This window comes from Ziziphus jujuba, chromosome 1, assembly GCF_031755915.1.
Source record: "Ziziphus jujuba cultivar Dongzao chromosome 1, ASM3175591v1".
NCBI classification, from domain to species: Eukaryota; Viridiplantae; Streptophyta; class Magnoliopsida; order Rosales; family Rhamnaceae; genus Ziziphus; species Ziziphus jujuba.
This window is the reverse complement of record NC_083379.1, coordinates 33,390,070-33,451,017: the sequence shown is the minus strand read 5'-3', so window position 1 is coordinate 33,451,017 and position 60,948 is coordinate 33,390,070. Positions and strand designations below refer to the sequence as shown.

Here is a 60,948-nt window from a genome sequence, read left to right as displayed (position 1 = left end):
CAAACAAAGTCACATGAATCATAACACGTATAAACAAGAGCTTTGATCAAACTCTGATATTGTTTATGACAAATTGTGGGATATTGTTATTTATTACCTGGTAAATCATTGTTAGTGAAGTTGATAACTTTTATGACATCTGCAAATTGATTTAAAAAAAGAAAAAGAAAAATCTCTTTTCACATTTTAAATTAGAAATTTATAGGATTAATAGCACTTTAGCTTTTTTGACTTACAAAGTTCTACTATTTAAACACTTAACTTTCAAAGCTAGTGATTTAAGTTTTTAGTTTCTTAATTTGTTGCAATTTAGTCCAATTATCAATTTGACCAAAAAAATTAATAACGGCTTTATCCAAAAACTTGTAATAAGTCTGTAATGAAAACGATCAAAGTGTTGATCAAAGAGAAAAAGCAACCACGTGGACATATTACTAATTTGTTTGGCCAAGTTGGAGATTTAACCAATCTATCATAGATTGAAAAATTCAGAGTTTAAATTGCTATTTTGAAAGTTAAGGATCTAAATTGTAAAATTCTAAAAGTTGAAAGAATCAAATTGCATTTAACCCCTTCTAAGATTTATATTTTTGGTTTATTATTATTATTATTTATTCAAAAGATAATAATGCTACAGGTATTATTGATTTACATATTTTTATTTATCAAATGATACATGTTAAAATTTATTGATTGATATATCTATATAATTTACATATAGATAAGTGAACTTTAAAAGCATCTTCAATAACTCTGTGCATTGTTAAATTTTTTTTTTTTTTTTTGCTATATCAAATTAAAAAAATAGAAAGCTACTCAAAAACACATCTCCAATGGGGTTTATGTAGACATCTTGTCAAGTTAATATGACAACAACAACAACAATAATAATAATAATCGCAATAAAGTAACCTTCTTTTGAAGAGTCTATTAGATATTTTAATTTTTTTTTAAAATAAATTTTTTTTGAAAGATAATCCTTTCAAAAAAGAAAATAAATTAATAAAATATTTAATTCATTAATATCCATAAATAGCTTTTATGTACATTACAATAGAAAAACAATTGTACAATTGATTGTGGGTTTATACTATATAGATTTGAACAATATCAATTTTTATACCACATATTAAATAATTCACATTTACTATTGAATGTACTCTAATGGAGATATGGATTTGAAAATAAACATATCATATAAGCAATATAGATAGTATTTTAAGAAAATTGCTCTAGGTGGAAATATTTAGTATAAGGGTAAAATGCATTTTACTACCCTCTACTTTCACCTTTTTTTAGTTTGGAATCTGTAAAATTTTTTTTTTCAGATAATATCTTTTATTATCTAAACCGATAAAATCAAACGATTTCTATTAAAAAATTGATCACGTGAGTAGCAGACGACAAATAAATCAATTTTTTAATAATTTCATATTTTTTTAATAATTTTTTTATTTTTTACTAATTTTTTTAATGGGCTTAAAATAGTCCAATTACGGGACATTCAGAAGCACCCCATCCACCCCAAGATTTCTCATCATCACACATTTTGTTGATGTTGCTAGAGAGTTCTCTTTCATTTTCCTCCGCTTGTCATCTAAACTTAGTTTTTAATCGAGCTTGTTTAAGCTTTTCGCAACAATTAATGGAAGCCCAAACTCAAAGTTAGAAAAAAACAAGCAAAGAACAAAGCACAGGAGAAGTTGCCATGGTCAGTGGTGGTCTTCAGCCGACCGATGAGGGAGGATTTGACTCTGATGATCCGAAGGTAAGCGAAGATTGAAGAGTTGTACAGTCCATTCAAATCTCTCTCTACAAGCATATCACAAAGTTTTCTTCTTTTTTTTTTTTTTTTTTTGTTTTCTTCATTAATTTTGGATCTCTATCTAAATTTTTATGGCTAGAAGTTGAAATCCCCATTGTTGATGCTTGTTTTAGGGATTCCAATGTACAATGTGGCCTAATGCAAATTCAAGGTAAAAAAGGGAAATATTAACCTAAGCAATGACTGATGCAAATTTTATATTATTTCCAAAATTTTCTAATTAGATTATTGTAATATAGGATTCTATATTTTATCATTGATATTATTTTTTTCGTAACTTCTATAATTATTTAAAAAGGTAATGAAAAAGTTATTTTCGCACCAAAACGCAGTTGATGGAGTGAATGAGCATTGCATACCAGAGAACACAATTTGAGTGGTTCTTAGAGTAGTCAATTGATTTGGGCTTCTTTTTTGCTTTCAATAAATAAATCCCCAAAAGATCAAAGAAATTCAAAATTAAAAAGAAAAAAAAAAAGGTCTCATATCAAAAATAAAATTATTAAAAAAAATGAAATTATTAAAAAATTGATTTATTTGTCACGTGCTACTCATGTGATCAATTTTTTAACAGAAACCATTTGATAGAAACGGTTTGGGTAATAGAGGATATTATATATAAAATTTTTTTTACAGACTCCGAGCTAAAAAAGAATGAAAATAGAAGGTAGTAAAATGCATTTTGCCCTTAGAATAATGTCAAAGATATATGGCTTAGACATAGTAAATATGAATGCTACTTTTAGAAGCATTGTCAAATATTGTAAATTTTCTTTAAAAGCAAATTTTTTTTTAAGAAGTCAATTTTTTAAAAAAAGAAAAAAAATATAATTAATTAACAATTATAAATAACCTTCTGCATATTATTATTGGAGAAAAAATTTAAAATTGTCTGTACATTTGTACCACATAGATTTATATAATGTTAATTTCTATGCCACATATACAACAATCATCATTGATCATTGAAGATGCTTTAAATGAATAAATGAATTGAAAAATTAATTAAATATTATCACATAATTGTTTGAAAAATATTTTTATAACACTAGTATTATTATTAAAAAAATTAAGCATACATAAAGGGTAATAATAATAATAAAAAGGTTATCAAAATGAGCCTCATAATTTGGGATGATTTTTAACTTGGTGTTTTATTTTATTTTTATTTAATCTTGTAGTTAGAAGTCTAGTATACAAAACTAAAATGTGTCAGAACTTTAATCAATAAATTCCACATATACCTTTTTTGATATTGGAGTTGGGAGGATTCAAACTCGAATTATTACCAAGTGACTATTATACTGGGTTGTCCTAGAATGGACAAATCTCACATATATGAGAAACAAGTCTTTTGAAATTAAAGTTTATACGAATAGTATCTTTGATAAGTTAAAGGCCTTGGTCTTTTAGTAGACTTGGTAAAATCTCAAGCGACTTGTTAATATTATATAAACCTATACAAATAATTCAGTATTTGGGTTTAGCTAATATGCATTGGGTTGATAACGGGTCAACCCCTGAACACATGTTACATTAATGGGTGTAATGGATGAAACCCGTAAATGATCCATTTCATCCGTTAAGAGAGGCATTTTAATAATTATTCTATAGATAAAAAATATGCATAATTTTATGTTTATAGCTATAATGTTTTACTCAATTTATGTTTTTAATATCCCTCTTTGTCAATTTTTTTTTCTAATTTCCCTATCTTTGGTTTGTAATAAAATTATTATCATTTTGTGTTTGTTTAAATATATTTTAATAACTAAAAACAAATATATATATATATATATATATAAATATCTATATATAAATTTTATTTTTTTAAATATTTTTTGATAGTTAATATTTTTCCCTTTTTTTTAATAAAAGCAATATTTTATAGAATATAATATAAAATATATGGATAAACGAATCAAATGGGTCAAATGGGTGATGTGTTCATAGCTAACCCATATTTATTCGAAAAGTTAACATGTTAATAGATCATATAGTGAATGACTTGTTAAATTAACGAATGAATTTGAATATAATATCTCCACTTATTAGCTTAACAGATAGTGTTTGAATGAGTAAAATTTAATAGGAACATGATATGTTACGAGATAAATTCGTTTTCATACGATTCATTGCTAGGTCTACCCTTGGTCCTACTTTTATATCTATATATATATATATTGTTTTTGCTTTTGCTTTTTTATATCCCATACATATAGTTTAAATAAAAGATAAAAATACTTCATATTTTTCAGTATCTGTATATTTTTGTTTTACGTTTCTATTATTCTAGAATTATTGTCAACATTTAAAAAAAAAAAAATTAAAACCTAAAACAAAAAAATGTAAACGGTACGGATTGAGAACTCTATCATGTTAATTGCCAATTTAATGGGTGGAAAATAGTTTTCTTTTCTTTTTTATTTTCCTGTTTCTATAGATATTGATTTGGACTCATGATGATCATGATGCATACATTTTCTGCACATACATATTATGCTTTTATTATAAAGTTCAAAGTTAGATGTTTAATTGTCAAAATCAATTTGAATAGGAAAATGGTTGTTATTAAGATTTGAGCTTTGACAAGCAATACCATATCATTTAATTATTAGCTAAAAATTAGTAGTTTGTTGATTTTCTGATTCCTTAGTTAAGAAAGTTTGACATTTATAATCAATATGATGTAATATATGAAGTTGAGATCTTCAATGCATTTTCTTGAATATGTGCACGTATGGAGGCTAGAAATTGACATATCTTGACCCATTGGCCTTAATCATTTTCTTTTCCTTTTCGGAATCTTTGTTTTGTCTCTAATAGGATAAAGCACATCAGCATGCCATTGATCAGTTTTCAATTGTTATCATTAATATAATATATGAATAGCAATTAACCCTACAAATTTTTACTTTAATTCCATATAAGAGGAACCTTTTTTTGCATCCTCTTCATTTCAATAGTGAAATTTGAGCCTTTTTATGAAAGAAGTATGTGAGATTGTGAATTGATGCTTATAACCAATTAATTAAGAGAAGTTTCATATATTACTTTGACTAATTAAATTATTAATATTCTTATGTACACGAATTCTATAACATATCATTTACATGATTTTACTGTATTCAGTATGCATATCAGTTTATATATATAATGGCCAAGCACAAACAAGGTTTAAAATATTAGAATTAATATCACTATATCTTTGGATTGTATTAAAGATTAAGATTTAATATTACATTTATTAATTGGTAGATCTTAACAAGATTTACTTTTTTTAAATAACGTTTTAATGTATCATTAAACCCCTATTTGATCCGTTTTTGTATTTTAAATCCCAACATTTAATAAAATCTAAAAACTAAATAAGGAATACCTATTATTAAAATTATTAAATTGTCTAGATGTGAGCTTGGCTATATATATATATATGTATATATATATATATATATATATATATTCTTGCTTGGTATTCAACTAAAAGACATATTGATCTAGTAAGATTGACTTAGCTTGTAAGTATTTTACATTTACACTATGAAGTCGTGGATTTCAAATACTAAAAGAAAATGTGGGGAATTAAAAAAAAAAAAAAAAACCTATAAAACATAGTGTAGTGATTTGAAATTAATTATTTGTTTGAGGAATATTAACCGGAAAGACGGCTGAGGCTTGGACCTGAAATATATTGAAGTTACAAATGACTAAATCAGGGAGTAACTTTCTTCAACGTTTTTTCTTTTTTTGGTAGCTTTCGTCAATGTTATATATTGCAAAATGTGTAAAGTGTACAAAGTGAGAGTTATATATATATATATATATATATATCAAAACAAGTTGATAATTATTTGGTAGTTGGTTTTGATTGAGAGGACATAACATCCCAAATTTTGCATTAAAAATATTGAAGTGCAAAATTTTATAATTAGTTTTAATATTTATATTTTTAGTATTTTTTTAATTGAATTAGTGTAATGGTATCCAAAAAAATATATATAAGGTTAATTGTATTTTGGTATTTTAACCTTCAAAATTTTATAATTTAAATTTTTTAACCTTTTCAAAATGCAATTTAGACATTCAATTTTTTTAAATTTATCCTAGGCAAAGAATTGAATCTTGATCCAGACAATGCATTCTCAAGTAACCCTATATTTGTTATGAAGAAAAATTGGTGTCCATAATAATTTTTGGGATTGAAAAAACTAGGCCAAATGATGTGACAAACTAAATTGACTTATCAACAAATTGGTGGGCACAAAGTGCTGGATGTCACCTAATTAATTGAATAATTAATGGATATCGTTCTTATTATATGTGTATATGCATAGCGGCATGATATTATTTAATATATATGAAGAAAGACAGGCCACGTCGACTTTTTTAATTGAATATTCTTTTTTTTTTTTTTGTTTTTTGATTGAATATACACTTGTAATAACTTGTTTAAGAATATTTCAATATTCATAAAAGAAAAAAAAGAAAAGAATATTCAACATAAATATCTTTTCATACGATATTATTCACCTACATGCCAGCGCATTTATATATAAATTGAAAAACAAACAGATGGATTGGTTACAATATATCACTCTTTTGTTTAATTTGTAAGACAATTAATTAATCATTATTACAACCTTAAATAGAATTAACTGCATTTTTTTTTTATGCCAATTACTCTTCACCAATGTAAAATTGAAGTGCTATTAATTACTTGGGAATAATTTACTATAATAAATAACATTTAAGAAAATAAAATGAAAGAGAGAAAAGTGGCGAAAAGCAGCTAACCAAGAATAACGTCTTGGGTTCTTATACATTTTTGGACCCAGTCCAATCGCTATTCATAAATAACATATGGGGACGTTTTCAACATCTCCATCTTTGTTTCCTAATTGTAATAACCAAAACAAAATAATAATAATAAATAAATAAAAAGGAAAGAGCTAGGTTTTGAGAATTAATTAGAGAAGTCCCTGATGATATAGTCTAGCTAAAACTATGTTTGAAGTTTAGAGATTTGGGAAAGAAAATGAAAGAAATTAAGAAAGAAAAAAAATCCTCCTAATCAGACAATGAAATTAAACTATAATCATGCCCAAAATACAAAAAAACAAATCTATGGTTTTTAAGGGTGTGATAACCATGTTAATTTATTTTTTCTAATAATTTTAAAGTCCAAAATTTAGATATATATAATTTTAACGGTACCAGTAATAGTTTAATAAAAAAAGGTAGTAGTTATAGTTAATTTTATAAATTTAACAATGCTGGTATGCATTTGAGTACTTGTCTCTCTCCAGCTAGTTAGCCTAAATAATGGCTAATATTCATTTATTATAAAATGTATAATTAATATATGTTTGGTGGGACGATGACTACTGATGTGTCGTGTTTTCGAATATCACATCGTATTGCTTTCGCATTGCATTTTCATATTTAGTATCACAATTTAAGCACACAAAATGGTCCTCTAATTCACCTTTTGTATTCCTCTTTTTTTTTTTTTTTTTTTTTTTTGAATAGCACCTTTGTATACTTACAATCTGGAAAAAGAAACAAAATAAGAACCATCTTTAGAATCGAAAAACAATTAATATATAAATTAACCAAAAAAAAAAAAATGAAAATTGCAGGCGTCTCATATACTTTACTTAATAAAAATAAATATTTATATGCACAAACTTTCTGAAGAAGATCAACATTTTGTTTGATATACTATTAAAAAAATAATAATAATAAAAAAAAACCTCTTGTTTGATATGAGAAACCTTTTATTAAAATGTTGCTTCCAACTCTTTAAAAAAAAAAGCTTCTAGTTTTTATGAAATCTTTAAAAGTGTATATTAAATACATTCAAATTTTTAAATTTTAAAAAAGTATATAGAAAGTATTTTAAAATTCTAATTGAATACAATTTTTAAAATTTTTAAACATCTTTTTGAGATAGTTCAATTGATAATAATTATTAATTATAATCTTAGATTTTGGTTATTCAAGACCTTATGATCATGAAATTCCTTCTCCCCAATTAATTAAAAAGAAAAAAAAATTGGACAATTTTTTTAGAAATTTCTTAGGTTTTCAAAAAATTTCTTATGGCCGAAGCTAGAAAAGTATAATTATAATTGTTCGAAATAACATTGGTTTATTGGACTCGAATGCAAAGACAATTTCTTAAATCTCTTAATTACTGACCGTACACAAAAAAGCTATTGATTTAGCCATAAAAAAGTAGACAAGGACCTGGAAATTGGGCCAATGTTGGTTCAGTTGCACAATTTAATATAATTAATTAAATAAAATTTTCTATATTATCATTTTTTCTTTTTCTGGTCCCTTTTAAGTTGACAGGGACACCATTGACGCTTGAATTTGGTGTTTGATCAATGATCATGTGCTACGTGTCAAGTATGGCTGATTGCAAGACCTTTCATGTATTCTAATTAAGTCATAGTTACTAAGTAAATTAAGAAAAAAATTAAACATAAAGAAAAACATCATTTGTCAATGCCGATTATCCACGTGGTGGTCATGAAAGAAAAAGCAGTAATTGCATAGTGTATGGGAAGTGATAATGAAAATACATGTTCATATAATTTTGTTGTCGCCAAATTCCAGTTTTTTATTTTTTATTTTTTATTATTTTTTTTTGGTGAATAGAAAAAATTCCAGTTATTCTGTGTGTTTCACACAAACTATATCAATATTGATTTCTGTATTTCCATTTGCATACAAAGGTAAATACAGTGAAACCCCAATATATATAATAACATACTAATATATATATATATATCTATGATTTTAATATAGTGTGGAATCTTATGAAAAACAATTGTGAGAGATAATTATTTATAATTAAAAATCATAAAAACTTGATAGATGTGAATATTATCTTTCAATTTCTTCATAAATTTTTTATTATATAATTTTTGTATATATATAAATATTCCAACGTTCTTTTTATTGAATACTTAGACATGAATATATAGTTAATTTCTTTTGCTAGGCTTCTATGCCCGGTGCTTTATTACCGATAACATTATCGGTAATAGGACTCAAACATCTAGCTACGTCCAATAAAATAAAATTATATAAAATATATAACTATAACCATGAATGTAACGATGTGATCAAGAAACTATATAGAGAGAGGTTTAAGAGCTTTTCTTACCCATCTTTGGCTTTCTTCAAATAATGATGGGTTAGATTCTATGTATATATATATATATATATATGACAATAATCAATTCGTGCTGAGGAGTTCCTCTATCATTTGCAATGCAATTCTCTCTTCCTCATCTGTCGCTGACCCCATCTTCAGTTCAGACGATGATGAAGATGAAGACGACACTGCCAATGCCGGAGACTCAGAAGACGACGGCGAAAAACTAATGTGATCAGCATCATCATTAATCTTCTTAATCTTCTCCCCGAGCTCCACAGTCATGACCCAGTTGGAATCCATAGGTCGTTTACCGGCTCGCTTCTGCCACACTCCAATACTGCAGTTCTCAGTGTCCAGCCTCAAGCAGGTCATGGACGGGGACGGTGCTGTGCTGTACTTCCTCAGTTTTGCATGTAGGATTTCCGACGAAACCTTCAGCGATGATGGGCAATCTTCTCCGCCGGCGGTGGCGGGAGTCTGAGAGGCGGGGAAATTGGTTTTGGCATTCCGGCCGCTCATCAAAATGGCGGCCTGGTCATAGGCTCTTGCAGCTTCCTCAGCCGTCTCAAAGGTTCCAAGCCACACCCTTCTTTTCCTGCAGGCCAAAAAAACAAAAAAGAGAAGGAATTTGGTTATGGAGAAATTAATAAGTTGAAGTGTGAATGTGGGATTTGGTAGATGTGGAGCATGTAATATAAATATGTATGTGTTATATATTACAGTAAAGGGTGTCGAATTTCGGAAACCCAAGAGCCCCAGTGACGCTGCCTGACACCTCTGAACTTCTTTGACTGCACCATTTTGTGGGGCGAGAGAAACAGAGAGTATAGCGGAGAAAAGTACAAGATGAGCAGAGGAGAGAGAGTGAGATCTAATTAGGAAGACAAAGAGGAAAAAATGGCAGCGAAGTGAACACATTACTGTCGGCGAACTGCATATATATATATATATATATATAATTATAATTATATATTGCTTTTCTTTGCCATTAAACTTAGTCACCTAAACGTCTCATAAAAGTGTGACTCTTCAATAAATGATTTCATTGACTTGTCTCTACCATGTACTCTCTCTCTCTCTCCCACTACGATAGGATATTCATCAATTCCTTGGCTTAGGGGTTATATGTATGTAATTCTGCTGTCATACATGGGTGTAGGTCAATTATATATAATTCATTAGCTATAATAGATTATTAGTCTGATTATATGTAATCTATAGAATATAATTGATGGATTACATAGAATAGACCAGACATACTGTTTTAATAAAATTATATATACATAAAAATAAATTTATAAATTTATAAATTAACATATATGTCCATTTTAAATAGATGTTTAAGTCTAAATTATATGAAATTAATACGATATATATATGCTAACTATACGCTAATTACGTACAATTCTTATGATATATTACGCAAAATTATAAGAGCTAATTGGCCGCCACGTCCGTTACATACTGGGCTTTTACATATGTCATGGCAAAACTAGAATTTTATAGTTATAGATTCCTAACTTTATCAATAAAGAATACTTACTAGCAAGTGTTAGAAGCTCCTATCCATTAATCCGCACCATCCAATCAATAACATACCATTTAAACTTTTTTTTTTTTAAAAAAAATAAAACGTAAATAGAGAAAAACAATCGGTAAAATCTCTGTAAAATACAAGATTAATTATTATTTGTTGTTAATCTAACTATTTTAAAATTGATTACAATTTTTGTCTTGTTTTTTTCTTTGTTTGTTTGATTTTTTTGTTTTTTTTTGTCCTGTGTGTGATAGCTGACATGCCATGTCTCTCTTCAGAATCCCTCTGTCAAATTCTTTAACATGTCAAAATTATATATATTTATATATTGTTTTTGCATGTATTTTGTGAGGACCCTTATGGGTCTCAAGAGCCCACTAGACCACGAAGTGCAGCCCATGTTAAAATCATAACATGGGCCACAATTTTAGGTTTCAATTTTGAAAGATAAAATTTAACATAGGTTTTGTAATTTTATATAGTTACCAAGGCAAGAAAGAAATTTAACCGCATTTTGGTGGTCGTTTGAAGTGTAAGCCATCGTCAGCTATAACCTATGTAGACGTACACGTTTGAATTATGGCCACAAACATCGTGTCACTCAACTATATATAATATTATGTTATATTTTGGGTAAATGTCACTCAACTGTTTATATGTTCCCCATTCAACAAAAAGGAAACTAATTAAATGTTCCCTCATAGGATAAGAATTTCTTTTACATTATTTTATTAATCTCTGTCGTACTATTACACTATCACACCTAAGAATATTTCGTTTCATTATTATAATTCACTAGCCTAGAAGGATATATATATATGGAAACTTAGCAAATTATGTAACGTCGAATTTCATGTAACATTGGTTATACTTGGTTATGCTTGGTTAATTTATTAAGTGATGCAAGCTGGTTCTTTTATGGTCTATATATTTTTAAACGGATAAAATATTTTTGGGTCTAACAAACATATATAATATGGAAAGCGTATGCATATACTAGAATCTTTACAAGGAAATCCGAAGTGTATTGAAGGTCTCCAGCTTATTAGGTATAGAATTTAATGCTGTTCAAATTAACTGTTGAACTACTCCTTGACGTATAAAAACCTCGTCATGAATAGTTGGCAGGAGTACATATACCCTGCCGGGTAAATCAATTTGCAACTACTTGTGGTCCAAAAGAGCCATCGTAAAACTTTCAGCGATTCATTTGTTCAATCATACATTTTCGTTCTTAATTTCCTCTTTGCTGTTGTTATTATGAATTATTAGCTCAAATTAACTGTTGATCTACTCCTTCACGTATATAAACCTGGTGAAATGTATGTACACATGCATGCATATACTATGTCGGGTAAATCAATTAACAACTTGCAACTAATATTTGTGGTCCAAAATCGCCATCCTACAACTTTCAGCGGTTCGTTTATTCAATCCTACATTTCCATTCTTAATTTCCACTTTGTTCTTATTTATTTATTTATTATTATTATTATTATTATTATTTGATGAATATGGTTACTAGTTACTGAGCACCAACACGCAAAACTCCTATTCCTACTTGTATTTCCATTTTTTTTTAATATAACTTGTAAATAATTTTTTAAGTAAATAAAATTAATGATACTGCTGTGATTAAGATTGTGTATTATTATATTAAAAATGCTATTTGTCTGATAATCATCATTAATAGGATATATATATATATATATATATATATATATATATTATTTTGCAATTTAAATGATTATCTAAAAAGGTTTATTTTCATGATTAGAAAAAGAGTTTACTTTTCCAAATTAAAAATAATCCATAATTAAATGTAACTAATGTATAACAATCATGTTAGCAATGATCCTATTCATAAAAAAAAAAGAATATGTTAGCAATGATACCATTGGTGATACCACTGGTAATAAATAGCAATATTATATATTATAAAAATATTTTTTTCAAAATGCACAATAATTGTCCTTTTCATTATTTTTTTCCTTTCTAAATTTAAATTGAATTACAATTAGGGGAAACCCTCAGACTATTTAAATTTTTTTATCCTCTAAATTAGTTTTTCATATAGGATACAAAATTTTGTTAGAGTTGATTCATAAAATTCCTAAATTAAAAACGTGATTCTTCTAATATCACAACAAAACAATAATTTAGGACGGTAATATGAGAATTTTTATAATTTAAAGAATAAAGTGAAAAAATGTGTGATAAGTCATATAAAGTGTTAGAGCATCTCTAATAGTAAATGTGACGACCAGTGTAGGTGATTGTGAGGCACTTGCAAGCTAATTGGTACTTAATCCCACATCATCTGGGTGTAAATAAGAAGATAATTCAAATGTAATAATAATCATTTTTATAATACCAAAAGCTTTTCAAAGCATTTGGCTCTAAGGTTCGAAAGTACTCTAAAATTAAGCATGCTCAAGTTAGAGCAATCCTAAAAGGGTTGGCTTCAAGATTCGAAAAAACTTCGAACTTAAGCATGCTTAGGCTAGAGAAATTTTAGAATGAGTGATCTTTTGGAAAGCTCTGAACAGATCGGTTAGTAGACATGACGTGTTATAGTAAATGTGGATTGTTTTTATATAACATAAAAATTGACATTGTTAGCATATATATGTTCCTATATGCCACAAAAATTGACATTGCTGACGTGTTATAGTGGATGTAGATTGCTTCCTATATGACTTAGAAATTGACATTGTTAGCATTAATATGTTCCTATATGACATAGAAATTAACATTGTTAGCGTATATATATAGTTAATTTTAAAATTATTTTTCATTAATAATATGTAGAAAATTTATTTATGATTTGGTATTAGATTCTCACCCTATGGAGTGAACTTAATATTCTTTGTAATAAAAGTATACAGTTCATAAGATAAGAATCTAATGATAAAAATATTTTTTGGAACATATCTATAGGTGGACTTGTCTACTTTGTAATAAAATTGATATTCCCAAAATGATATTTAATGTTAAATTTTTATTTTATACAGTGAACCCAATCCTTTTTAATATCAAAATTCCATATATATATATATATATATATATAAACAAAACCTGATTTTATGTTTGTTTTGGTTTATGTTGGGCCTGTATTTACAGTTCAATAAAGTCCACTTTTGGCGTCCAAAATCTGAGCCCATGAGACCCATAACGTAAATCTATGAATCGAATAATATTTTGTTGTATTTCAAATCAAAATAAGAGAGAGAGAGAGAGAAAAAAAAAAAAAAAAAACCCATGGAAAGTTTATCATTTTTTCCTTCAATTATTAATTAATTAGTTTTGTTCTCCATTATGCCCCTGGGCTGAAGGTCTACAATACGACACGAGGAGTAAAAACTACCCCGCTAATGCACAGGTTGCACTAGAAATATTTTCTACCCGTGGGTCCTACTAGTGAGGCAAAAACCTTTGAAGGGTCCCAATCCCAAGCCATGGGGGCCACCTACCATTCAACCGTTAACTACCAGTCTTTCCCAGACAGAGCCACAATGAGTTGAGTTGAGTTGAGTTGAGTAACCGATTCATGATCAACCCAAAAGCCCCAATTCCCTCTTCCTCGTCTTCACTTCCACAACTTCTTCGTTGCTTCACCATTTTCCTCTACTCCATTATTTCCATGCTCAAGGGCAAGCTCAAGCTCCCAGAGAAGGCTCGGAAAGCCTTCCCCGACCGCCTCGGCAGCTTGGTTGTCGGTTTTGATGACAGAGAAGAAGATAATGCTGGGCTCGGTTCGGTGTTCGATTTCGGAGAGGAGCTCGAGACGTTTCAGCCAAATGGGTTCAGTTCGAATAGAGAGAGTGATCGCAATGAGGGCGATGGTGATGGCTTTGATGACGAGAAGATGGGTGGAGTCGGAGAATCGGATTTAAGGGCCCGACAGAGACCCGAAAGAGAGTCAGGTTCGATTTCGGTTTTGCAAGCCATTGCAGCCGAGGAGAAAAGATCTGATCTTGAGCATGAGGTGGGAATTTTTTGAGTTTTTATTAATTTGCTGAATGATTAAAAATGAAGTTTTTTTCTTTTTTTCTTGTTTGGCATTTTGGTAAAACAATCAATTTAGTCTTTTTTGGGCTAATGCTTGTCATGTGCGGTCTTTCTAGTCTTTTAGGATGTCAGAAACGTGAAGTTTTGTGTATGGTTAACGGGACACTTTGGAGTGACAAGAAAGATAACATTTTCTGAATGTGATTGAATTGATTGGGGTTTAGGCAAGAGAGTAAAAGTGAATACAACGAGAGAAAGCATTTGTTTTTCTGGTCTCGCTCAATCTGGATTTACTTTTGTTGTATAAAAATTTGGGTATGCGAGAAAATTACAGTATAATACAATCAAGTAAAACCGGAATCTTCAAATGCTTCAAGGTAGGTGTATGCTTTTGTTAAGTGCCCAAGCACCTTTTAAATGTAGCAAGTCCTCTATGGAATTACATATTGCTTCTGCAGTATAACAAGATATAGGCATTTTGAAATTGAAGGAAAAAAGTGGAAATGCTTGAGTATATGTAGGGAATGGAGTGAAAGAGATGATTTTTAGGTGGTAAATGGGATGTGTAAAATAGCCACACCTTGGCCTATGTATAACTTTTGAGACTTCATTTCATCTAGGTTGTATTTCTTGACAACAGCATTAGGTTGTGGATCTCTTGGTTCTTAAACCTATTCAATTGGGTTGTATCTTTTGAAAACACTAAGCTTTACCAGAGTTCTTTCGATTATTTCAAAGTTATAATTTGTTTTGTTTTTTCTTTTCTTGATTCAGCTCTCTCAGCCGGAGATAAATTTGGAAAAATTACAAAGAGTTGCTGCTACAGGGCTCCCTGATGGAGGAAGTTTGCGTGCAACAACTTGGAAGGTATAAGTTCACAACCCAGGTACCCATATTTCATTTGATGAATGGGAATTAATATAAGGCAGAATAAGTCCAATATATGACCAAGCCTCACGTAACCTTGTGAACAGAGAGAAAAGCAGACTAACTTTCCCTTTCTGTTTCCCTCTTTTCATGTTATTGCTTTCTACATACGGAGTTCTTATGAGCCTTTTTCTTGTTTACATTGTTATTTGAGAAATCTATATTATGATGACTAACTTCGAAGCATTTTTAATGTATTCATGGTCCTAATGTTTAATACTTCCCTAATGCTACAGCTTAAAGATTGCCTTGTATCAACAATGCAGCCATAGCATAATTCCTTGTCTTCGCTAGGTTGCATTGTACATTAAGAATGTAGAATTAACTTTTACAAGAGAATTTCATAAACCTAAAAGCAGTTACTTGAAGATGTTCAAAATCAATTATCATTTTAGTTTACATGTCAAATTGATCCTTGCCAATGCTAATAGTGTTTGGATATAAATGTTAATGCAAGCAGCTACTCTTGGGTTATCTACCTTCTTCTCGTGATATATGGGAAAAAGAGCTGGCGGAAAATCGACAAAAATATGCAAAGCTTAAAGAGGAGCTTCTTTTGAATCCTGTAAGATATGCTGCTTACCAAGTTGTAGAAAGTGGTAGTAATTTAGTTGCAGATGAGTTTCTTATGAACCTATTTATATCAGGTTTATGGCTAAAATTTTCACTAATCAAAATCTTGAATCTAGACAGGCAGAAGTCACAAGGAGAAAAGATGGAGCTATGAGTTCTGGTGATAACCAGCCTGCTGACAGTGACAGTGATATTGATGGACCACTCAAGCGGCATGAAATTTCCCAGGAAGATCACCCTTTAAGCCTTGGTAAAGGTAGTGTTTGGCATCAATATTTTCAGGTAAATTCTTCTCCATCCCAGTGTTTTTTTTGTCTGCCTTTTGTTGTTATCTTCTAATGTATACTCACAATGGACACATTGTTTCTAGCATACAGAAATTGCAGAACAGATAGACCGTGATCTGCAGCGCACTCACCCTGATATGAAATTCTTCTCAGGGGACTCATCGTTCGGTAGGAAAAATAGGGTATATCACCCAAACTCCTCTTTTTCCTGGCTAGATGACTAACTGACTGAATTTCACATTGCCATAACTTTTCTGCGCCTGTCTCGGCTGAAAGATATTTACTGACTAGACAATTTACTGTATTTCTGTTTTCAGGAAGCAATGAGAAACATTCTTCTCCTATTCTCAAAACTCAATCCAGAAATCCGTTATGTGCAAGGCATGAATGAAGTCTTGGCTCCTATATTCTATGTATTTAGTACTGACGCTGATGAGCAAAATTCTGTAAGGATTCCATGCGAATTTCATTTATTAAATTAAGATGTCCTGGGCTTATAACTTCTTTTGCCATGAAATGTGTCTATTCACTTCAGGATCCAAAATCATGAATGGAAAGTAGATGTTCATATTTATATCAAATTCAAAAGAATGGTTGTTTCCATTTGCTATAGCACAATTTCATGGTAAACCAGATAGTCATGCTATTGTCTTTTCTTGTTGATTTATTTCTTGAAACATGTTTGATCCCCCTGTCATTCCCTTAAGTAAACAACTTGGTAGCTAGGTCTATGAATGCTTTTGTTCTTCGTATATTTTCATGTATTAAAAAAACACTTGTTAAAAGAACGGACATAAATGAAGGTATATATTTGCTCTGCAGGCAAATGCAGAAGCAGATAGCTTTTCTTGTTTTGTTCGGCTTTTGAGTGACTCAGTAGACCACTTCTGCCAACAGCTGGACAACAGTTCAGTTGGCATACTTTCCACTCTTTCCCGCTTGATGGAATTACTGAAAGCTAATGATGAGGAGCTATGGAGGCATCTAGAGTTCACTACAAAGGTATATACACATGGAAATATATGACCAACGTTTTAACAATACTTGACAATGAAATCACAAGTTTTTGTAGTTTTGATTTAATATTTTCAGAAGTTACAGACAAATGCATTTTGCTAGTTACCTGCTTTTGAACAGCTTATGTTAACCTCAACTCTGAAAGCTTATAAACCTGCTTTCATAAGCAGGTGAAACCGCAATACTATGCATTCAGGTGGATCACATTACTGCTTACTCAGGAATTCAATTTCCAGTCCATATTGAGAATTTGGGATTCACTCCTTAGTAATACTTTCGGTGTTCAGGTCTCTCTCTCTCTCTCTCTCTCTCTCTCTCTCTCACACACACACACACACACACACACACACACACACACAGAGTTCCCCAAGTGCTAATAATTCTGAATTCGTACTTTGAATTGACGTTAACTGTGTCATGTTCCATATGGTTTTGCAGGATATGCTTTTACGGCTATGTTGTGCTATGCTGATATGCATGAAAGGTAGGCTTTTGAGTGGTGATTTTGTGGCTAACTTAAAGCTTTTACAGCACTATCCTGAAATAAACGTAGAACATCTTCTCCAAGTAGCCCGGGATCTTAGAGTCGACGCTTCTTCCTATCATTTTTCCATGTAATTTTAATCCTAAAAATCAGCCTTTTTTTGCATATAATTTTTTTTTGGTATTTTTTTTTTTTGACACGGTTTGTAACACCGAACAAGACAGAAATGGTTGAGTGTATCCCTCTTTTCCAAAACTTTTTCATTGCGCCTAAAAATGGGGTGTTACTCTTCAGTAATGAGCAGGATACATTCAGCTTGAAAGCATAAATTCACATATAAAATAGAAAAAAAAAAAAATATATATATATATATATATAGTCATTCTCTCATGGAAGAATTCTATTCGAAACTATCAATATATTGAGTGATGTTATCCTAGATGGTCCCAGAAATAGATAGAATTTTCTCAAACGAGAAAATGACTATGTATATATATATATAGAGAGTAGTTTTATGATATGGATCAGTCCGCATACGGATCACATCGGATCACATCTAAATCTATATTTTTTGAAAAAAAAATATCGACTTTGCTGTATACACGTGCGAACTGGTTTGCGCTATAAAATTTTGCTCTATATATATATATATATATACACACACACAAACCAAGCAAAATGACTGGGTCCCACATTTTAGAATTGAGCAAGAGTACTGCCAGAGCCTATGAGTTTTCACATGCCATGTTGCAGCATGTTATTGGTCTGCAATTAAACCTCACCAAAGCCGTGCTGCGATGTGGATTGTGATCGCAGAGAGTATTTTCCATTTTAGGTTTCTTCACTCTTTAGGGACCTTGATTGGGTGGATTGCTAGGATAAATTGGAAAATAACATTAATGAAAAAGATAAAAGACAGCACATTGTTTTTGGACAATGAAAGACTGTAACATGTTGAATACAATTATTTTAGCAAGACCTAAAAGCACTTTTTTTTTTTTTTTTTTTTGGCTCGTTCAAATCTCTTGATTCTCTAGAAGAAGGAAGCAAGTGCAAGTCAAGCAATAATAATTATTAACATTAAAAAAATAACAATCTCATTTTGATAATTCCATAACCAATGCAAGACAACAGTCATTGACCTTCAAAATCAGCAGCAAATCTATATAATATATAAAAATAAGAGAGTCAGCAAACTCATGTCATCCTTATATTTATTCATGTTTATTTTGTTCCCTTCAAAAGCATTAAAAAAATTAAAAATTCAAAAATAAAACTACCTTAAAAATTCTACAATCTTAAATCATTGTCATATATTTCCTTATATTCATTTTATTTCCTTTTAAATGTATTATAAATAATTAAAATCCAAAAATAAAATTATTTAAAATATTCTACAATCTAAATAAAATTTGAAAGAAATAATTTGATTTTGATTTTTTGAAAATTTCTATATTTTATGGGCATTATCAAGATTTGGCTATAAATCTTTATAATAACATGTGCAACGGCTTTAGCATAATTTATATAAATAATATTTTCACAAATAATTTATATAAGTAATATTTTCAAAAATAAAAACTATAAAATCTTCGTAAAATTTGAAATAAAAAATTTAATTTTAATTTTTGAAAATTTCCATAATATATGGGTATGAAGATTTTATTTTTGATGATGGAATAAAACTTGGAAAGAGATTTTTTTTTCTCTCCTTATTTAGTTATTTTTTGAATTTTTTAAAATTAGGTAAAAATACATGCATATAATAAAAGATATTTTTATTATTAAAGATATTTCACACAAAAACTCTATACACTAATACATATTTATATATGGATATGCAATAAATAAAATTTGATTATAAAATAATAAAATTAATATATGGTAATTACTAATAAAATTAATCTTTTTATTAGAAATTTAAAATGGATAATGCATTTTTTTTTCAATATTTTCCAAAAAAGTGCTCGAAATGTACTTATATATATATATATATATATGTACACATATTACAAGATTTAATTATTATGGAGCAATATAAAATCAATTTCATATAAAATGTGGATTTCGTATTTAAAAGTGTCAAGACCCGTCCAGAATTTCTTCTCCGGAACCCTAGACAAGCCCTGATCCCAGGGAAACCCTACCGGACCCTCCAACGGAAAATCCGGCAGAGCCTCCCCTAAGGGATTTACTTATCACAAATTACCTGCACTGAAAACACACTTCTAAAAACATCCCTTTATTCCTCCCACGATACTACAAATTGATTTCCACAAATTTCAGCACTTCAAATAACAACAGCAGCAACCCAGTGCATAAAAACAACTACACGTCCAATACAGTATGCAGAGCATTATACAAAAACATGTGAAATTTATAAAATGACAGATAAAGAAACAATACAGGATAGAGAGGAAAAAAGAGGAAGAAAAACTTCTTGAACCTTCGGCAACGAACTGAGACGTTGGGCTCGCCCCGGACAATCAACGTCTCCAACCTGGACCTAGGGGAACGGAATTTAAGAGTGTGAGATGCTAATCATCTCCGTGAGTGACCCTATCTACTGAACACCTTTAATATTAATAATATAAAAATAAAGGAATTTAATTAACCAGTACCGAACAATTAAATAAATAAATAAATAAACAATATTTGAAGTAATAATTTCTCTCAAAATTCTCACTATTCACTCCATTGGAAATGTTCCCCTTTTAAAACATTTTCACAAAACCCGATGTACGTACTCCTCGAAAACCAAGGGACCAAATAATTTAATAAACAACAAATAAATAAATAAATAAATAAATAAATACCTCAAATATAAATAAACTGCAATAAATTATAATAAATAATTTTAGAACACCTTTGGGGTTTAAAACATTATTTGCAATTTACACCGACGCACCACACCATATACCGGTGATGCCCTCCGATACCCAGCGTCCCGAGTACCGACTGGCGGGGGGTTAAAGAGAGAAACCTGCAACTGGCACTTCGGCGTCCCGACAGTACCGCTGCTGAAACCATCACCCGGCCAAGGAGGGGGGCGGCTGTGCACAACAATAACCTTGCCTGCCCACGGTCCAATGGCAACTCACGGGTGAAGTAATAACCGCGCGCTAAACCACATAATAACCGTGCACTACCACGTGTCCATACACCATACACCAGAACACCAATACTGTATGAGTGCGTCTAAAAATAAACATTTATAACCAACCGTACCGTTTTCCAAAATTACCGTGGGAAATACATTAAATTCTCACACTTACCATCCCACACATTTTTATTAAATAAACAGGTACGAAACACTGATAACCAACAAACCACAATTTTCTCGAAATACGAGATGCAACCATAAAAATACCGCGGGAAAAATTTATAAAATTTAACCAAATATTTTCGTAAAATATTTAACCCAATTATGCCCGAAAAATTAATACTGAAAACCACGTACCAATACTACCGAAATACACTTTGCTCATGCATAATAAATTAAACCACAATAAAACCATAAATAAACCACACCACATGAGCATAATTTAAATACCAATTTAAATACCAATTAAATATAATTAATTGCCCAAAAATGATATAAAACCCAGACACAATTAATTTCTTAAAAATACTTGCTCATGTGTAATAAATACCATTTAATCACAATAAAATTAATAATCGGGAATTTCTTAATGACCCCAAAATTTCATTTAGCACCATTGGGTAAATATATATATAAAATAATGTTTTTCCCGATTGTATTTAAAATACACCACATGAGCACAAATTACAGATATCAAATTAATACCACATAAATACAATTAATTACCCCAAAAATATTTTTAAAGGTGGGTCACTCACCTGGAGCACGCAATTAACCCATGATCCACCACGGGATCAATTCTACGACTCACCGGTGCTCCTAGAACAAAATTCACAGACAGTCAAATAAATTAATATTTTAATCAGGTAAATAATACCCGGTACCCGGGGGGGTCAAAACACAAACTTTAACCAAAATGGTCGAATAATATACCGAATCGAAGCTCGTGGGACGAGGATCACAAATCCGGTTTCCATCGACCCCAATTCCGCCGGAGGTGGTCGGAATTTGGTTGGGAAGCTTCGGCCAGTTTTAATCTTGAGGGATCTTTCAAACGGTGGGGATTTTGGGCAATCTAACCCCGGAAATGGACTCAGAGGGGTCGAAAATAGTGGGATAGAGGTATGGGATGGGCTGGGTTGGTCGGAAACGGCGAGAATCGCCGGAAAAATTTCACCTTGCCGCCGCGACTTCGCCGGCCCGATCTGGGCGCGTCTGGCTGGGAAATTTGGTGGCTGAGTTCGCGAGGTGGTGGGCTTGGACGGTGGCCGGCGCGTGAGGACTATGGGTGGCCGGAAAAAGTGCAGCAAGGAGAGAGAGAGGGACGGCCGGTGGGAGAAAAAAAACTGTGCGTGTTTTGTTTTGATGGGCTCGGGGAAGAAGAAGGAAAAAAAGGAAAAAAGAAAAGAAAAAGAAAAAAAGAAATGGTGTTTTCCCACGTGGGGAAAAGAAAAAGAAAAAGAAAAAGAAAAGGGAAAATAAAACAAATAAATTCAAATTAATTAAATAAAAATATTATTATTTAAAATAATAATAAAAATAATTTGATTTTACACATGGTTGACATGTGGCTTCTCAACATGGTGACACATGGTCACCTTCAGTAAGTCACACGTGGCACATCGTTATACGTTCAAAAATAATATTAAAATAATACAGTATTTGAAAAACTTTACAGCTCCATAACTTTCAAACCACATGTCCAAATCGGACATGCCGCTAGTCTACGGACTCATATCGACGAGCACTTCACAACCATGCATGAGTCAACGCTCAACCTTGCATGAATAAAAAGTCAATTCCGGCACCCCTTGGACAGTTTGGATCTCAACTTATTTTGCTCATAACTTTCAAACCGTAACTCCGTTTTCAACGTGCTACCAGTCTACGAACTCGTGCCAACGTGTACTCCGTAACGGTACCTCAGTCAACCTAGAATTCCAACCGGGTCAAAAAGTCAACTTTTGACCCCTTCGGTCAACGGTCAACCTCGATCAACGTGCAAAAATTTCCGACATGGTTCGGGACTGGGTGTTACAAAAAGTATAACTGAATACTTACAATGTAATAAAAATTATATTATGGAAATTTTTGTAATCATGAATTTAATTTACAATTATGACTGAGTTGATTTTTGTGATCTTATTCAATCTCTAATCTTAATTGCTATCTCGTGCTGATCTTATTTTATTAACAAGAATGATAATATTATTAAATAATTATTATACTATTTAATTAGTTTTTATAGTTATATTATTATAATCTCAAATATAAAAATAAATAAATTCAATCTAGAATGATAATTATTAAATTTAAATTTAAATTGAAAATTTTTCAGGTATATGTTGAGGCATGATTTTTATTAATCATAAATATGCTATTTGTACAGGAATATTTACAAGGTAAAATATTTTATATATGGTATAAATAATTGTAAATAGAAACAATAAATTATAAAATTTAATGAAAATAATTATTTTATCAAAAACACTTTTAAATATGTATAAAAGAAAAGATCCCTAAAACTAAAAAATATATATATAGATATATATATTTTATATATATATATGTTAGATAATAGAAGAGATATAAAGGATACTATTATTTTATTTAAATCGAATTTTTTATCTAATCAAATTAAATATACGTGATTAACCTATGAAAATTATTTATTTACAAAGAATCAAAAAATAAATTTTAATTTTAATTCCATAGATAAAAAATATTATATAAATACATTTGAATTTGAATTTGAATTAAATTATATAAATACATTTGGATTTGAATTTGATTTTGAATTTTATGGATGGAAAAAAATAAAATAGGTAAATATTTTTTAATTTAATTTCACAAATAATTTATCTTATAAGGTAAAAATATATTTATAGGATAAATGATAATAATAATACTGATAAATAATTAAATTATATTATTAGTATTTAATATATGAAAATTAATTATTTACAAGGAACCAAAAAAAAAAATTGAATTGGAATTTGAATTCTATAGATGTAAAATATTATTTAAATGCATTTGAATTTAAATTAAATTATATGAATGTATTTGAATCTGAATTTAAATTTCATAGGTAGATAGATTAAATAGGAAAATTCCATAAATGAAAAAATTATATAGGTAATTTTTGAATTTGAATTGCATAATTGAATAGTATTATATATAAAAGTCAAATTTATAGTTCTTAATAAACTTTTATAGTATAGATTAAAAAAATAAAATTCAAATATACTTATTAGCAATAAAATTTTTAAATAAATTTTCAAATATAAATAATTATTATATATTATATTTAACATCATTTATTATGATCATATATGTGTACATTGTTTGAGGATGAATGCTAGTGTTTATATATATATATATATATATATATATATATATATATTTATATATAGTCTTTATTTGGTGTCATCATGATGTATATATATCGGAAATTCTATGGTGAGGACGGTCCGTATGAGGACCGCAGTATTAGTGACGGTTTTTTATAGTATTAACGACGGTTTCTTAGAAAATCGTCATCAATACTATGAAAAACCGTCACCAATACTGTGGTTCGCATGAGGACCGTCCGCACCATAGACGGACTGGTATATATATATATATAGCGAGTCTCTTTATCTAAATAAACAAATTTTATTTAGGATTTGTTCATATCCAAGTTATAAATCCCAATAAATCAATAATATCTAGTAATAAAGTGAAAACAATTTGTCCAAAATTGTAACTTAATCGTGAAAACAAAATTTGTCCAAAACTTCTGAGTTACGTAAAAGATTGTATGTAAATATATACAGAAATTTTTTTAATTAAGACATTTTTATCTGGGATTGTTGAAAATTTTAGTATTTGATAATTAACATGTTTTTTCTTAATAATGTTGTGCATATATAATATTTTTCATATTTGATGACTTTATATTTTAAATATATACATATATATATATAGATATATATCTTATACATTATATATTGTTAAATTTTAATTTTATATAGCACATTATATTATATTGGAAACAATAAAATTATATATTTGGCATGGTTATATGACTATATACCACATATTTGATATCTAAACGGCCCTTCATAGACAATTTTTTAGTTCCGTGATGGTGGGGTATCTTGCACTTGTATGGATCAAAGAAGGAAGCCATCCTAATAGTATTTTATTTGGAATTCGACCAAATCACGCTTCTTAAAAGCCATGATCCCAAAATATAAAAACAAAAAAATAAAAAAAAAAATAAAGAAAGTCCAAGTTGCTAACTAGCTACAAATTTTGTTTGGCTCTTAGTCCCGGTTTATCGTCACCTCCCTAGTCATCATCCTAATAATAATTTTAATATTTTCAAAACTTGGATTTAAATACGTTTTATTTCCTCTCTAATTTTCATGAAATGAAACAACTGATTAGCTAGCCCCAGCTCATCTGTTGTTTTTCTGATTGAACACGATATCAACTTCAATAATTGGTTTTCATGTGTCTCTTCTAGTTTAATACAAGAATCACTTTTCCATAATAATAATAACATAAAAAAAGACTATAATTATTTTAATGAGACCAAGAAAGCACTTATTTTTATGTTTCCGGACTCGTTCAAATCTCTCGATTCTCTGGAACAAGTGCAAGTCAACCAATAAGAATTGTTAGCATTAATGTACAACAATCTCATTTTCATCATTCCATAATTAATCAAGAAAACAGCCACTGAGCTTCAAAATCAACCGCAAATGTAGTATTTTTTTATCTATAGGATTAAGATACCAATATATTTGACCAAAATACTTTATAAACTATCCCAGCTGTTAATATATATATATATATATATATATATATATATATTTTCATTCAAATGTGACAAGACCTTTAATCATAATTCAGCAGTTAGTAAAATTAATCAATTTAAAAAATTATATATCATCCTATTAGAACAGTTATATAACGTTTGATTATGCATATAGAAGGATTAAGATAATTTATCAAAAACTTTGATCAAATACCTTCATATAAGAAACAATTATATATGTGTGTATATAAAGTGAGTTTTTCATAAGGAAAATTTTCTCCATCATTTGTCTAGAACTAAGTTATATTTTCAGGTAAGTCAAGTCAATATTATCCAATAATAAATTGATTTATTGATAGATATAACTTAATCATGAGCAAAAATTTGTCTGAGATTTGTGGATAAAATATATATATATATATATATATATATACATGTCTGTATGTGTATATATAACCAGTTTCTTATCAAAACAACTCAATAAATTTTTTATCAGGATCTTATTTATCATCCTTTGATCTTTGCATGGGTTGATATTTAAATATATATTTTGGATTTTATATAAATCTAATTAAATACTAAAATTCTAGAGGACAAAATGAACTATGTTAGGATTTATATAAATATAAATGTATTTTCAAATCTCAATCCTTTAAGAGATTCAAGGACTGATAAAGGGAGGTTATGATACAAAATCCATCAATGTGTCTTATAGAGTTTTGATATAGTAGGCTATTTAGTTTATCTTATGATGCCAAATATTGATGTGGTATAAAACTAAATGGGAATAAAGAAGAAAATGCAAAAAAATTCAACTTTTTTCAAAAGAAAAATCCAATTTTATTTAAATATCATGTGAGAATTATTTTGGCTTCCATTAAAGGATTCACTTTTTTTTACTAAGAATTTAGCATTAAAAAACAAAAATAAAAAAATGCATTAAATTACTATTACCATATAGCCCACTAGATCATTACTGATATAAATATATACTCATAAAATTCTCTAATCCAAAATACTTTTATCTAGCATTGTTTGAGACAATGTCACACCAGATCAAATATGTTACGTGATGTGTAACTTTTGTATAACATCATAGGGGTGGACTTGGGTTAGATTTTGTGGATTTTTTTATTGTATTTTTGCAATCTTAACCGAATGAAACATGAAGAGAAACCAAATTAGACTGAAAAAAACATCAACAGCTTGGTCCGCTTTTGTTAGTTTGGGCTTTGGCTTAATAACAAATCTATTATTATTATTATTATAATTATTATTTAATTTTTTTAAAAGTATTATTATTTTTTAATAAATTGAATTTGATATTATTAATATCATAAACTAAATAATTTAATTACATAAAAATATAATTAGTTATTATAAAACATTATAATATTATATATAAATGTATAGCCTTTAATTGGGTTTGGTGTAGGTTAAAAATATTGTCCAAATTGAACCAAACCAAACTGTTGGTTTATCCCTCCCTTAAATATTGTCTTGGACAAAAATATTCCACACAAGAAAATTACTATATATATATATATATATATATATATATGACCATGTTCTTATAAAGTCGACTTGATAGTTTTACTATTAAAATTTTTATTGTAAACGAAAATATGACTCCAAAAACTAAGATTTAAAGTTTCATTATGATTCACTATGCCTTTGGAAGGTTCATTCTCTTCGTATAGGATTTTAATATATCATTAAATTTATATTAGATTTAAAAAAAAAAATTTTAAATGATAACTATTGAGGCAATCCAACAGTTTATGATAGAAAATCTCATAATAAAACATTTAGATGTGAACTTGATCATATGTAAGTCGGCAATCTAGAATGATTATTTAATGACTTTGAAATTTTCCCATCAGATGATGAAGGAAAATAGTGTCTTATACAGTATGATCAGAGAAGGAAGCCAATCCAATGGTATTTTATTTATACCAAATTATGCTTACATAAAACCATGACCAAAATAAAAAGAAATTCCAAGTTGCTAACTGTCAATAATTTTATTTGGCTTCCTGTTTACCTTCAACACCCTAATCTTCATCTTATTAATTTTAATATTCTCAAAACTTGGATTTAAATACGTTTATTTTGCTCTTTAATTTTCATGAAATAAAACAACAACTAATTAGCTAGCCTCAGCTCATCTGTGGCATTTCTGATCGATCAAGATATCAGCATCATTAATTGGTTTTTCTTCTTCCTCTTCAATTGTTGTTTATAAAGACTGAACATGTAACTCTCCTGGTTTAATAAAATGACCTCCTTTCTCTCTCTCTCTCTCTCTCTCTCTCTCTCTATATATATATATATATATATATAAAAGGACTGTAATTCTAATATGTATATATACATATATATAAATAAAGACTATAATTATTTTAATAAGACCCAAAAAGTACTTATTTTTATGTTTTCCGGCTCGTTCAAATCTCTCGATTCTCTGGAACAAGTGCAAGTCAACCAACAATAATTATTAACAATAATGAACAACAATCTCATTTCGACCATTCCATAATTAATATTGACCTGTAAAATCAACTGCAAATGTGTTTTTTATATATGGGCCTATGATCCATCTATATTTGACCAAGGTATTTGATAAGCCATCCCAACTGTTAATTGTTTATTTTTTCCTCATCCAACCATGATAAGAATTTTGTCAGCAACTAAGCGATCAGTTGACAAAGTTATGTCTCATTCAATTGAAATAGTTATATAACGTTAGATTATACACATCAAACGACTAGGATAATTTGTAAAAAGTTTGGGTCAACTAGCTGGTTACAAGGAACAACCATACATGTAGATATACAGTGAGTTTTCTATGTATGAAACATTTTCTCCTGGGTTTGTCTAGAACCAAGTTATATTCTCTAAAAAGCCAAGTCAATATTATCTCGTAATAAAGTGATTTATTTGCAGATATTCTTGATAATGAACAAAAATTTGTACAAAATTCTTGGATAAAAAAAATTTCATATATATATATATGTATATATTTCCATAAATATTTATACTGATAAAATTCTGTTATCTAAAATACTTTTGTCGGGCAATGCTGAGATAATGTCGCACCAAATGCTATATGTTACATGATGTGTATTTTTGTGTAACAATATACCACATCTAATGCGGTATTGTTAGGGGTGAATTTCGGTTTCTTTTGGCTGATTAATTTTTTTAGCTATTTTCGCGATCTAAACCAAATAATGAGAAACCAAATAAAACTAAACCACCATCATTGGTTTGGCTTGTTTTGTTAATTTTGGCTTTGGCTTACTACCCAATTTCTTATTATTATTATTATTATTATTTAAAAGATTATTATTTTTATTAATTTGAATTTAATATTATTAGTATCTTAAACTAACGAAATAAAAAAGAAAAAAAACATAAACATGTAATTATAATAAAATATTAAAACATTACATATAAATGTACAGCTAGTTTGATTCAGTTTGGTTTAGGTTAAAAATTATCCAAATTGAAGCAAACTAAATCGAATAGAATTAGTTTAGTTAGATAAGTTTGATCAATCCTGATTGGTTTTATACCCACCCTTAGATATTGTGTTGAACAAAAGTATTTTGGACAAGAAAATTACTACATACATATAACCAAGCTCCTATCAAGTTATTCTAATGGTTTTATTATCAGATCTTCTATTTTGAGTTATTGAATTGCTTTAAAAGCTGAGATTTAAAATTCCATTAAGATTCACTATGCTTCTACAAGCTTCGCTTTCTCCAATAAAGTTTTACTATGTCACTAAATCTCTATTAGATTATTTTTTATTATTTTTAAATTCTAACTATTAAAATGATCTAATGATTTCCAATGAAGGATTTGATAATAAAACTATTAGGATATGATCCTGACTATATATAAGTATACATTCTCCAATGATTAAGTATTGATCTTGAAAGCAACTAATAACACTTTCAAAGACTCCTAATTATATTAAATGCAAGGAAAATGGTGTCTTATACTAGCATGATCAGCCAAGGAAACCAACCTAATAATATTTTATTTGGACCAAATTATTACGCTTATATAAAACCATGACCAAAATAAAAAGAAAATCGAAGTTGTTAACTATTAATTTTGTTGGCTCGCGGTTTACGTTAGCATGAATAGTATGTGACTTTTTAATACCAAAACATAAACAATGTTAGCATCCTATTTTTGGCTAACATCATTCATAAAGACTAAAGGATAAAGATAACAAATATAAATGTTGGGGGTACAAATTGCAAAATGACAAAAAGTTAGGTACATCGGTCCAAAAATCCCTAAAGAGTAGGTCATTGCGCATGGACTTTGTGGCCAACTTAAGCTTTTACAGCACTATCCTAAAAGAAACATAGAACATGACACTTCCACCTATCATCTGTCCATGTAATTTAATCCAATTTTTCTTTCTTTCTTTTTTTTCGTTTTTCATTTTTTATTTTGTTTTTATTTTCATATAAAATTATCCCTGTAGAACGATTTATACCACTAAATAACACTTCAATATAGTACTCTTTGAGAAGAAAGAATACCATGAACTTACAAAATTGAATGAACCCATGAACTTACACTCATTTTCTAGGTAGGGATTATGTGGCCATGGATCACTTGTCCCAACACTTTTTCATCCAACCTAAAAAGGAGTACTAATACATGTGGAAGCACGTGATTGGCTTGCAGCATTTTAAACCTCATCAATTTTGTACTCTGCCACATGGCTTAATTGGGTGGATAGCTGGCTAGTTAAAACAAATTAACTGAAAAATAGCATTAATGAAAAAAGAAAGACTGAAGCCAAGCGTCTGAATATAGAAATCCATTAAATAACCAAAATAAACATGTTGACTATAATTATTTTAACGTTTTTCTGCATGACCTAAAGCACTTACTTTTATGTACCGTACTCGTTCAAATCTCTTGATTCTCTTGAAGAAGGAAAGAAGTCTGGGAATTAATAATAATTATTAACATTAATGAACCATAATCTACTTTTAATTTGATCATGCCATAATTTATACAAGACAACAGTCATTGACCTTCAAAATCAACAGTCTATTTATTTTTATTTCTATGATTAAATATATATTCATCTAAGATAGAAGTCAGCGTTCCCAACTGATTAATTAAAGACCATGATACTATTACCTCCACCAATAGATAATGAATTTGAAGCCCCGTCTTTAAAAATTATTGTGCTATCTAATCCCATGTTGATCTAAACGTGGAGATCCTAAAAGAAATATAAAAGATTTGAATTATTTCTTTTAGAGGGTTAACTTTTTAATAAGTTTCCTAATGAATTTCTTTGAGTAAAACTATACCTTCTCCATTTTATTTTATTTCTTTTTTTTTCCCTCTTTTGTTAAAACTATAATTTTATTAAATTGTTAATTATCCTTCTTGATACTATTCTTCTTTTTTTTTTTCTTTTTTTTTTCTTTTGGAGATTAGCTAATGTGATAAAATCTGTAGGAGAATAAAAAAACCTAATCATATAATAAACTATATGAAACATTATTTACGTTACAAAATAAAATTAATTAGATATGGGATTTTTAAATTAAAATTATATTATATTGACTTGACATAACATGAGTTCATTCTAATAAAAAAAAATTTAGACAACCAAGGTTTCGTTTGATAACAAGTTCATTTTTTTATTTTTTTACTTTTGTTTTTCTTCTAAATTGTGTGTAGTTTATTATTTCAATGGTTTGTTAATGTTAGTTGATGGTAGTTATACATTTTTTTAAAATATAAATAAATGAAAAAAAGAAATTATAAACAAAAAAATGAAATACAACTTAAAATTGTATTGGTTTTATTTTAGTTTTTTATTTTTTATATTTTTCCTTCTTTAATATTTGTAGTTAATGAATATGTTTAGCAAGTTCTAACTACTATCAACTAACATTAACAAGCAATTAAAGTAAGCAAACTATACACAATTTTAAGAAATCCAATCACCATATATTTTTTGTTGAATAATTTCAGTCCTTAGTAGTCCAAATGCTCATTTTTCAAATATAAGGATTCATTGATTTTATCGACTTTCGAGACAACATTTTCATCCAATGGCATAAAAAGGGAAATATTTTATTTAGTAACATTTTCACTTTAGCAATCAATATCTTATTTTTGTCCATTATTTTGCATTTATTTCCTTGAATTTTACATGTAGTAGCATTTTCAAATTAGCGATATCTTTATTTATTTATTTTTTTGTTATTTTTGTCCATTATTTTGCACTTTTTAATTAATTGTCCAAAATCTAGTACGTTTTGAGTTAAACTAGGAACAAATAAGACATCTTTAATGAAACGGGTATTACCTCCTTTGGTCCATAGCAACAACGCTTTTGCCTTCAACTGCTCGCAATATGTATCTCCCATTTTAATTTAGGAGATCTGCATATCAATACTGAAAAATATTTTTTGTTTCTAGTCATGTGATTATTGCATCCACTGTCCAAATACCATGAATTTTGTGAATCATTTTGCATACTCATACATAGAATGATACTTTTTCTTTGGTTTCTTCAATATAATTTACTTCATTTTTTGGTAATAGCAACAATCTCAGCGCTCATACATAGAAAATGACTTACACTCATTTTGCTTCCCCGTTTACCTGCAACAAACCAAGTCTTCGTCTTTAATAACAATACTTATTATTATTATTAGTTTTTTCTCAACTCTCGGTTTATAAATACGTTCTATTTCTTTCCTTATTTTCATGAAATGAAAAAGCAACTAATTAGCTAGCCTCTGCAAGCAGCTCATCGGTGGTTTTTCTCAATCAACCATATCGGCTTCAATTGGTTTTTTTTTTTTTTTTCGATCTTCTTACTCTTTTCTCTTTGATGTTACTGCATGCCAAGATTTTAGATTAATTTCCTTTCCTTTTCATTTCATTTCATTTCACTGTCTGCCTTTATATATCACACGTACATATATACATATATACATATATACATATATACATATATATATATATATATAGTCCGTTTATGGTGCGGACGGTTCTCATACGGACTACAATATTGGTGACAGATTTTTATAATATTGGTGACGATTTTCTAAAAAACTGTCGTTAACCATAGAATTTTCATATATATATATAAAGATTTTTCTCATGTACTGGACAATTTTTTTTTTTTTTTTATCTAGAATTCCCTGAATCATAGAAGCACTCTGTGTATATACACACACACTCTCCTATGTACATATGTTATTGATTTCCTGAGCTGTGGTATATTTTGAGGTTTGTGTTTTGTGGGGGATCGTGCAGGCGGAGTGATCGGCATGGCGCAAGTACAGCTGCATGGAGTAATTGACGCAACCATCTTCGAGATAGATAAGCTTCCGGGAGGTTGGTGGATGTCCTTCCTCAAGGTATTATATAAATATATATATATATATATATATATTTGTTTATATATATATATATATATTTATGTATTAACTATCACAGATTTAACTAGAGACAAAGAGCCTATAAAATTATTGGATCCTCAACTAACTATATAGGCTCCATCAAAGTCAACTAATATAAGCGGTGTAAAGCCAGAACTTTTCATGGTGTGGCACCATTAATAATGGACCCTTTTTTTTGTTTTTGTTTTTTTTTTTTTGGGAAAGCATTATATGCAATAACACCTCTTGATTATAATTTGACTTACGGTGTGGAAAATTATAAACATATATATAAGAAAATACAATTGTTTTCTTGGTTATTAGCACTATTAATCTCAGGACTTTCATATTTGTACTTTAGTTTTAATTTTTTTTTTTGGTACTTTGATTCCTATATTTTTGCTTTCGTCAAACTTAATTGGTCCTTAAAATTATTTTTAATTTAATTTTATCAATTTTGAGATGCTCAATGCACTTGACGCAACATGCAGCAGTTCCATGAGGCTATTTAATTATATAATTTTATTCTTTTCATGTTACAATGAGTGCATTATATGCTTTAAAATTGCAGGTAAAATAATAATATTTCAAAAAATCAAAATTTAACAAATTATTGAAGTTCAGGACCAACATGTTAAATATATATATATATATATATCAAATATCAAAGTGCAAAAGTTGGAGGTTATAAAATGGAAACAAAAATTAGATAAAAACAAATTATAAATAGTTATACTTGTATATAGATTATCTTAAAAGTGTTAATTAAATATATTATAGAGCTAAAATATTTAATTAATTAAAAACTGATTACATATATACATATATAGACAAGTGAAAAAATAAAAATAACCATGAGACAGAGAGAGTCGTGGGGGGCACAGGGCCCTAATACAGGTGGGCGATAAAAATAGTAAAAACTTAAAATAATTACTAACAAATTAAAAATGAATTCTGAGGTGGGGCACGTGCCCCCATACCCAACGTAAGTCTTAAGTGACTTTTTATTTTTTTATTTTTTTTGTTTGTGAGTCAGTTCTATCAAAGTCAACTGATTTGAAGTAGACTAATTCAAATCTAGTTCATTCAATTTTAAGTTTAGTTAATAGTTAATTAATAGTGAAAATTTAAGTTAACTGTAATTTGGCATTCTTTAATTTAAAAATTGCTTTTTGGCTCTCAAGTTTAAAACATTGCAATTTAGACTCCATATTTCAAATTGTTTTATTTAATTCAATTTTATTATTTAGTTTTTTTTACTAACAGTGGTTAATGGATCTGTCCTTATTTACCAATATTAAAATGTAAATTGGTGTTTGTAATTTTGATCATCTAATTTTAATCAATTGTAATTTAAATCCTATAATTTTAGAAATTTGCATTTTAACATACCTTTAATTTAGAAACTTATTAACATTAGTTTGCCAAAAAATTTGATTGGACCAAAATATCACAAATTTAAATTTAAAGGCTTATGTTACAACATTTTAAACTTGAGGGTTTAATTAATTCTCTCAAACTAACGTATTAATATTTTACCATTAAACTAAAGGTACCAAATAATGTGATATATTAGTGGGATTTTTTGTTTTTTTGTTTTGTTTTGTTTTTTTTTTTTTTTTTTTTGGGATATTGAGGGTGTGACAATTGAACTTGGAATCATTGTTAGATGAAACACTTCACCGGCAATATATTAGTGGTAAAAAATTTAATATAAACTAAATATAAATTGGCGAACTCAACTCATATTATTTATGATATCATTGGTAAATAATTTGATATCTTTAACATTATTGATTAAAAATATTTCCTCTAGGTATTATAAAGTCTTTTAAAATGTCTCGTAAATAACTAAAAATATGTTAAAGAAAAAATCCATATTTAAGTGATTCGTGATTTTTTTTTATTTTTTTATTTTTTTTTCCTCTCTAAGAAGTACAAAGAAATTGAAAAATATGTGCCAGTACTAAAATAATACTTATAAATAAGTCATTGAAGTTGGTTAGAAAACAATTATATATCCCTAGTATTATTAGCATTAAGTCTTAGGTCTTGAATTTAAGGTTTGGTGTTAAATTTTCCCACCCAATATATCAAAAACTAAATAAATAAATAAATAAATAAGACAATTAATTACAATTAATGTTGACACGTGTTGTTTAAATTCCATAATATATACATATATATATATATATGATATGGTAAAGGGTTTATGGAAAGGAACAACATCTATAACCATCAAATCTATATGATTTTCATGATCTTACAGTCGTAAATGATTGTTCTTTATTGTCTCTCTCTATAAATTTGTTACTAATAATAAATATATATAATTAAGTTGTCTTGATATGAATTTGATTGAATATATATTATATATGCGTAAAATATTCCTATTTTTAACTTTTCAAATATTTTTGTTAGATGATTAAAAACATAAAAACAAATAAAAGTAGCTTGGTATTGTTATCTAATTATTTGAAATTGAACTTATATGAATGTTTCTAAAACTAAATAAAAGAAAAAAAGAAATGATGATCAAACATAATTTAGAAGTTTCAAATTCTATATGATAATTAGAATCATCATTTGTGTTTTCTCACTTTCTTTTGTTTTGTTTTGTTTTGTTTTTTTGTTTTTTTTTTTTTCCTTATTTGGTTTTTTACGTTTATATTATATAAACTTATAATCTACTAACAAAGAATTCTTTTGATAACTGCTTTTTAGTACCTAGATAAATTAAAGGAAATATTTGGGTATAAAGCTTCTGCAAGACTGTATGCAACAATCCATTTAGACAATGCTAAAGTTGGAGCAACTAGACGTTTGGAATTTGACAAAGATTCTCCTCCCCAATGGCAGCAATCCTTCCACATTTACTCTGCCCATTTAGCCTCTCAAGTTATAATCTCTTTCAAAGTTACCGGTTTTCAAACTACACAAGTGATTGGAAGAGCTTATATGCAAGCTGAAGAATTACTTAGTGGAAAACCAGTAGACAAATGGCTTGAAATCTTGGATGAAAAACACCATAAACCTCTATCTGGAGCTCCTAAAATCCATGTCAAATTGCGTTTCTCTGGTGCCACAGCAGACCCAAACTGGTCTCAAGGAATTAAAACTCCTGATTTTCCAGGAGTTCCTTACACATTCTTTACGCAGAGGAATGGCTGCAGAGCAACCCTATACCAAGACGCTCATGTCTTAGACGAATTCGTACCCAAGATCCCTTTTTCTCCTGGTTACGAGCCTCATAGATGCTGGGAAGATGTATTTGATGCTCTTTCCAATGCCAAGCATTTGATTTACATAGCAGGTTGGACAGTGTACACTGAGATTACCTTGATAAGAGACCCAAGGAGGCCAAAGCCAGGAGGCGGAGTCACTCTCGGAGAGCTTCTTAAGAAGAAGGCGAATGAAGGGGTCAGGGTCCTAATCCTTATTTGGGAGGATAAAACTTCTGTGGAGCACATATATCCGGGAAAAATGGCTACTCATTGTATAGAGACGAACAAATACTTCCGGGATACAAAAGTCCACTGTGTGTTATGCCCCAGAAATCCTGATAATGCCGAAAAGACAGTTGGAGGATTTTTGTTTTCGACCTTGTTCAGTCACCACCAAAAGATTGTAGTGGTGGACAGTGAGATTCCTAATGGAGAATCATCATCCAAGAAAAGGAGGATAGTGAGCTTCATTGGCGGGATTGATCTTTCTGATGGGAGATATGACAATCAGTCCCACTCCCTTTTCAGGACCTTGAATACTGTCCACCGCAAAGATTTCTATCAGAACGGTTTCTCTGATGCATCAATTCTTAAAGGTGGACCAAGAGAGCCTTGGCATGATATCCATTGCCGATTGGAAGGAGCTATTGCTTGGGATGTCCTGACCAATTTTGAACAGAGATGGAGGAAGCAAGGTGGTGGGGAGGACTTGCTTGTTCATTTGAGCGAACATGGTGACATTTTTATACCTCCATCTCCAGTTCTGTCACCTGAAGATAGTGAGACGTGGAATATTCAATTGTTTCGATCCATAGACGAAGGAGCTGTTGATTATGACTGGCCTAATGAATTTCATCATAATGTTTTTTTCAATCTTGGTCTTGTAAATGGGAAAGATCATGCAATTGAAAGAAGCATTCAAGATGCTTATATCAATGCCATTCGACGAGCAAAAAACTTTATCTACATCGAAAATCAATACTTTCTTGGGAGTTCTTTCGGTTGGAACACACAAGGCCATAACCTTGGAAAGGTTGGTGCTTGGAATCTTATTCCAAAGGAACTATCTCTGAAGATTGTTAGTAAGATTGAAGCAGGAGAGAGATTCACAGTCTATGTTGTGATTCCTATGTTCCCAGAGGGTATACCAGAAGCTCTTCCCGTTCAACCAATATTGTTTTGGCAAATGATGACAATGGATATGATGTATAGGGACATAGCTCGTGCTCTCAAAGCCAAAGGTCTTAAGGCAGAACCCAAGGACTATTTGACATTCTTATGCGTCGGCAATCGGGAGATAAAGAAGAGCGGTGAATATGAACCTCCAGAGAAACCAAAAGATGGTACAGATTACAGCAGAGCTCAAAAGTCCAGACGATACATGATTTATGTCCATTCAAAGATGATGATAGGTAAGCTAATTAATTTTTTTTGTTTTTAATCACTTTCCTTCTGCAGTAGATTTGAACCTAAAGATTCAAAAGTAAAAGCACAATTTCTTAAAACAACTTTGTTCAATTTGAAAGCTATTCTGGTTGGTGACATAGTGAAGATCACAGTTGCATGATGATGAACAAGATATAGATAATTATGTATGCACATTTTGTTTTTATTATTAGTAATATAACAAATTGATTTTTATTATTTATCACGAGTCATGAATTTTCACAAACTTAACAAGCTTTGTGCAGTTGATGATGAATACATAATCGTTGGATCAGCCAACATCAACCAAAGATCAATGGATGGAGCCCGTGATACAGAAATTGCCATGGGAGCCTACCAACCACACCACCTAGCCACCACTCAACCAGCTAGGGGCCAGATTCATGGCCAGCGGTTGGCTCTGTGGTATGAGCACTTGGGCATATTTGATGACACCTTCCTCAAACCGGAGAGCATACAATGTGTTCGAAAGGTGAACGAGATTGCCAAAAAGAATTGGAGCCTTTACATCCAAGAGAAGTTAGACGATGACTTGCCTAGCCACTTGCTCAGCTACCCCATTGAAGTTCTCAATGATGGACAAGTTACAAAATTGCCTGGAAGTGAATTTTTCCCAGATACTAGAGCTCCAGTTCTTGGGGATAAAACCGATCGACTTCCTTCAGTCATCACAACTTAAAAAGTTAAAAATGCATCTCCTTTCCTCATTCCATTAGAGCTATATGTTCCTACTTTGATTTTTCTTTTCAGTGTTTTTTTTTTTTTTTTCCTCAATGAGTGAGAAGTTTGGTTGGACCCATATCTAGCTTGAGCGTGATTCAGTTAATGTAGTTAATTTGGTTGTGGACCTTTCTTCGGACGTTCCTTGGAGTTACAAGGCAAAATGTTCTTCGGATTTGTATGTTTTATTCCGGTACTCTTTTTCCCTTTAGAGGTTTTCCCCACTGGGGTTTTTTCTCTTGAGGGTTTTAATGAGGCCGGTTTTGGGTTTCTTTTTCTTATTGATTGGGTTTCTTTTATTTCCCTCTTACGTTATGACGTTTTGCTTTTATTATAATATTTCTTTTTTATATTATTATCGTTTACAACGATTTCCTTTATATCTCGATGTGTCAAATTCTATAACATTCTGAGTGTGGATGAGTGGCATACCAATCTCATTTGATATTTTAATATATTTTTGTTTGTGTTCTAATGAGTTATTTGGGGAGAGCCAACCTAGTTCTTTTTTTCTATTATTATTATTATTATTATGAAAGGAGGCAACCTAGTTGGTCATATTTTCTCAGTCACCTTTTAAATTATTGATCAATAAAGGATTGCAAGAATTGGTCGCATTCATTAATTGGTGTCTCTTGTGCTTGGTAAATATTTGCAACTCAAAGACACAAAAATTAACATGTAAAGTAGCTAGTTAAAACACCCAGTCTAGTAAGAATCAAGCTATTTCCATCCTAAATTAACAGCAAAATGAGTCATGGTATCAAATAGAGTAATAAAGCCAACCTCACTTGACATTTTAATACATTTGTATTATTTTAATATATTTATGTCATTTTAATATATTTGTGTCTGCGTTCGTAAAGCTATTGAGAGCCAACCTACTTCTTTATTATTATTATTATTATGAAAAGAGGCATTCTAGTTGGTCATATTTTCTCAGTCGTCTTTTAATTTATTGATCAATAAACGATTACAAGAATTGGTTGCATTCATTAATTGATGTCTCTTGTGCTTGGTAGATGTTTGCAACTCAAAGGCACAAAAATTAACTTGTAAAGTAGCTAGTTAAAACGCCTGTCTTGTAAGATTCAAGCTTTCTCCATCATGATTTAGCAGCAAAATGAGCCATGGTATCAAACAGAGTTGTGGCTTTTGTACCGTTTATTTTGACAAATTTAGCAAAAATTAATTAATCTGCCAGTAACACTTTCAACGTTTCAATGATACACAGGACAAACCATGCAAGCAATGTTAAATGAAGTTTTCTTTTTTCGTCTTGATAATTTCTATTAAAACTAGTATTTTTGTGACCTTTTTTATGAACAAGAAACAATTTTTAATATAAACTGTTCCTACTCTTAAAATTTTGTCATAAAATTTATACCCCATAAAAAGTCTTGTCTCCAATGTCTTAAAATATTTAGAAAAACCATAATTTTCCATCAGAAGTGATAAGCTAATTTTATTACTTTTACTTCATTTTCTCGTTTTCCATGTTTTGGTTTAATATGTGCTATATATATGTGTTAATATATTATTAATCATATTTGAATCTAATAAAATAGAATTTCGTTAATAACTGCTGTTGCAGCTCTTGGACATATTTAAAAAACTCTCCGGTTTGGAAAACATAGTTCAGAACTCTATGCAACAAACCATTTAGAAAATACTAGAGTCTAGAATTGGCCGAAGTAGCTGTCTTGCTAGTTCATTTCCATTCAGCCCAATCCTATTCTCATCTGCTAAGGCTTATCGATCCCTTTTCAGTTAGATGCTTATCCATTATACTAAAATGATCCCTGCTCTTCGCCCCGTCGCTCATGTGTTAAATCCATGTCTTTAGCCTAGTGCCTTCCGGCTCTGATCTGGAATTGAATTGAATGCAACAATCCGTTCAGGTCTCTTTTTCAGGCACGTAATTTACTCAGTGCTAACAATTCTGTATTCCCTGATTTCTTCCTTGAACTTTATTTAATTGTGTCATGCTCCATATGTTTATAGGGGCAGAGCCAGGACGGTAGTTTAGGGGGGTCCTATGTAATAGGAGGAAGTTAAAGCCTCCAACCATAATTTATCATTTTTTTTTTAAAATTACTATCTAGCATTATTATTAATCAAAACAATATCTGTGTTGAATGAGATTGGTACAGTAGTATACCCCTCACACCTACACCATGAGTTAAGTTTAACACCGGCTTTAGAATATAAATTGCTGTAAATGGTTAAAAAAAAAAATAGTAATAAATAAACAGTATGAATATTTGCTAACATAAAAAACTGTTAATTTTATTGTATAATAATTTGGTATAATTCTCTGAAAATATAATTCAATTTAGATGGGATCTATTTTCATTTTTATTTTTCGGTAATCATATGAGTTCTTTTTTTTTTTTAATCAATTATTCAAATACAAGTAACAATGTTTGATAATCTATTTATTTAGTCAAAAGTATAATCAAATTAAAAGAGTTCACTACTAAAATAAGCAAAAATCATTGATCAAATTAAGTAATTAAGTGGCGATGCTGTGGCCAACAGAAAGCTTTTACAGCACTGTCCTAAAACAAACATAGAACACTATGACACTTCCTCCTAGCATTTGTCCATGTAATTTAATCCCACACATCAATTTTTTTTTTTTATTATACAAAATTATGTCTTTAGATAATGGTACTCCTTCAGTATCACTGGTCCCAACACATTCTCTTCCGACCTAAAAAGCAGTATCATTCTTCAGCAATGGTCAGTATTCAACTCAACTGAACATGTAAATAGCCACAAAAAGAAAAAAAGGAAAATTAAAATTAAAATGAAAACTTGTCCTTAAGATGTGTGAAAATGAATTTGTATTGATGAAATTACAGCAAGTGAATTTGAATACTTAGGAGGCCATATGAACATGTGGCAGCACGTGATTGGCTTGCATTTTAACCTGATCAATCCTGTATTCTGCCACATGGCTTAATTGGGTGGATAGCTAGCTAGGTAGGACAAAATGGAAAAAAGAAAAAGAAAAATTAATGCAAAAAGAAAGACATACGTTAAAAAAACAGAAAAAAAAAAACCAAATTTCTCTAATTAGAAATATCCATTAACCACAATGAACATGTTGACTATAATATTTGGACTTTTCTGCATGATCCAAAAGCACCTACTTTTTTATACCCCGACTTGTTCAAATCTCTCTTCATTCTCTTGAAGAAGGAAGCAAGTTTAGGAATTAATAATAATTATTAACATTAATGAACAACAACCTTGTTTTTGACAATGCCATAATTTATAAAAGACGAGAGTTATTGACGTTCAAAATCAACAGTCTATTTATTTTTTGGATTTACTGCGGTACCTGCAAGAGTACCGATACACGGCAATATAGACCGTTGGCTCAGGTTTGAATGAATTTTTACATGTGTGAAGAAAAAATTAAAAAAAAAACCTATAACAATCTATTGTAAGAATAATAATTTGTATAAAGCAGTACCCAATTTCATAAGTTTAACTAAATTTGATCAATTGAACTCTATATGGATCATAGTTGATTTTTTGTATGGTTAAGTTTTAATTTTAATTGTTATACTATTGAATAAAGCTTATCAATACGGTTCATAAACCAATAACAAATCTAATTTTAAGTAACAATTTGAAAATTATGAATATGTGAAGTCTTATGGTTAAAGTATTTTATTTATGTTAAAATCAATACCAATTATATTTTAAAAAAGTATAGGAATGAAAATATATATATATATATATATATATGAGCACAAGGTTGTACGAGGGAAATAATGGTTAAAATACCAAAAAAGAAGCCCACAATTTTCCCAAAAACACAGCAAAGCCAGCGACCCATTTCCCCATTGGACTGATTTGGGACCACTCACCCCCACCAGTGAATTCAATGAAACTGAACAACTTTCCAACCAAGTTAACCAACACGCGCCTGACCACCACCTTACCCGTCAATCCCATCCAGCCATCAAGATTTCCAGCCAAATCATCATCGGACGCACCTAGATCAAGAGTTTGAAGCTGGTGGTTGGCGTTCAATTAAACCATCGACTTCTGATGGTTATAGGCTACATGGCCAACCTCTCCCCTATCTTGAATCTACTGAATCTATATCTAGCTTTTTTTTGCTCAAATTCCTCACTGTTTGAGATATATGAACCGGAAGTTTGGTCGAATTTTCCTATTGATTTTTTTACCACTGCTGATGACAATTGATAGAGTGAGAATACCATCGTATTGCCAATCTCATGGGCTTTCCATTAACATTTAGAAAATTCCGTATAATTGTGTTCTAAATAATTACCCAAATTGGGTTAATTTGTGTAAATATTCAATAAAATTAAATTGAAGTTAGACAACCTAATAGTAAATTCTCATTGCTAATGTATTTTTCTAGAGGTTATTAAAAGTTAATAGAAGATTCAATTTTTAATTTTATAAAATTGATTATATGGTGAAAAACCCAATTTTGGGTATCGAATCCAATAGCTCCACAATGTAATTGGAGCATATATATATATATATATATATATATCCAATTTCTATGATTTTAGAGTTGTAGAAGTAATTTTAGACCTTAGACATGCACCAACATCTTCAATTAAATTTTCGGATGCCTAAGTAATATTTTTAATATATTTTAGACACTTGCACCAAAATTGAAAGCGACCTTGTAGTGAAACAATAGTGATCATTAGTAGTACAACGAGTGGAATTACTTGTAAAATGCGTTTGGGCATACTAGAATATTAATTACATTGTTTTGAATAATTTTATATGGATTTGGAAATTACGTGCACCAATATCTTCAATTAAATTTTTGAATGCCTAAATAATATTTTTATTATATTCACTACGCGAAAATTGATATCTAGCGACACTTATTTAGCGACGCTACGAAACAAACACGTCTGAAAAAACAAAACCGCGACTCTGAGGTTAATGCGTCAGTAAAAATTCAATAAATATACGACGTACTATATAGATTGTGCGTCGCCTGTTCTCTCCTCCACTTTTTTTTTTTTTAGTTCTTTTAATTAATCTTAATTTAACAACAAATAACCCATAAAGATATTAGAGCAACATAACTGAGGTTGATTTTTTTTTTCTTTTTTGTTATACGTTTAACAGGCGACCGTGCGTCGCCTGTTCTTTTTTTTTTTTCAATTTTTTTGTTTAAACATTTAAAAAAAAATCAAAATAGGACCATAACAAGAATTGAACCAAGAACCTCTTACACTCTCAAGAAATCACCACACCACTAAGCCAAATCACTTATATGTACTAATACAGCAAAAATTTGCTAATATAGTGTTAGGCGACGCATTATTGAATCAATGCGTCGTCAAATACAAGAACAGGCGACGCATTCCTCAACAAATGCGTCGCCTGTTCTTTTTTTTTTTTTCAATTTTTTTTTAAACATTTAAAAAAAAAATCAAAATAAAACCATAACAAGAATTGAACCCAGGACCTCTTACACTCTCAAGAAATCACCACACCACTAGGCAAAATCACTTTTATGTATTAATACAGCAAAAATTGGCTAATATAGTGTTAGGCGACGCATTATTCAAACAATGCGTCGCCAAATACAAGAACAGGCGACGCATTCCTCAACAAATGCGTCGCCTGTTCCTTTTTTTTTTTCAATTTTTTTGTTTAAACATTTAAAAAAAATAAAATCAAAATTGGACCATAACAAGAATTGAACCCAGGACCTCATACACTCTCAGGAAATCACCACACCACTAGGCCAAATCACTTATATGTACTAATATAGCAAATATTGGCTAATATAGTGTTAGGCGACGCATTATTGAATCAATGCGTCGCCAAATACAAGAACAGGCTTCCTCAACAAATGCGTCGCCTGTTCTTTTTTTTTTTTTTCAATTTTTTTTTTAACATTTTAAAAAAATAAAATCAAAATAGGACGATAATAAAAATTGAACCCAAGACCTCATACACTCTCAGAAAATAACCACACCACTAGGCCAAATCACTTATATGTACTAATACAGCAAAAATTTGCTAATATAGTGTTAGGCGACGCATTATTGAATAAATGCGTCGCCAAATACAAGAACAGGCGACGCATTCCTCAACAAATGCGTCGCCTGTTCTTTTTTTTTTTCAATTTTTTTGTTTAAACATTTTAAAAAAAAATCAAAATAAGACCATAACAAGAATTGAACCCAGGACCTCTTATACTCTCAAGAAATCAACACACCACTAGGCCAAATCACTTTTATGTACTAATACAGCAAAAATTGGCTAATATAGTGTTAGGCGACGCATTATTCAAACAATGCGTCGCCAAATACAAGAACAGGCGACGCATTCCTCAACAAATGCGTCGCCTGTTCTTTTTTTTTTTTCAATTTTTTTGTTTAAACATTTTAAAAAAATAAAATCAAAATAAGACCATAACAAGAATTGAACCAGAACCTCATTCACTCTCAGGAAATCACCACACCACTAGGCCAAATCACTTATATGTACTAATACAACAAAAATTGGCTAATAGAGTGTTAGGCGACGCATTATTGAAACAATGCGTCACCAATTCCTCAACAAATGCGTCGCCTGTTCTTTTTTTTTTTTCAATTTTTTTGTTTAAACATTTAAAAAAAATAAAATCAAAATAGGACCATAACAAGAATTGAACCCAGGACCTCATACACTCTCAGGAAATCACCACACCACTAGGCCAAATCACTTATATGTACTAATACAACAAAAATTGGCTAATAGAGTGTTAGGCGACGCATTATTGAAACAATACGTCGCCAAATACAAGAATTCCTCAACAAATGCGTCGCCTGTTCTTTTTTTTTTTTCAATTTTTTTGTTTAAACATTTAAAAAAAATAAAATCAAAATAGGACCATAACAAGAATTGAACCAAGGACCTCATACAGTCTCAGGAAATCACCACACCACTAGGCCAAATCACTTATATGTACTAATATAGCAAATATTGGCTAATATAGTGTTAGGCGACGCATTATTGAATCAATGCGTCGCCAAATACAAGAACAGGCGACGCATTCCTCAACAAATGCGTCGCCTGTTCTTTTTTGTTTTCAATTTTTTTGTTTAAACATTTAAAAAAAAAATCAAAATAAGACCATAACAAGAATTAAACCCAGGACGTCTTACACTCTCAAGAAATCACCACACCACTAGGCCAAATCACTTTTATGTACTAATACAGCAAAAATTGGCTAATATAGTGTTAGGCGACGCATTATTCAAACAATGCGTCGCCAAATACAAGAACAGGCGACGCATTCCTCAACAAATGCGTCGCCTGTTCTTTTTTTTTTTTCAATTTTTTTGTTTAAACATTTAAAAAAAATAAAATCAAAATAAGACCATAACAAGAATTGAACCCTGAACCTCATTCACTCTCAGAAAATCACCACACCACTAAGCCAAATCACTTATATGTACTAATACAACAAAAATTGACTAATAGAGTGTTAGGCGACGCATTATTGAAACAATGCGTCGCCAAATACAAGAACAGGCGACGTATTCCAGGCGACGTATTCCTCAACAAATGCGTCGCCTGTTCTTTTTTTTTTTTCAATTTTTTTGTTTAAACATTTAAAAAAAATAAAATCAAAATAGGACCATAACATGAATTGAACCCAAGACCTCATACACTCTCAAGAAATAATCACACCACTAGGCCAAATCACTTATATGTACTAATACAGCAAAAATTGGCTAATATAGTGTTAGGCGACGCATTATTCAAACAATGCGTCGCCAAATACAAGAACAGGCGACGCACCTGTTCCTTTTTTTTTTTTCAATTTTTTTGTTTAAACATTTAAAAAAAATAAAATCAAAATTGGACCATTACAAGAATTGAACCCAGGACCTCATACACTCTCAGGAAATCACCACACCACTAGGCCAAATCACTTATATGTACTAATATAGCAAATATTGGCTAATATAGTGTTAGGCGACGCATTATTGAATCAATGCGTCGCCAAATACAAGAACAGGCGACGCATTCCTCAACAAATGCGTCGCCTGTTCCTTTTTTTTAAAAAAATTTTTTTTTAAACATTTAAAAAAAATAAAATCAAAATAGGACCATAACAAGAATTGAACCCAAGACCTCCTACACTCTCAAGAAATCACCACACCACAGGCAATCCTTCTTGAAGAGAATACGTTGCCTATTCTCTCAATTAACAAAAACAAAAATTTTGAAAGACATGCAAATTTTATAATGAGTAAAGGTGTACTTGAAAAACATAAAAATAAACAGCAATCTTCGATATTTTGCTTCGCATTTTTAAGAAATATTTTCGGTTTTTATTTGTAGTTGAAAAATAAAAATATTAATCAAAGAAAAAAAATGCAATTGGGAGAAAAGGCGCGTTCTTGCCATTTTTTGAAAATTTTTGGCGCGTTTTTAAATTTTTACGCGCTCCTTTAAATCCATTTTTTCTTTTTTAAAACTACATCAAGTACACCACCTAATCGATATTAGATTTGGAAGCAATCTAAGAGAGACTTGAAGAGTGAGATATTCCAGGTTTCATTTTTCATTTGCCTACGTTGTCGTCGGCCGAGAAGCTAGATTTCTCTTTGTCGCCCTCGTGATTTTTTGGTTTTCTTCTTTCTTTATCTCCATCGTTTAGGTGAGTTTCTTTTTTCTTAACATGAGGTGGGTTGTTTTTTTTTTTTTTTTTTCATTTTAACTGCAGCTTAGGTTCATTGGGTTTTATTAATCTTGCTTTTTTAGAAATTATGTTTGTGATATTGCTTGACATTATTTTGCTAAGTTCAACAAGTATTTTGTGTTGAAGATTAACTTGAATCAAGATGGTCTATTGTTTTAACTTCACCACAACATCGTACGGTTGTTGAAGAAGATGTTCTTGGAGATACAAAGATGGCTCACAATCCATTTGTCATATAGTTGCCAAGTGTCGATGAAAATGATAATGAGGATGAATGTGAGAGTGACTATGTTTGTAATGACTATGAGGGGAGAAATGTGATTCGTCAAATCTTAAGAACAATGGTAATATTTTTTAAATTTTCATTTATACTAAATTACAAATTTAATAATGATTAATATTTTATTTATTTTGCATAAGTGCATGCTAATAACTTTTTTAATGTTTCCATATGCAGTATGAGGATGTAATATCGTCAACAAGAGGTCAACTTCCATCTCAATGAATATGCATTCATGGAAGTTTAATTAATATTAAATTTGTTATGAAAAATACAATAGCTTACAAATTATGTAAAAATATATCAATGAGATGATATTTAATTTATTTGATAATTAATTTGTTATGACAAAATATTTATTTAAAATTTTTGTATTCTATTCATTTTGGATGAAGCTAGTTTTCATTTTTTTGTATTTTAATTATTTTTATATTTTTACTATTTTAATCACTTTTCACAAAATTTAAAAAAATTAAAAAAAAAAAGAAGGGGCGACGCATTAAGAAATAATGCGTCGCTAAAAGTGTCGATCCGTCGTTAAATAGGCGACTCTATTAATGCGTCTCTAAATAGGCAATTCTACTAATGCGTCGCTAAATAGTCAACTCTATTAATGCGTCACTAAATAGGCGACTCTATTAATGCGTCGCTAAATAGTCACTTTATTAATGCGTCGCTAAATAGACGACTCTACTAATGCGTCGCTAAATAGTAAAATGCGTCGCTAAATAGGCGACACTAATAATGCGTCTCTAAATAGTCAATGCGTCGCTAAATAGGCGATTCTATTAATGCGTCGCTAAAAGTAAATATGAGTCGCTAAAAAGTCAAAGATAGGCGACTCTTATAATGCGTCGCTTGTTGTCTTATAGATTTAGCGACAAGACATTAGGCGACACCGTGCGATACGTCGTTATTTATTTTGTGCGACGCATTTATTGCGTCAGTTATCAACGCGATTCTAGTAGTGATTTTAAACACTTATATTGAGATTGAAGGCGACTTTTTTATGGAACAAAAGTGATTATTAATAATTAGTAGAACAGTGAGAGGAATGTGTTTGGGCCACTGGGCTACTAGCATATTAATTACATGGTTTTGAATCTATTTATACGGATTTGGAAATTAACATGCTTATTTATTTATATATGGTTGTATGTATGTATATGTTATAAAAATTTTAAGCATATTTAAAGATTCTGAATTTTAAAATGCTTATAAGTGATTTTGTAAGTTATATATTTCAGTACGTGTGGTATCCTTATTGATATATATATATATATATATGTATACACAATGAGATTCCAATAAAAATATTCTCAAGTTTTATAACTAAAAGGTAAGTAGGCTAACATATTTTCAGCTTTAGGATTTAGTGGATGGTTGAGATTTATTTTTTCTATTTATTAGTTTTCAATATATAAAAAATCAATATCTCTTTAACCAAAAAAAAAAAAAAAAATACAAGTGAGACCCATTGACGGAGGACTGAGACCCAACCCTAGAACAATAACGTTCTAGTGACGAACCAACTACATCGACCCACAACGACTGTCAAATGCCGAATTATGGGGATTGATAACGATTACCCAGATGATGATTCTTCCTCTCGTCATGTTCTTCTTCGCAATCTGGGTTAACTTTATTATGCATGTGAAAACTTTTTACCATATTTTACCTTCTGTTTTTTTTTTCCAATGAAATAGATTTTTTTTTCTTTTTAAATAATGATATTCATTATCATCGAGAAATGATCATGATCAATAGAATCTATCTATAAATGATAAAATTATTATTATTAAAATGTTCACTTTTAAAATTTAATATAAAAAAATAATAAAATTATATGCAATTAATTAAAATTTATCATATAAATAAATGATCATCCTCAAAAATAATAAATAGAAAATTTATTTTTTATATAACGAATTAGATTTCATTGAAATAATTTTTTTTTACCATATATATTTATGATTTTTTTTAAAAACATATTAAGCTTATATAAGGAAAATATTATCTCTAAAAATATTTATTATTTTTATATGTAATTAGATAAAACTTTAAGAATATATAACTCAAAAATAATAAAAGAGAACATAATAACAAAGAGTAGCAAAAGAATAACATTAAATAATAAAAAGTTAGAAAAGAGTGACGCAAATTGAAAAAGGAATAACAGAATCTTGACTAACGTCACATGGCAGATAGCTATCTAGCTTGGACAAACTGGAAAATAACATTAATTAAAAAAGAAAGACTGAAGCCAAGCATCTGATTAGATATATCCATTAAACCACAATGAACATGTTGACTTTTCTGCATGATTTAAAAGCACTTATTTTTATATACACCGACTCTTTCAAATCTCTCTCGATTCTCTGGACAAAAGAAGCGAGTCTAGGAATTAATAATAATTATTAACATTAAGGAACAACAATCTGGTTTTTGATTATGCCATAATTTATACAAGACAATAGCCATGCGTTGACCTTCAAAATCAACAGTCTATTTATTTTAAATTTTATTTTATTATTATTATATATATATATATATGTAACACCCCGTCCCAAATCGCACCGGAATCCGTACACGTTGACCGAGGTTGACCGTTGACCGAAGGGGGTCAAAAGTTGACTTTTTGACTCGGTGAGAATTTTGAGTTGACTAGGGTACCGTGGCGAAGTGCACGATGCCACGAGTTCGTAGACTGGTAGCACGTAGAAAACGGAGCTACGGTTTGAAAGTTATGGACGAAACAAGATGCGGTCCAAACTGTCCAAGGGGTGCCGGAGTTGACTTTTTGTTTATGGGGAATTGAGCTTTGACTCATGCATGGTTGTGAAGTGTTCGTCGATACGAGTTCACAGACTAGCGGCACGCTCAAAACGGACATCCGGTTAAAAAGTTATGGACGTTTGAAGTTTACCGGATATCGTATTATTTTAATGTTTTTGGGTCGGTGAACAGTGAAACGCCACGTGTCAGCTTCTGATTGGTCCACGTGGTATGAACAGTGTCACACAGGGGTTTTATTTGTTAAAACACTCGGGGAAGAGAGAGAAAGAGAGAGAGGAGAGAAAGAGAGAGAGTCACCGGCCGCCGGTCATTTTCACGTTTTCTGGCCTAGTTACTGTACACGCACCGGCCAGCCAGATTGTCCACCTCATTTCCGGCAAAACCTCCAAATTTCACGTCGAACGGCCGCCGGACGCGCCCGGATCGGACGTCCGAAGTTTGGCGGCGATTTTTCCCCCTCCACCGCCGGCCACCGTGAATCGGCACTGTTTCGGCCATTTTCTGACCACACGCGCCTGACAGCCTTGATCCTCTCCTCAAGTCCGGCCTACCCACCAAAAATCACGGCCATCGGACCACCGACGCGCCGGGATCGGAGCGTTTTCCGGCGAGGGGTCGGAAATCTTCAAACGGTGATTTCTCCGCCGTCCGACCTCCGTTTTGCTCACCGCCGGTCCCGTTGGATTGCTCTCCTCACGATCTACAAGTCTGCAAAATTTCACAGCCAACGGCCACTGCACGCACGCGCCGCCGGCGACGGTTGCCGGTGACCGCGGCGGCCCGCCGGAAAATACTGTTCCGGCGAGTACCCGAAATTCCGGCCAGCTCCAGTCCGCAGTGTTCGACCTCCTGAACCCAAATCCGACTTCTGTTTCCGCCAATTCGCGACGGTTTGGGAGAATTGCGGAGCCGAAACTCGAAAAGCTTTCCGGCGAGATTCCGACCCCGTCGGGTCCGATCACCGGAAAGTAAGACCGAATCCGTGATCCTCATCACGCGAGCTTCGATTCGGTATATAACTCGTAAATTCTAGATAATGTTTGTGTTTTACCCCCAGGTACCGGGTATTATTTACCCGAATAAAATATTAATTTATTTGACTGTCTGTGAATTTTGTTCTAGGAGCACCGGTGAGTCGTAGAATTGATCCCGTAGTGGATCGTGGGTTAATTGCGTGCTCCAGGTGAGTGACCCACCTTCAAATTAATTTTGGGAAATTTAATTTGTAAATATAATATGTGTGTGATTTAAATATTTGGAATTTAAATTCTATGTGCCAAATATTTATTCAATTTATTATGGAATTATTTATGAATTTATTGGATTTAAGAAAATGTGCATTTTATAAAAGTATGCCATGTGAAATTATTTTATGGATTTGAGGATTTTGAAATTGGTGTGGTTTTAATAGTAAAATGGGCACGATTTGATTTTCAAATATTTCAAGGAAAATATTTGGTTATATTGGTGATTTCAATTTTTATAAAATATGCCCATGGAATATTATGAGATTTGATTATGATATTTCGAGAAATTATTATGCTTGGAAAAATGTGGATATTTGAATTGATGGATTTTGGGAGTTGGTGGATTTGAAAATCATGGAATTTATGGTATTGATTATAAAGAAATTACGGAGAATTTCCGGGTTCAAGCGGATGGATTATGCCCGCTATGCTTATGAAAAATGTGAAATTTGTTATATAATTTAAAATTGTGAAATTTATGATTTTTAGATGCACCGTGCACGTACTGGTGTTCTGTTTATATGTGATATGGTTAGTGTGCACACGGTTGTGATTAGCGCGCAGGTGGGTGTGATTAGCGCGCAGGTGATGTGATTAGCGCGCAGGTGGGTGTGAGTAGCGCGCGGTTGATATTATGAGGGTGTCCTGTGGATGCCATCGGAGAGGGCGGCCACCCCCCTTTGGCTGGGACACCAGGTTAGCAGCGGCGCAGTGGGACGCCACGTGACCGTATGCCGGTTTCTCTCTATAACCTCCTGTCTGGCAGTACCTCGGGACGCTGGGTACTCTGGCGCCACTGGTATATAGTGGGTGCATCAAATGATTTTCAGAACTGTGTTTTAAAAATAAAATGTTTGGAAACTGAATTGGAATTAAAAATATAATTGTTACCGCTTCTGGTATTTAATTGATGTTTTGGTTTTCGGGGAATATGGATAAAGGGTTTTGTGAAAATGTTTTAAAAGGGGAACCTTTCCAACTGAGAGAATTGTAAGGGTTTTGAGAGAAAATATTATTTCCAAATAATTATTATTTATATACCTATTACCGTGGTATTATATTGTATAGTAGTAGGGTCGCTCACTGAGATGATTAGCATCTCACACTCTTAAATTCCGTTCCTCTAGGTTCCAGGTTGTCGGTGTTCATTCGGAGCGGACTCGATCTTCATCGCTGTTTTACTTCGTGAAGTACCCTGTTCTTCTTTATTGCAGTTGTACTATTTCTTTCACTCTTGTTGTATTTATCTTGCACTGGATTACTGTATTTTTGTTTTGAAGTGCTGAAATTTGTGGAACCAATTTGTAGTTTGTGGGAGGAATAAGGGGATATTTTTGAAGTGTGTTTTCAGTGCAGGTAAATTTGTGGTAAGTAAATCCCTTAGGGGAGGTGCTGCCGGATTTTCCGTTGGAAGGTTCGGTGGTATTTCCCTGGGATCAGGGCTGTCTAGGGTTCCGGAGGAGGAATTCTGGACGGGTCCTGACATATATACATCTCACTTGGAAGTTAGCACACCCGACTGATTAATTTATATAGACCTTGATACTTGTATGATCTAGTCCAACATCGGTTAAACATCGAGGGTTTTAAAAAATTATAAGAAATTTATTTTTTAGAAGATTAACTTTTTAGATGGAACTCTTTAAGTTCGTGTTTAATAAAAATATACCTTTTTTTTTTTTTTTACGTAAAACTATAATTTTATTATATTATTAATTATCCTTCGGGAGATTATTATTATTATTATTATTATTTTCCTTTTGGAGATTAGTTAATGTGATTAAATTTGTAGGAGAATACAAAACTAATCATATAGTAAACTATATGTGACATTATTTATGTTTTCCCCAAAAAAAAAATGTAACATTATTTATGTCATAAAATAAAATTAATTACACATGAGATTTTTTAATTAAAATTATATATAATATTCACTTAACGTAAAATGAAATCATTATTAAAAGAAATAAAATATCAAGCAACTAATGTTTCCAGATTCCACATGTATAATTGTATATTAAAATAAGATAATATAAAACAGTTATAATTAAGTATCAAAACTTTTTGGTGCTATTTTTAATATACACTTTTTAATATATTAATGAATCGGTATTTATGTATTTTTATCATCCATAGTTTATTATGATTTGGATCTATTATTATATTTTGAATTTCTATAATTTTTTCAATATTTTTATTTTTATAACAAATTATAAAATAAAATAAATATTAATTTTTCAAATCATTAGCTGAAATAGTCTAGTCTTCTCTCACAAGTCTGTACTTTACGATCCATGTATTTACATGAGATAGTTTACCCAATTCTGGGACAGCTTATCTCCTAGACATTTACAAATATTGGATTTCTTATTCTATGGGTTTTACACCATTAAACATTGGATTAAGACTATTTTTGGTGCAGCCCCTCTTGGCTGTGTTCTATCCTGCATACTAAATAGGGCTCTGAAAATTATAATAAAAATATATTATTAAGATTTTCTTAAGTATAAAATAATATTATATAACTTACAGACTTTTAAGTCTGATACTGCACCAAACAAATTTCTTGACTCAAATATATCATGTCAAATCCCGCTTCATTCCTATCCCTTTAGTCTAAAATAATAATCATGTCCTATTTTAGGTGCCAAATGGACCCTAATGGCTGGTTTCCTATCCTGGATATTTCTATTTGGGATAAGACATGGTTTGACTTTATTAAATTAAGTGCAGGATCGGACTAATTTCTTAACATTTTTATTAGTAATAAATCTGTTTTGTCTTTTTTTATTATTATCATACATTTACAAATTAGAAAAAAAGAAAAAAAAAAGAAAAAAGAAAAACCTCAGCATTTTGATTTAGTCAAGTAAAGGTGGCTTAGTTGGTATATCCCTCATATCCATATTCATGAATTCGTGAGTTTGAGGCACCATACTCTCCTCTTCCCAAATTAAAAATTATTGTAATGATAAATAATAAAAATAAAAAATTATAAGATAAAATAAAGTAAAAGCATTCTGATTTTGAATCCATCGTAAGAGCATTTGAGTTGCCAACAAATAAAAGCTCCACTAATTTTCCTTTTGCTACATTAATCCTTGTGTCATAGATAGAAAATGAAAAGACAGAAAATATCTATCTATCTATCTATATATATATATATAGAAGAATTTTCTAATTAGGGAATTTTTGATTTTATCAAATAGAGATTTTTATGTAGCAAGTTTAAGTGTTGTCACAATCTATTTTAGACTTTTATATTTAAATTCAAATAAATTTAATAATGCAACTAACTAATAAGCATTTTATATTTAACTAAATCAGAGATTCTTAATAATAGAGTTATTCCATATATATATATAAGCAAAAATGGATATACCTGGATCTATCTGCCCAAAAAGGGCAATATAAAAAAATTGTTTCAATCACAAATATAATTTTAGTAAAATTCTCTGTAGAAAGAGGGAAAAAAAAATAATTGGTCTTTGATGATTCGAGATTTTGGCCAAAGATTAACTTGCTGGCTGAGATGAATTCTTATGAAAGAGACTGTGATGTTCAAAGAACAAGACTATGGTTATGAGGGGGGCTAAGATTTCATTTCAAATAATGTAACAGGATTCGATGTTGCCAATTGCTTACTTGCATACAAAGGGGAAAACAGATTCAGCCATTCCCATCCCTCATCAATCAAGGTCCAGCTTGACAAGGATTTGGACGCGGATGAGAGAGAGAACATATCTTTTATATATCCACGCAATCAAAGCTAAAGGGAAGAGAACTAGTTGCCGACTATGATATTGGTATTAAATACTTAACCAATAAAGAAATACTATGTCACGACGTTCTATCCCCTTTCTTCCTTTAACTAATCGCATCTGGAATCATGCGCGTAAAGACTTTATTGTATACGCATACAAGAAGCCATTTTCCACGTCAAGGGACCCTGAAATTCACTTCTTAGCTATAGCATTCCAGAGTTATGGACCTTCAAAGAAAGAAACATGTAGAGTACATAAATGAATAGCTAGGGAAGTCAAGAGGTTTCATTCTAACTAGTGGCTGAGAGTATAGCTACCTTCATTCAATAGATTTGTCGTTGAGCCAATATCATGCTTTAGTTTAGGAGAAACCTAAGTCCACGAATACTATTTTCATATATGGGATATTCTACCATGTTGAAAATGCAAAGCCGTACAGGGGTTCTAAATCCTAGTTTTATCTTCCTTAGTCCCGTGTTCCCACCTCTCCGTCAGATTTAGAATCCAGATTGAGCCACGTATACGCGCAAAATGGACCCTCATATGAATCCAACGGTGACAGTTCTCTCTAACATATTTTATAATAACTCTATCACAAACTTTTCACATTCAAACTTCTAATTGATGCTAGCAATAAGTGTAGGTGATCCTGTGTTTGCTTAGCTAAACTTGATGGTTAAGTCTCATCGCTCTTATATTTAATTTATTGGCCTCCCCGTTTACCTGCACCAAACCTGGTCTTCATCTTTAATATATTTTAACCCCTCAATTCTCGGCTTTAAATACCTTTCATTTCCTTCCTTATATTCATGAAATGAAACAACAACTAATTAGCTAGCCTCAGCAGGCAGCTCGTCTGTGCTTTTTCTCATTCAACCATATCAGCTTCAATTGGTCTTTTCTCCTTTCTCTACTTTTTGATATTAGTGCACGCATGTCAAGATTTTAGATTGATTTCCTCTTCTTTTCATTTCGTTTCACTTTCTGCCTATACATATACACGTATATATATAAATATATATACCAAAATTTTCTCATATCAGAGAATCCAGGACAATCTTGTATCCAGAATTCCCTGGATCAGACAAGCATTATGTATATGTATATATACACACACATATACACATATGTTATTGATTTATATACATATATGCATATGTAGTATATATTGAGGTTAGTGTTTTGTGGGGATCATGTAGGGTGAGTGATGAGCATGGCATCAATACAGCTGCACGGAGTAATTGACGCAACCATCTTCGAGGTAGATAAGCTTCCGGGAGGTCGGTGGATGTCCTTCCTCAAGGTATTATATTCATGTTACATATATCAAAGTCCTTTCATTTCTTTTGTGTCTATATATATATATATATATATATATTATCACAATGCTTGTTAGCTAGAGACAAAGAACCAATAAGACCATAAAATTATTGGATCCTTAACTAATATAGGTTCCACCAAAGTCCAAAGTCAACTAATATATAATTAATGAGCGGTGGCCAAAGAAACTTTCCAAGTGGGGCACCATTAATGGTGGATCTGAAAATTTTGTTCAGAAGCACCATATTTATATAATAACACTTTATGATTATTTTTTAACTTGTGGTGCGGAAAAGTATAAACATATATGAAAATACAATTTTGTTTTGTTACGTTGTAGTCCAATTAGAGCATTTACTAGGTTTTCTTTATTTTTCTTCAATTTTTTTATTAAAAAAATGATTTTCAATGTTTTGATTACATAACAAATTAATTGCAAATCCGTAAAAATAAAATTTATACACTCCAAATAAAAAATAAATTTTAATTTTGTTACCATTTAAACATCTAAAGTAATTAAAAAATTAAGAAAAGAAAATCGCATCTTATGAAATTGAAGCAAAAATTAAATAAAAAATAAATTACAAATAATTATACTTGTACATAGATATTATATTGAAAGTATTAATTAAATGTACTATAGTGTTAAAATATTTTAATTATAATGAAAAATACTAATTACATATAAATGAGATAATAATATATATATATATATATACATATATATTTATACGTTAAAAAAAAAAATTTGAACAGTCACCGTGAGAGAGATAGAGTAAAGGGGATAAAAGAGTTAAAACCTAAAAGAATTACTAAAAAAGAAACAAAAATAAAATCTGAGGTGGGGTGAATATAAAGGGAAAGTAGTTAATCACCTAATAGATAATTCTTGTATAATCATCAAATAGGTGGTTTTCCAATAAAAAAAATCACTAAAAGAATTTTATAATATTTTATTAAATATTATAAGAAGTGTTTTTATTCCTTTGGAAGTAGTTTTAGAATTTTAAAATTACTCCTAGGCACTAAGTTCTATCAAAGCTTTTTTCGTTTCTTTTTAATGTTGAATATAAGCTCTATCAAAATCGACTGAATTGAAGTCAACTATTTTAATTCTAGTTCATTTTGTTTTAAGTTTAGTCTAATTAGTAGTAAAAAATTATTGTTAGTTGCAATTAGTTTCCCTAATTTAGAAAAATTACATTTTGAGTCTTCAAATTTAAAACTTTACAACTTAGGTTTCAAGTTTCAATTTGTAGTATTTTGATCTAATGTTATTTTTTGATAATTGTGGTTAATGGCACCGTCCCAATTTACCAATATTAAAATGCAAACTAGTCTTTGTAATTTTAGTCATTTGATTTTAATTTGTAGCAATTTAAATTCTTTAGTTTTATAAATTTATATTTGAATACAATTTAATTTAGATATTTTTCTTTTTAACTTACAATAGCTTCTAATCTAAAGGGGAAGAGGGCACATCTCAAATACACAATGTTATAGTTATGAATGTGATAGGTATACTTTAATTTAGACACTTACTAGCAACCTTTTTGTAGGTATATACATTGGTTCCAATCTAATGAATTTAGTAAATATTCAAACCTCTGATGTACATCGGCTTTTGAATTGTTCATTTCAGTACAATCTAAGTACATAAAAATTCAATCCAATCCAATTCAACATTATTTGATTTAAATTGAATCTAATTTTCAATGTTTAAACTAAATAAATTTTATGGAAAATTTTTATTAGCCATAAAAATCCATTCTTAAATATATGAATAATTGAAAAAAATTACTAACTCAATATAACGTATCAAAGATACCATACATAATTTCATAAAAAAAAATGATAAGATACGTAAAAAATAATAATAATAATAATAATAAAAGATTAAATAACTTCTTAAGTGAATGAATCAATAACAAATGCATACTATAATACCAAAACAAATTACTTTGTTGCGTAAAATATAAATTAATAAGATGAAAAGAGTGCAAATGAGCCAGATCGTAGAAGCTATATCTAAGTTTTCCCATGACAAGAATTCAAGCTCCAAAAATGACTCATACAACTAATAAATTTTTAACATATTCAAATTTTTTAATCCAATCCTATTTCAATTTAATTGGATTGGTCCAATAAAATTGGATTGGATTGAATTAATCGGTTTCATTAGATTAGTTTTAGTTTTGTACACCCCTAGCTTATTTGCCAAAAAATCTAATTGGATAAAAATATAACAACTTTAAATTCGAAGTCTTTAATTACAACATTTTAAGCTTGAGAGCTCAAAATAAAGTTCTCTCAAATTAGAAGATACTAAATTGCAAAAAATCCCAAAAATTATTGTTATTTAACAATTTAACTAATGGCACCAAATAATGTGATTTAGTGGTTATATATATATATATATATAGAGGGTGTAGGACTCAAACTTGGGATCATTTTCACAGGACACACTTCATCAGAATCTATAAGTGGTAGAAAAATTAATAAATTAATATAAGCTAATACAAACTAATTAAAATATTATCATATCATCTGTAAAATAATTTAATGAATATTTAATTTTGTAAACAATTTAATATCTCTAACATTATTGATTAAAAATGTTTAGTACAAGTACAATAAATTTTTGAAAGTATATCATAAATGACTCAAAACTATTTTTAAAAAACTATATTTAAGGTTTCATTTGGTAACATGGTTATTTTTTCTTCTATTTAATTTTGTGTAATTTGCTCAAATCAGATATTAGTTAGTGTTAATTATAGTTTGCCAAACATTTTAAACAACTATAAATGTTAAAAAAAAAAAAAAAAAAAAAAAAAAAAAAAAAAACAACAACAACAACAACAGCAACATAATCTGAAGTTGTGTTCAATTTAGTAGTTATATTTTTTTTCCTCCTAATTTTTTAATTAGTTTAGATATCTAATAAATTTTAACTACTAGTAATTAATACTTGAAGTAAACAAGTTATACATATAAAGTGAACGAAACTAAAAATCAAAAATATTACCAAACGTACCCAAACAATTTGTTGTTTTTTTTTTTTTTCTAGTTTATTTTGGTAAGGTGTGTAAAGAAATTAAAAATATGTGAAAGTACTAAAAAAATATATTTATAAAATAAGTCATTGAAGTTGGTTAAGAAACAATTTTTTATAGTCAATGTTAATACCATTGTCCAAATTCCATAATATATATGCATATGTTGTTCAAATGTTTCACATTTTTAACTTTTCAAATATTTTTGGTTGATAATTAGAAAGAAATAATAAATAAAAGTAGCTTGGTATCTAATCTTATATGAATGTCTCTTATATGAATGTCTCTAAAACTAAATAAATAAAAGACAAAATGGACAACGAATGACGACCATACATATAGTTTAGAAATTTCTAATTCTATGTAATATATAATTTTGGAATTGTATTGATTTGTCAAAATTTTTTTCCTCATTTGGCTTTTTTATGTTTGTATTATATAAAGATTGAATCTACTAACAAAGAATTCAATTAATAACTGCTCTTTCAGTACCTAGACAAACTAAGGAAAATGTTTGGGTACAACGCAACTCCAAGACTGTATGCAACAATCCATTTAGACAATGCTAAAGTTGGAGGAACTAGGCGTTTGGAATTTGATAAAGACTCTCACCCCCAATGGCAACAGTCCTTCCACATTTACTCTGCCCATTTAGCCTCTCAAGTCATATTCTCTGTCAAAGTTACCGGTCTTTATGGTACCCAAGTGATTGGAAGAGCTCATATGCTTGCCAATGAACTCCTTAGTGGAGAACCGGTGGACAGATGGTTTGAAATCTTGGATGAAAAACACCATAAACCTCTATCGGGAGCTCCTAAAATCCATGTCAAATTGCGTTTCTCTGGTGCCACAGCAGACCCAAACTGGTCTCAAGGAATTAAAACTCCTGATTTTCCAGGAGTTCCTTACACATTCTTTACTCAGAGGAATGGCTGCAAAGCTACCCTGTACCAGAATGCACATGTCTCAGATGAATTTGTACCTGAAATCCCTTTTCCTCCAGGTTACAAGCCTCATAGATGCTGGGAAGACATATTTGATGCTGTTTCCAATGCCAAGCACCTGATTTACATAGCAGGGTGGTCTGTGTACACTCAGATTACATTGATAAGAGATCCGAGGAGGCCAAAGCCAGGAGGCGATATCACCCTTGGAGAGCTTCTTAAGAAGAAAGCCAATGAAG

At 30.2% G+C, this 60,948-nt stretch overlaps 4 protein-coding genes across 5 annotated transcripts in view; 3 read left to right on the top strand and 1 right to left on the bottom strand.

The window, feature by feature from the left end:
* Positions 1 to 8,899: 8,899 nt before the first annotated feature.
* Positions 8,900 to 9,932, bottom strand: LOC107434830 (ethylene-responsive transcription factor WIN1). The gene is made up of 2 exons (XM_016046323.4): positions 9,717 to 9,932; positions 8,900 to 9,591 (listed from the first exon to the last, which is right to left on the bottom strand). Exons 1-2 carry the CDS (start codon positions 9,794 to 9,796, stop codon positions 9,075 to 9,077), a joined length of 597 nt encoding a protein of 198 aa, XP_015901809.2. The 5' UTR covers positions 9,797 to 9,932; the 3' UTR covers positions 8,900 to 9,074.
* A 3,942-nt stretch (positions 9,933 to 13,874) lies between these two features.
* LOC107434828 (uncharacterized) lies at positions 13,875 to 18,166 on the top strand. 2 transcript variants are annotated; one of them, XM_025067654.3, is made up of 9 exons: positions 13,875 to 14,521; positions 15,319 to 15,411; positions 15,932 to 16,036; positions 16,165 to 16,326; positions 16,415 to 16,513; positions 16,649 to 16,777; positions 17,154 to 17,333; positions 17,516 to 17,635; positions 17,787 to 18,166. In XM_025067654.3, exons 1-9 carry the CDS (start codon positions 14,084 to 14,086, stop codon positions 17,964 to 17,966), a joined length of 1,506 nt encoding a protein of 501 aa, XP_024923422.2. In that variant the 5' UTR covers positions 13,875 to 14,083; the 3' UTR covers positions 17,967 to 18,166. The 2 variants fall into 2 exon arrangements, with proteins under 2 accessions (XP_024923422.2, XP_015901806.3); XM_016046320.4 differs by having other exon boundaries at positions 13,879 to 14,521; positions 17,519 to 17,635; positions 17,787 to 18,164.
* Positions 18,167 to 33,079: 14,913 nt separating this feature from the next.
* LOC107434819 (phospholipase D alpha 1) lies at positions 33,080 to 38,824 on the top strand. The gene is made up of 3 exons (XM_048466293.2): positions 33,080 to 33,169; positions 35,915 to 37,826; positions 38,106 to 38,824. The coding sequence occupies exons 1-3, from the start codon at positions 33,080 to 33,082 to the stop codon at positions 38,537 to 38,539; spliced, it is 2,436 nt and encodes an 811-aa protein (XP_048322250.2). The 3' UTR covers positions 38,540 to 38,824.
* Positions 38,825 to 56,173: 17,349 nt separating this feature from the next.
* The window catches only part of LOC125420631 (phospholipase D alpha 1), a 6,700-nt gene continuing 1,925 nt past the window's right edge, over positions 56,174 to 60,948 (top strand). The window contains exons 1-3 of the mRNA XM_048467297.2: positions 56,174 to 56,283; positions 56,589 to 56,692; positions 60,255 to 60,948. The exon at positions 60,255 to 60,948 is cut by the window's right edge and continues 1,239 nt beyond it. Of these exons, the coding sequence (XP_048323254.2) occupies positions 56,597 to 56,692; positions 60,255 to 60,948 (790 nt within the window). The 5' untranslated portion in view covers positions 56,174 to 56,283; positions 56,589 to 56,596. The remainder of the gene's footprint in view (positions 56,284 to 56,588; positions 56,693 to 60,254) is intronic.

Excerpts from the sequence above, each read along its gene's own strand:
- LOC107434830 (XM_016046323.4), bottom strand. The coding sequence starts at position 9,796 with ATGGTGCAGTCAAAGAAGTTCAGAGGTGTCAGGCAGCGTCACTGGGGC. Across the intron at positions 9,592-9,716 it reads GAAATTCGACACCCTTTACT|GAAAAGAAGGGTGTGGCTTG; the intron begins GTAATATATAAC and ends TTTGGCCTGCAG.
- LOC107434828 (XM_025067654.3), top strand. The coding sequence starts at position 14,084 with ATGATCAACCCAAAAGCCCCAATTCCCTCTTCCTCGTCTTCACTTCCA. Across the intron at positions 16,037-16,164 it reads AGGAGCTTCTTTTGAATCCT|GCAGAAGTCACAAGGAGAAA; the intron begins GTAAGATATGCT and ends GAATCTAGACAG. Across the intron at positions 16,514-16,648 it reads CGTTCGGTAGGAAAAATAGG|GAAGCAATGAGAAACATTCT; the intron begins GTATATCACCCA and ends TTCTGTTTTCAG.
- LOC107434819 (XM_048466293.2), top strand. The coding sequence starts at position 33,080 with ATGGCGCAAGTACAGCTGCATGGAGTAATTGACGCAACCATCTTCGAG. Across the intron at positions 33,170-35,914 it reads GGTGGATGTCCTTCCTCAAG|TACCTAGATAAATTAAAGGA; the intron begins GTATTATATAAA and ends ACTGCTTTTTAG. Across the intron at positions 37,827-38,105 it reads CCATTCAAAGATGATGATAG|TTGATGATGAATACATAATC; the intron begins GTAAGCTAATTA and ends AGCTTTGTGCAG.